Source organism: Suncus etruscus, chromosome 15 (assembly GCF_024139225.1).
Source record: "Suncus etruscus isolate mSunEtr1 chromosome 15, mSunEtr1.pri.cur, whole genome shotgun sequence".
In the NCBI taxonomy this organism is placed as follows: domain Eukaryota; kingdom Metazoa; phylum Chordata; class Mammalia; order Eulipotyphla; family Soricidae; genus Suncus; species Suncus etruscus.
This window is the reverse complement of record NC_064862.1, coordinates 46,866,579-46,936,672: the sequence shown is the minus strand read 5'-3', so window position 1 is coordinate 46,936,672 and position 70,094 is coordinate 46,866,579. Positions and strand designations below refer to the sequence as shown.

Below are 70,094 nucleotides of genomic sequence, written 5' to 3'. Positions count from 1 at the left end.
TCCTGGCTATGCACTCAGAAATTACTCCTGGCTTGGGGGACCATATGAAACGCTGGGGGATCAAACCCCATCCTTCCTAGGTTAGCATGTGCAAGGCAAAGCCTTACAACTTGCTCCACTGCTCTGGCCCCTCCCCTATGTTATTTATTTATTTTATTTTTTACTTTAGTCACCCTGGCTTACCATTTATGATACTATCAATAATAGGGTTCCATGCAGACACATTCTGATACCCCACTCTCAACCAAACTGCCCTTTTACCTTCAACATTGTCTTTGGGTTCCCTCCCGTCCCCCCTTTACCTGTCCCCATCTCACTTACATGATAAGCTCAGTTCTGTCTTTTGTTTTGATTTTCTTTGTGTTTTTTTTTTTGGGGGGTGTCACATCCGGTGGTGCTCAGGAGTTATTCCTGGCTTTACACTCAGAAGTTGCTCCTGGCAGGTTGGGGGACCATATGGGATGCCGGGATTCGAACCTCTGTCCTTGGGTCAGCTGTGAGTAAGGTAAACGCCCTACCACTGTGCTATCTCTTGAGCCCCTGTCTTTAATTTTTAACCTATGAAGTTGTCTCATTCCTTCAAACCGAGTAAAAGTTTGGCTGAGTAAGTGTTCTTAGGGAGGCATTCATTCCATTGACTTGGTCTGGTTTTAAACTCTATCCCATAATTGTTTTGCGCCCCATAGGGTGTCATGGGATAAAGTTGCTATAAATCTTAAGAACTCCCCATGAATAGAATTGCTAAAATGGATTTTTCTGTTTTCAGTATTTTACATCTAACTTTGGCTTTCATCACTCTGATGAGAAAGTACCTTGGAGCATTATTTATTTATTTGGGTTTTCTTTAGTTGGTATCGTGGAGTCTCTTGGATCGAGGCACATGCACTCCTGCTCTGGAATCATTTCTTTCACTATTGTTTCTCTGAGACTCTGGAATCTTGGAGATCCTCATGTTGTTCCTCTTAAATTCATCCCAAAGTTTCCTTGCCAGCTGTTCAGTTATTATTGGAGGTTTTCCCCCATGTTCTGCTGTTCTCTGGAGGCTTTTGTTTGTTTGTTTTTGTTTTTTGGGTCTCACCTGGCAACGCTCAGGGGCTACTCCTGACTTTATGCTCAGAAATTGCCCCCAGCAGGCTTGGGCTGGGGGCATATGGCATGCAGGGATTTGAACCACCATCCTTCTGCATGCAATGCAAATGCCCTACTGCAGTACTATATCTCCAGTCCCTCTCCAGAGGCTTTTAGCACCTCATCTCAGAGCTCACTGATTCTGTCCTCAGCTGTTGAGTGAGAACTTACAGTGAGTGAACTCTTCGAATCACCCACCAAATCTTTTCATTCAGTCCTTTCTGCTTATATTTTTCTCATTTCTGCTCCCAAGTCCTCTGGTATTTTATTGGCTGTCTGCTCCATTGTTCCCTTCAGCTCATTAAACAACTTCAATGTTTCCTCTCTAAAGTCCTTATCAGAGGGGTTATAGGACTTGCTTATAGAGATTGTAGGATTTAGTTATAGGAACTGGTTATAGAGATTGTAGGATTTGGATATAGAAATTGTTTATAGAGGTTAAAGGATTTGATTATAGGAGTTGGTTATAGATGTTGTAATATTTGCAGCCCAGGGGCAAATCATACAACTTCCCACAAACTCCTCACTTGGAGGTTTGCGTCTCTGTGATTAAGGGTGTGGTGTGCTGGGGTGTTTGGGGGCATTCAGGCTTGTGCATGTGTGGGTGGTGGGGTGGTAGCAGTGTGACAAGCATATGTCATGTGCAGGATCCCTTGAGAGTGGGGTCCTTATCAAGCTGTGCTGCATCTAGGTAAGTGATTGGTAAGTGATTCCTGCTACTTTGAGGAACTCTAGAAAGGCTACCACTTCGGCTGCTACAGCCTTATCAGAATGGGAATAGGAATCTGCAGGGATCAAATATCAAATATGCGGAGTTGAGGCTGAAGCAATGTCATAGCAGGGAGGATGTTTGCCTTGAATACTGCAGACACCCCAGGCTTGGAAGGGGCAGTGTGACAGCCTTGGGGACAGTATCATCTACGGAGCTGCTCATGTCCCTCTGGTGCCTGGAGAGCAGTACTGCAGTCTGGGTGGGGTGGGAAGCTTTGGCCCAGTTGCTCAGGTCCAGCCCTAAGGAACCCCACACTAGGCAGTCTCTATTCTGACACTCACACTACTTGCCACTCCTCTTCCCTGCTCTCTGCAGAGGTCATCTTCTAGCCACCGAAACATCAGTGTGTGTGAGCTCCAGATATCCAGGTCTTCCACCTGATGCTGAAGGGGAATGAATTTCCACAGACGTACCTGGGAGGCAGTAACTGGGCCCGGGGACAGAGAGGAGCTGGAGCTAAAAGATTGTTCTTGAACAGACAGCAGGTGAGATACTGGTGGTGCTGAGTTCCATCTGGGGTACCCCACAGGGTCTCCTGCCAGGAGTAAGCCCAAAGTATTGCCAAAAACCAAAACTGAGGCCTGCAAAACACATGGGTAGGGTATTTGCCTTGCACTCTGCTGACCTGGGCTTCATCTCCAGCATTCCATAGGGTCCCCCAAGCCTGCTTGGAGTGATTCCTGAGCACAGAGCCAGGAGTGATCCCTGAGCACTGCCACATACGCCCCCCCCCAAACAACAAACTAACAAAACAATAATCAAGGAATGTCCTTTTCTATATAGCCAAACATTGATAAAGCTAACCAAAAAGAGAGATGGGACAGTGACCAGCCACTTGCTTTGCACCTGACAAATTTGGATTCACCCCCTAACTCTGCACATGGTCCCCTGTGCCCTTGCCAAGAGTGATCAGCACAGAGATGTGGCCCCCCCCAAAGAAAATCAACAATAAGAAATAAAAATGAAGCAACAGAGGCTACTTCACAGGGTCCAATTTGGTGATTGTGTGTAAAAGGCAAAATCATGTGACATAAATGATACCTGTGGGGACATTTGTGGTGAGCTGAAGAAACCTGGGTGAGAAGAGGGGAATATATTCGGGAGCAGAGGGAGGGAACACCCTACTTCCTCACACCAGTGACTGTGGCTGGGACAACTCAGGCTAGAATGCCCAGTCTGCCTGACCTGCTCCTGGAGAGCTGCCAATAAATATTTCACCCACTTTGGGCACTGGGTCTGTCTGTATTTTCTGGTGCTCTGAGCCCAGTACTTCTGGGCGTCTGCTTCTATCTAGAAGCTTCCTCCAGTCCCACCTTCTGCTCCCTTGTTGCCAAGATGGGGTCTCCACATATACTAGGGATACTTACTAATCAGTGCTCACCCCTGTGCTGGCAGTGCTCCAGGGGATCCCACACATCTCCCACCTAGGCAGTGCCAGGGCTGTAAGACTATCTGACCCACCCAACCCTCCCTGTAGCTCTGGATAAAGAGTGTGTTGGGCTGAGAATGGATCGCTTAGAGTTCTGACATGACCTGATGCTGAGCTTGGAGCTCTTGAGGCTGAACCATGCCAGAGGACATGCCAGCATCCCTGGAATCTGTGTGCCAGGTTGGTGAGGGCATCCCCTGGTCTGTGGGTCTGCAGGTATGATTTCCCACCAATCCTCCTTCCCTCTTGGATGTGAGGTGGCATTTCTGGAATGAGGCACATGTGTCATGGCTGTATCTGAGTAGCCCCCACCTTCAGGCTGTGGCTGTTGCCCCCACCTCTGACCTGGGGGAGCTGCTTGTGGGAGAGGGAGAGGCTCAGGCACAGATGTTCAGAGCTCAGGGAGGCTGGGGTGGGAAAGATCCCTCCTGCTGTGGTGGCCACTCTGATGTCTGAGTCCCCCTGCAGGAACAGCTGTGGTTCTTCCTCCCCTCCTCTTTCCTCTCTCCCCTGATCCCCTCACCCCTCTCCCCTGCTGTCCTGCCCTCCCCTCTCTCCCCTCTGTGTCCCTATTCCCTTCCTCCCTCTTCTCTGCTATCCTGCTTCCCTTCCCCCTCTCCCCTTTTCCCCTACCACCCTGCTCTCCTTCCTTTTACCTTTCTCCTGCCCACTGATCCCCTCTCTTTCCCATGCAACTCTTCCCACCCTGTCCTGGCCAGAACCTAGAGAGTTCCCATCTGCCCTAGCAAGCCTCTGTCACACAGAAAGAGCAGATGCGAGGTTTTAGGGTCCTTGGGCCCCAAACCTGGGTCCCAACTTTGATCTTTGGCTTCCTTTGCGCATACCCTTTGCTGGCCCACATCACCCAAGGGTGTGCTGGGTAGGGCCTTGGGGGTCTAAAGGATCATCCAGTCCATCCCCTTATGAAAACTGCTGTTCCAAGAGGTGGAAGAACATGAAGTCATCTGACCATGGAGATGCTGCCTGGTCCTCTGGAATCCGAGACTTCAGTTGGCACAACCATCTTGGCATCCGTATCTCATTCATGCCTGCTCACATCACCCTTAAGGACAGTCCTGTCCAAACATACATATTCAAAATTGCCACCTCCTCCTCAGAGCTTTTTTCGATGTTGCTCACACACCATACACCAGGGGTCTCAAACTCCATTTACCTGGGGGCCGAAGGAGGCAAAGTTGGGGTGAGGCAGGGCCGCATAAGGGATTTCGCTTATCGAATATTCGCAATAAAAAATCACATTAGTAAGAAAAAAATTGCAAAAAAAAAAAAATAGCATTAAACATTTGCATACCCCGAACGGAACTGCTTGGGATATGCGAATGTTTAATGCGATTTTTTTCTTACTAATGCGATTTTTATTGCGATTATTAGGTAAGCGAATAATCGCGAACACTGCGATATTTGAAGGCCGGCCGCGGGCCACAAAATGTTACACGGAGGGCCGCAAACGGCCCACGGGCAGCGAGTTTGAGACCCCTGCCATACACATAATTCACATACTCACGCCCCCATACACATATTGACCAGCAGAGGGCAGCATTTAGCTGCCCAGTACCTATTTTGATTGGAGAGAAGTTGTGGCGGTGTTTTTTGATTTTTTTTCACCCAATCGGTGCTCAGGGCTTCCTTCTGACTCTGCACTCAGGAATTACTCCTGGAAGAGCTCGAGGGACATTGGGATGCCAGCGATGGAACCAGAGTCTGTTTTGTTTAAGGCAAGAGTCCTCCCTACCTGCTGTACCATTGTTCCATCCCTTGTAGGGCTTGGTGTGTGTTTGTTGTTGTTGTTTTTCCATGTTATTTAGTCACATGGATTCCAAAGTTATTATGGAGGCCGGAGAGATAGCATGGAGGAAAGACGTTTGCCTTGCATATAGGTCGCTGGCTTGAATCCCGGCATCCCATATGGTCCCCCAAGCATGCCAGGAGCTATTTCTGAGTATAGAGCCAGGAGTAACTCCTGAGCACTTCCGGGTAAGACCCCCTTCCAAAAAACAAAACAAAACAAAACAAAACAAAAAAAACCCCAAAGTTATTATGATTGGGTTTCAGGCACACAATGTTCCAACATCCATCCTTTCCTAGTGTTCCCCTACCAATACCCCAATTTCCCTCCCATCCAGCAGCCAGCCTTTATGACAGGTACCAAAAGTAGTTGGGTTGTTTTTTTCCTTTTTTCAGTCCTACTATGTAAGCTGATAGCCATCTATTAACCCAAAATAAAGGCATTGTCCCAATTTCCTCTTTCCTTTTCACCTAGCCATTTGATAGGTAAAAGTCCACCTGGATCTTACTCCACCCTCCCCTACCCAGTTGAATTTGTACTGATGATAATAATAATAATAATTAATAATAATAATAATAATAATAAAGTCAGTCTGGCTTTGGCTCACAGAGAGATACCAAGGGAGAAGTCTCTAGCTCCATGACTTTCTCCTGACTAGCTTGGTTTATTAATTCTTTGTAGCTACCCTGCTTCTTTAGACCCATCTGCTTGCGGTTAGAAATATAGTACATGGAAGGAAGGAAGGAAGGAAGGAAGGAAGGAAGGAAGGAAGGAAGGAAGGAAGGAAGGAAGGAAGGAAGGAAGGAAGGAAGGAAGGAAGGAAGGAAGGAAGGAAGGAAGGAAGGAAGGAAGGAAGGAAGGAAGGAAGGAAGGAAGGAAGGAAGGAAGGAAGGAAGGAAGGAAGGAAAAGAAAAGGAAATACAGTGCGGTGATTTCAGAACTTGGGGACTTATTTTACACTACTATAAGTGTCCTAAAGGTCCATTGCCCTTGAACCACTCACCCTCCTCCTTAGCTGTAAGAATGTTCTAGCACTTTCAAAGCTGCCATTTGTTGAAGACATTGAGCAGAGAGTTGAGGTGTGTGCAACAAAATATAAAGACTTTTTCTCATCAAACTTAAAAAAATGCTGGTTCCCTGGTCTGTGGTACACTGGACAGGAAAACAGCTTATCTAGGACTCCCATTCTCACTTGGGGAAACTGAGGCCCAGAGAGGCAAAGTTATGTGCTTACAGTCACATAACATTGAGTCTTTTTTTTTTTTTTTTTTTTTTTGGTTTTTGAGCCACACCCGGTGACGCTCAGGGGTTACTCCTGGCTATGCACTCAGAAATCGCTCCTAGCTTGGGGAACCATATGGGACATGGAACCGCAGTCCGTCCTGGGTCTGCTGCTTGCAAGGCAACCACTTTACTGCTGTGCCACTGTTTGGCCCCAAATCGAGTCATTTTATGGCTGACATATTGCATCATGTTAGTTGTTTTGTTTTTATTTTTGGGCAACACCAAGAAGGGATTAGGCTTATTCCTGGCTGCTCTGCACTCATGGATCACTCCTGGTGATACTTAGGAGACTGCATGGGGTGCCAGGGATTGAACCCAAGTTGGCCATATTAGAGTCAAGCATGTTGCCCACCGTATTATTACTCGAGCACCAACATAATGTTATTTTTACTGTTATCAAGGGGGAAAAAATCCACCCTGAATGCATTTTCACCTGGCTATGCAGATATATTTGAAAGTTGAAAAAATTGTTTACATTTTGAGAAAAAAAAAACAGAGATCATGTTGAGGTTAGAGTAGAAAAAACACCTTTTGCTGTGTTTCTTTGGACCACACTGAGGTGTAATGCTCAGAGACTGCTCCTAGCTCTGTGCTTGGTGTTGCTCTGGATCCTGCATGCAAAGCATATGGTCTAACCCTCTTAGCTAAGAGGGACTATATGAAGACCTGCAAGGTCAAGGAAGCTTCTCTGAAAAGGAAAGAGCTAGTAGCCTTGAACAGGCAACCAATAAAGGGAGCAGATGGTGGACAGTCTAAATCAGGAAGCAAATGTGTGGTCCTGGTCTGTACTTTCAGTCCTTGCACTCCCTTGAGTGCCCTGGCCATTACAGACATATTTAATTAATCATGAACATCTTGGCCACACAGTTAATCTATCATGGACTGACCTTGCTCTCTGAGCTTAATTCCCAGCATGCATTTAAGCAAGTGCTCCAGGAAGTAGTGCACTAGGTAATTCCTATTTGCTCTTCTCTACCTGGCTTCCAAAAAAGCATTTATTTGTTGCATCTTTACCATATGCCAGGAATACTCAATGCCTAACACACTCTGCCATAGAATCCTCTTGACAGCAAATCTTACAAATAAATAAAACCAAGGGGCAGGTGTATTAAAAATCTCAGAGGTGCAAAGTCAGGTCCCCAAACCTGTTTATTTCTGATGCTGAGGTTCTTTCTATCTGTGTTATTATTGGTCCAGGATGTTAGGGCTGGGAATGTTTGTATGATTCTTGCATGATATGTCATAGCACCCAGCACTGGTTTTGACTATACTGCATGGCCTGTAAATTTATCCCTGATTTTTTTTTTATCCCTGATTTTCAGGAAGCTGCAGTTTTCAGGTTGAGGTGAGAATTTGCTCTTTACTGGGAAAAGAAAAGTCTGCTTTAACCCCACTCAGAGTTCAGGCCCTTGTCTTTTATGGCAAGAAAGAATTTCCAGAGAAGACAAACAGTAAAACTTGAGTTTTGCCAAGAGATGGTCTGTGTTCTTTTTGGTTAGTTTGTTTTTTTGTTTGTTTGTTTGTTTGTTTTGGGGTCACATCCAGCAGTGCTCAGGATTTACTACTGACTCTATACTCAGGTCAGGAATTATGGCTGTCAGGGTTCATATGGGTCAATCCAGGGTCAGCTGTGTGCAGGGATAATGCCTTAACTCCTCTTCTATCTCTCTGGCTCAGACTATCAGATAAGATACTAGCTTTGTGCAGTCCAGAACTGCCCAGGGCAGTTCGCCCAGAACTAAAGACCTGGGACTCGGAGCACTTTGCTTGCCTATCAGGCTCTTTCCATGGTCCAGAATAGAGACCTCTGAAGTACCTCTGAAGGTACAAGCCCAGCTAAGTGGATTGCAGTCATGAGACCACAGCTAGTCTACTTGCTTGCTTCTCTGCAACCAGTCACACCACAGCATGGGTCAAGGGAAGCAGTATCGGGGCACACAAATTTGCTTTTTTTTTTTTCTTAGAGGGGATTGGGCCCCACTCTGTAGTGCTCAGGGCTATTCCTTGCTCTGATCAGGAATCACTCCTGGCAGTGCTCAAGATACCATATTGGATACGAGGAATTAGACCCAGGTCAGCTACATGCAAGGCAAATGCCCAATAGCTGTGCTATTGCTACAACTCCCAAAATTCATTTTATTTTGACTTTTTTTTTTTTTTTTTGGTTTTTGGGTCACACCCGGCAGCATTCAGGGGTTACTTCTGGCTCTTTACTCAGAAATCGCCCCTGGCAGGCTCGGGGGACCATATGGAATACTCGGATTCAAACCACTGTCCATCGTGAATTGGCTGCATGCAAAGCAAATGCCTACCACTGTGCTAGCTCTCTCGCCCTTATTTTAAATTTTTAAGAAAAAAATTTTTTTCGGGCCCGGAGAGATAGCACAGTGGCGTTTGCCTTGCAAGCAGCCGATCCAGGACCAAAGGTGGTTGGTTTGAATCCCGGTGTCCCATATGGTCCCCCGTGCCTGCCAGGAGCTATTTCTGAGCAGACAGCCAGGAGTGACTCCTGAGCACCGCCGGGTGTGGCCCAAAAAACAAAAAAAAAAAAAAAAAGAAAAAAGAAAAAAAATTTTTTCGCTTTTGAGAACATATCCAGAAGTGGTCAGGGCTCTGTTCTCAGGGATCAATTTTGGTGGAGCCCTGAGGAGACTATTTGAAGTGCCGGGGATTGAATCCAGGTGGTTCAAGCACCCAAGACAAGCAGCCAACACACTATTATCTCCAGCCAACAAAAATTGCTTCAAAATAAATGTAAGGCTGAGGGGCCGGGCGGTGGCGCTAGAGGTAAGGTGCCTGCCTTGCCAGCGCTAGCCTAGGACGGACCCCTGAGCGTCACCGGGTGTGGCCCAAAAACCAAAAATAAATAAATAAATAAATAAATAAATAAATAAATAAATAAATAAATAAATAAATAAATGTAAGGCTGAGCTGGGGTGATATAGAGTGGGCAGGACTCTTGTCTTACATATGGCTAACCTGGGTTTGATTCCTAGCACCCCATATGGTCCTCCATTCTAATCCCTGCCAGAGATCCCTGAGCACAGAACGAGGAGTGAACTCTGAGCACCACTGGATGAGGTCCAAACATCCCTCCTAATAAAAAGAGGTTAAGAGGGGCCGGAGAGATAGCATGGAGGTAAGGCATTTGCCTTTCATGCAGAAGGTCAGTGGTTCGAATCCCAACATCCCATATGGCCTCCGAGCCTGCCAGGAGCAATTTCTGAGTGGAGAGCCAGGAGTAACCCCTGAGCACTGCAGGGTACAATCCAAAAACCAAAAACCAAAAAAAAAAAAAAAGGTTAAGAATTAATAATAGTATGTTTTTGATTTGTGTATGTTGTTTATTTTATTTTATTCTATTTTTGTTTTGAGACCACACCCGGCAGCTTTCAGGGAAAGTTTCTCAGAGAAACATATGGGATGCCAGAAATCAAACCTGGGTCCTTCCCAGGTCAGCCACACGAAAGGCAAATGCCCTACTGCTGTGCTATCTCTCCAGCCCCTGTGTATGTATTTTATATACCAGGGGTCATGTACAAATTTCTGGGGTGTTAAGGGTCCAAACCAAATTGGGAAAAAAAAAAGACATTTGCAACACTTTTCCTTGCAGTATGACCCATGCTAGCCAAACTCTGGAAACAACCCAGGTATCCAAGAATGAATGATAGGATAAAGGAACTATGACCATCACCACAGTGAAATCCTGCTTGGTCATAAGGAAAGATACGGTCTTAAAATTTGCTGTTACAGGGGCCAGAGAGATAGCATGGAGGTAGGGTGTTTGCCTTGCATGCAGAAGGGCAGTGCTTCGAAACCCAGCATCTCATATGGTCCCCAAGCCTGCCAGGAGCAATTTCTGAGCATAGAGCCAGGAGCAACCCCTGAGCGCTGCCGGGTGTGACTCAAAAACCCAAAAAAAAAAAAAAAAAAAAAAAAAATTGCTGTTACAGGGAGGACTTGGAGAGACTCGTGCCTAGTGAAGTTAGTCAGAGGGAGAGAGACAAAATGATATTCTCTCATATAAGGGATATGAAGAGACATAATGGTGAAACAAGAATGCCCAAAGACAAGGGAAACAAAATGAGAACCAACTTTTAGTAGAAAACATACTAGTGAAGGGATTGGGGAGGAGGACAGAACAGAGACAGCATCTATGCCGGAGGGAGGCTCAGCTGGGAGGCAGTGTCCAGAGGTGCCAAGAGGTGGTAACCTGTCCTGTAGGGAACCCCAGCAATGACAATGCTGGAAACCACAGAGCAAAGATAGATTTTGCTAGAAAGAACCTCTTGTAGAAGCCGATGGTGGTGATGGTGGGAAATGGGGTGAGGAGAAGTGAACCCTGGCACAGGGATCATGTTGGGAATTGTATGTTTGAAACCCAGTTGCAAGGACACCATCATTTCATGGTGATTACATTCAAAATAAATAATTTTTTAATTTTCTGGGATGCGAAGGGGTGGCAAATGGACAACGTGAGAAGCCCTGCTCTCATGAGATCTGTCTCCAAGCTCCTCACATTTTCGAGCTTCATTCGAGGTTTGTGTTGTCCAAGTAGCAGCAAAGCAGAGAAACGATGAAGCTTCTTTCATGAACTTTATATATTTGGGTGTTTGAGGACATATATGGTGATGCTCAGGGCTCACTCTGGAGGTAGTGTTAGGGAGGTCACTCCAGGTGGTGCTCAGACAAGGGTGCTAGGGCCCTAGGACACTCATATACAAAGCAGTGCTTTGGGCCTCTGACTCATCTCTTTTTTTTTTTTTTGGTTTTTGGGTCACACCTGGTGGTGCTCAGGGATTACTCCTGGCTGTCTGCTCAGAAATAGCTCCTGGCAGGCACGGGGGACCATATGGGACACCGGGATTCGAACCAACCACCTTTGGTCCTGGATCGGCTGCTTGCAAGGCAAACGCCACTATGCTATCTTTCCGGGCCCTCTGACTCACCTCTTAGTCATTTTGGTTTTGGGGGGGTGTTATTTTTTTGTTTTGGGGTCATGCCTGGCAGTACTCAGGGGTTACTCCTGGCTCTGCTTTCAGAAATCACTCCTGGCAGGTTTGGGGGCCACATGGGGTGCCAGGGATTGAAGCCGGATTGGCCATATACAAGGCAAATGCCCTTCCCACTGTGCTATCACTCCAGCCCCTCTTAGTAATTATGAAGATTTTATGGAGCAGATAAATAAGGCAGAGAGAATCCATCGTGTTCACATGTTAGAACTGAGGTGATTTTAGATGTTTGAATACCATCTTACATCTCTGTTCCTCACCTCCAAACTGCTCCCCCCTGAGCTGAAGACAGGGGGAATAGGTGGTTGGGAGCCCATGGAAAGGGTGAGCACAGTAGCCAGTATTCACCCTCCACCCCCTCCACCCCCATCAGACCAGTGAACAATTTCTTAATGTGGTATTTAAACACATAACGGTGAGCAAGGATAAAAGTGAGTCATTCACAGCAGCTGGCGGTATTTAGTGGTGGGTTTTGCCCATTTATTTTTTTGCCTGAATGATATGTCACAAAATCACTGAAAGGTGGATTCAGAACTGGCCCTGAGTGAGTCTAAAATATTTGCCTAAAAACCCTGACCTTTTAATTTTTTTAAAAAACCTCTTTGAAGTTTGAAATTTTTGTGCTGCTTTGAGCTGTTAGACCAACTCGTCAGGCCACAATGTTTGAAAAGTGCATCCAGTAGAGTCATAGCAAAGCTGAGCTTGATCCTGGCTCTGGGGTCACACCTCCTTTTACTCTTTTTTGGGCCACACATACAGTGTGACAGGGATGTGAAACAGCCCCTAAATATGTGGAGAAAATGGAGAGTGAATCTCAGTCCTAAAATACTGTCCAAATATCCACGTATTACTTATATGACCTTTCTTAGGACATAAATTTTTGGGGTGGAAAACTAGAGTCCGATTCCAGGCATTGCCAGGAGTGAACCCTGGGCAGAGCCAGCCACGCTAGGTGTGGCCCCCAAACCAGGACTTGTTTGTCTAATTTTTTTCTTTTCTATTTGCTGAGGATGGTGGGGCACACCCAGTGGTGCACAGGAATCACTTCTGGCAGGCTCAGGGGACCATAGGGGATGCCAGGGATTGAATCTGGGTTGGCTGCATGCAAGACACATGCCCTCCCCCTTGTGCTATGGCTCCAGCCCCCTTGGTTTTGGTTTGTGTGGGGGCCTGGGTGTGATTGAGAAGTAGAGTTACTTGCATGTATGAGGCCCTGGGTTCAATCCCTGGCATTGCAGAACAAAACAAAAGAAAAAAAGCCACAAACTTAAACTTTTATTTTGTTTAAGGAACATTTTAGACTTCTAGGAGAACTGTGATGTTAACACAGGGCTCACATAAATCATGGTACAGTGCCTTTGCTATGAGGAATAATAAGCTGATACCTGTTCATTGTTCAGATGTCCCCGGTTTGTTTGTTTATTTTTGGGTCACGCCCGGTGGCGCTCAGGGGTCAGTCCTGACTGCGCTCAGAAATTGCTCCTGGCAGGCTCGGGGGACCAGGTGGGATGCCAGAGATGGAACCCGGGTCTGTCCTGGGTTGGCCACGTGCAAGGCAAACGTGCTATCGCTGTGCTATCGCTGTGGCCCCGAATGTCTCCGTTTATAACTAGCATCCCCTTCCAAGAGCTCATATCACAGTGAACTTCCTTTTTCTTTCTTTTTTTTTTTTTTTTTTGGTTTTTGGGCCACACCCGGTAACGCTCAGGGGTTACTCCTGGCTATGTGCTCAGAAGTTGCTCCTGGCTTGGAGGACCATATGGGACACCGGGGGATCGAACCGCGGTCCGTCCAAGGCTAGCGCAGGCAAGGCAGGCACCTTACCTTTAGCGCCACCGCCCGGCCCCATGAACTTCCATATTTTCTCAGCGTGCCTCGGCTGTGTGTCACAGACTTTCTTTGTTTCTGGTGACCTTGTCAATTTGGGGGATTTCTTCTTTTTCGGGGTGTTTTTTAAAATAGCTCTGGGCCGGAGAGATATCGTGGAGGTAGTGCGTTTGCCTTCCATGCTGAAGGATGGTGGTTCAAATCCCTGCATCCCATATGGTCCCCTGAGCCTGCCGGGAGCGATTTCTGAGCGTAGAGCCAGGAGGAACCCCTGAGCGCTGCCGGGTTTGACTCAAAAACCAACAATAACAACAACAAAAAATAAAAATAAAATAAAATAGCTCTTGCTTGGCATTTGGCTCCTGCTGGCCAGGAGCCAGTGTAGAGTCACCTGGTCCTCAGGCTTAAAAGCCATAAAGCTGCGCGCCCCACTCAGGCCTCAATAGCACACACTTAGGCCTAGGAAGGTAGAAATTTAAGTTTCTTTTTTTTGGGGGGGGGGGGTCACACCCGGCTGTGTTCAGGAGTTGCTCCTGGCTCCATGCTCAGAAATCGCTCCTGGCTAGCACGGGGGACCATATGGATGCTGGGATTTGAACCCAAGACCTTCTGCATGGAAGGCAAAGGCATTACCTCCAAGCTATCTCTCCAGCCCCAGTTCCCTTTGCTTTAAAGACAAAGATGCAGGAAGCTTGGGGACCTGTCCTTGCTGGTGTCTTGCAAGGCAGGACCCACCTGAAGAAAAGTGTAGGCAGGTCAGTTGAGGGGGATAGAGTCCCCCCTCACACTAGGCAACTCCTGGGGCTCTGGTCCATCCCCCAAGAGGAAGGTGTAGGTGTCACTTCCCAGCGCTGGGAACAGCAGCAACCCAGGGTCGCACTTTGCCCTGCCCCGCCCCCTGGTGGGCTCCGCCCCTCCTCATTGGTTGGATTCGCCGATTCCCGTCTTGCCCCGACCCTAGTTGGTTCCGCCCACCTAGCTCCTGGGATTGGCTCTAAGTATTATAGGCCCGCCCTCCGGGTAGGTAGTCCCGCCCCTACCCTCCCTCCGGGAGTTGGTCCCGCCCCGCCCCATTCCTCTATTGGCCCCGCCCCTCCCCGCCCTCTGGCTCACCACGCCCATTTTTTCATTGGCTCCGCGCCCCACTCCATCCCGCGGATTGGTTCTCAAGCTGGGTTGGCCCCGCCCTTCCAAGTTGGCTCCAGCCACACAAGGTGGGATCCGCCCATTCCCGCTTAGTCCCGCCCCCTGACTTGGCCCCTCCCGCCCCGCCCCTCGAATTGATTGTGACCCTCCCCCGGGACCCGCCCCCCGAGATACGTGGCTCCGCCTACCAGAGTTGCCCCGCCCAAGGATTTGGCCTCGCTTGGCTGCACGCAGGGCGGAGGCCGCGGAAGTTCCACTCCGGCCCGAGGCTCCTCCTCAGCCCCGCCCGTGAAGCTGCGGCGCCCGCGGCACTGAGCCCTGTGAGTGCGGGAGACCCGAAGGCCGCCGAGATCCGCGCCCTGAGATCATCCGCACACTCAGCCGCTGCTGCGCTGTCGTTTGCGGTTGAGGTGAGTGGAAGCCCGCGCGCGCCCTTGGGGGCTCCCCTCTGGGCTTCCTGGGAGCGGGGCTGTTCGGACTGGACGCCCGCCCGCCTACCCGCCCACCCGGCTGCACCAGTCGGGGACCCGGGCCCGCACGGCCGCCGCGATCGTCGTCGGGAGCACGTGCCCTTGGGGTCAGCGGGTGCAGCCCTGGGCGCCCAGTTCAGGGACCTTGGGCTGATTTCGCCAGGCGCGGAATTGGGGGGCCGGCGGGGCTGTGATCACCTGTGCGCCTCTTGTCACGCCTGGCCTCTTCCCCCGGCCTCCCTTCTCAGTCCGGAGTTCTCCAGCCCAGCCCCCCAAAAGTGGGGGAACCGTCAATGCGGGTTCTCAGGCTAGCAGAACTAAATCGCTAAGTCCGGACACTTGGAGAGAGGGGATACTTCAAGAAAGGGGGAGCCCCGTCTAGTCCCAGGCTCCGGCTGGACACCCCTGGACCCCGACAAACCCGCAAAGTCTAACAGTCTAAGGCAGAGGTTTAGGGTAAATGGCAGCTGGTGCCCCAAGTTCCTGCCCCGCCCCTCTGCTGCCCAGAACTCGCTCCCTGCCCCCCCCCCCCCTTGCCTCCTGCTCCAAACACACCACAGAAGGAAGGGCCTGGCCGCCCGGGAGTAGCCTGGATCTGGGGTGTTACTTTGCTGCCCCAAACTGGCTCTCGTTTTGTTTCTTCATTCCTTCCTGCTCCAGGCAGTCCTTGCTGATTTCAGAGGGATTAGAAAGGCACCTTGTATGCACAAGGCTTCCCTGCCAGGCCCCATGTGTGCCCAAGGGTTCCCAGGACTGCCAGGGTTGAAGTGGTGGGCAGTCCCCGTCCCCTACACCTCTGACCAGGCTCTGTCCCTGAGTGCTTTACCACGAAAGTGGACAAGAGCATCACCCAAGGATAACTGAAAGGAGGAAATGATTCTAGAGTGAACAGCTTGGGGCCAGAGAGATGGCATGGCGGTAAAGCGTTTGCCTTGCATTCAGAAGGTCAGTGGTTCGAATCCCGGCATCCCATATGGTCCCCTGAGCCTGCCAGGAGCCATTTCTGAGCATAGAGCCAGGAGTAAACCCTGAGCGCTGCCGGGTGTGACCCCCACCACCACCACCAAAAAAAAATAGAGTGAACAGCTTGGCATTGACCACACAGCTCTGGATCTGTGCAGTGCCTTGCCTGGAACCCAGATGGGCTCCCCAAGCCTCTGGTGGAGTTTTGGGGCAACACAGCAATTAACTGTTCTGGTTCTCCAGGAAGCTGGAGAATTTCTTCCTCCAGGAAGTTCTCCAGGAGGCAGAATGCCCTGCAGGGCTTAGCCATTCCTCTGCTTGTCTCACCCTGGACAGCTTATTTTCCCCTCCCTCCCTCCCTCCCTCCCTCCCTCCCTCTCTCCCCGGGAAGGAGAGTGAATGGGCAACAGTAGTGAGCCCTTGCCCAGTTGCACAGTCCTCAACCCAATCCTCACTCCCGCATTGGTCTCCTGCCTGAGCAAGCCCAGTACAGTCTGTAGTTAGTGGTTGATCCTATCTCCGCCCTGTCCTTTGTACCTGAAGGGTGAGGCCCCTTGTACCCTGCTCTTCTGTGTCTCCAGGCCACTGAGGGCCTGAGGCACTCAGCAGGTGTCTGCTGAATAAAAAAGACCAGCTGGCAGTCAGGGTTCCTGATATTAAAATAAAGCCCTGGGGCCAGAGCCATGGGAGGGCACTTGCCTTGCTTGCAAACAACCTGAATTGAACCATAAACAGTCCTCCAGTCCTGTAAATCCCTGGCATCCCAGGGGGTCTCCTGAGCCCAGTTAAAGTGATCTTTTTTGAGCACTGTTAGGTGTGGCCCCCAAACAAAAGCAAAATTGTGTTTCTTAAAGGCTTCCTTGATAGACAGAAATAAGCAGGAGGGGTGGGTGGATGAGCTCTGCCTGGTCCACACCAAGACTGTGGGACTGTGGGGTGAGGCAGGGACAACAACAGGCATCTGTCCCAAAGGTGAGCTGCTGTCAGTGCGGCTTGGGCCATGAGATCACAGTGGAGGAAGTCTGTGGTGTGGGCTTTGGTGACTATAGAAAGGACATATATTGGGGCCTGAGTGATAGGCAAGTCGTAGGACCTCCCCTGAGCCTGTCAGGAGCAATTTCTGAGTGCAGAGCCTGGAGTAACTTCTCAGTGAGACTGGGTGTGGCCCAAAAACAAAAACAAAAAAAGGACATGTGTCTTGCTGCAGGCTGGAGGGGGCCATTCAAGGTGACTCCTCTCACTCCTGGATTCACCAGCGACCTGAAGCATAAATTTCCTTGGGGCCTATCCCTCCTTGTTATGTGTCTCTATCATAGTCTATCAGACTAATTTGGATGTTTCTCTGCTATACTCTTTGATCCAAGCCCCCAGGAACATCAAAGATTCAGGTGATATGAGGTAGGACAGAGCATACATAGTATTTCTTTCTTTTCTTTTTTTTTTTTTTTTTGGTTTTTGGGTCACACCTGGCAGTGCTCAGGGGTTATTCCTGGCTCCAGGCTCAGAAATTGCTCCTGGCAGGCACAGGGGACCATATGGGGCGCCGGGATTCGAACCGATGACCTCCTGCATGAAAGGCAAACGCCTTACCTCCATGCTATCTCTCCGCCCCCCCCCCCTTTTTTTTTTTTCATACATAGTATTTCTATGGAGGGTGTTTACCTTGTATGTGGCCTGCCCAGGTTTGATCCCAGCATCCCAATAGGTCCCCTGAGCCTACCCAGAGTAATTCCTAGTGTAAAGCCAGGAATAACCACTGAGTACTGCTAACAAAACAAACAAACAAACAAGAGCTCTGAAGGAAAAAATGCTTCCTCAATGTGGACTTGCATTTTACATTTTTCAAAAATTATTTGATTTGGTTTTGGGGTCACATTCAGTGTGTTCAGCCCTTATTCCTGGCTCTGCATTCTGCACCATTGGAAGTATGGCCTGAGACATTTGGGTGCTGTCACTTGATCACTTGATAGGGTGTGTTAAGGGGCTCCAGAGTTCTTGATGAGGCTGGGTGGGGCCAGGTTAGGGGGGAGGCATGTGGAAGAGCAGATGTAAGATCTGCTGCTGAGTCCCTCAAAGGTCATGGCTATTCTTAGTGGGTGACAAGGCTTGTTTCTGTCCCATGTAGTCAGGTGCCCATATCCCACATGCTGGCCTGGGATCCCAAGAGCAGGGGTTCAGTCTGGGCACAGATTTGAGGGGACTTTGGGATCCAAGGTAGAATGTGGATATGGGGCTTGGAGGCATTTGGGCCTTCTGAGGAGGAAGATTGTGCCCTGGGGAAGGGGAAACAGTATTGAGCTTTCAGCACTGCTATAGTCCGAAGGAAGAGTGGTTGGGCAAAAGGCTCGGGATCTGGCACATCCCCTCAGTTGTCCCCCCAGTTAGCAGGGTGACCGCTGTCTCATGTGGCCCACCAACACCTCCCCTGCTGCTGGGCAACAGAGCACCTCCAAATATTTGGCCTCAGTAAATGGTTTCCAAACATGGACCAACCAAAAGTTACTTTGGAACCATGAATGTCAGATGGTCCTGGTGGCCCATCCATAGCTGCATTTCTCAGGCTGAAAGGGTCACAGTGTATGACAAGTGTAAGACCCACAGTGCAGCCCACTCTAGGGGCCCAATTGGAATGCCACGTATGCATTTATTTCTTAGAAAGACTTGGCACTTTTTTTTTTTTTTTTTTGGTTTTTGGGCCACACCCGGCGTTGCTCAGGGGTGACTCCTGGCTGTCTGCTCAGAAATAGCTCCTGGCAGGCACGGGGGGACCATATGGGACACCGGGATTCGAACCAACCACCTTTGGTCCTGGATTGGCTGCTTGCAAGGCAAACGCCACAGTGCTATCTCTCCGGGCCCAAGACTTGGAACTTTTTTTTTTTTTTTTTTTTTTTGGTTTTTGGGCCACACCCGGTGACGCTCAGGGGTTACTCCTGGCTATGCGCTCAGAAGTCGCTCCTGGCTTGGGGGACCATATGGGACGCCGGGGGATCGAACCGCGGTCCGTCTCCTAGGCTAGCGCAGGTAAGGCAGGCACCTTACCTCGAGCGCCACCGCCCGGCCCAAGACTTGGAACTTTTATCATTGTTTTCCAATTCAGAGAGGAAAACCTTGTTTCTTTACTAGATCTATGAATGAGAATATGGAATTGATACACGTTGAATGATTTTGTATTTTATTTTGTTTTTTGTTTAATATTTGTTCATTTTCATCTTTTATCTTATTTTAGAGAGGGGCCGCTCCCAGTGCTGCTCAGGGATTACTCATGGCTTTGGATCACTCAGGAATCACTCCTGGTGGGGCTCAGAGAACCATACGCCAGGGTGCCAGGGATCAAACCCAGGTTGCTGGTATGCAGATCAAGCACCCCCTCAGGTTGAAGAATCTTTAATTTTATGTATGTCATTCAGCTAAAAGATTTTTGTCTACCTAAACTTTGCCCTCTCTCTCTCTTTTTTTTTTTTTTTTTTTTTTTGGTTTTTGGATCACTCCTGGCAGTGCTCAGGGGTCACTTCTGGCTCCACGCTCAGAATTCGCTCCTGGCAGGCTCGGGACCATATGGGATGCAGGGATTCAAACCACCAACCTTCTGCACACAAGGCAAATGCCTTATCTCCATCTCTGACCCCGCCCTCTCTGTTTTTTTATATGGGGGCTATATTTGGCAGTGCTCAGGGCTTCCTACTGGCTCTGCTAAGGGATCACTCCTAGCATGGATCGAGGGAATTCAGGCTGGTCATGTGTACAGCAAGTGCCTTTCCTACTGTACCTACTTGGCCCTATTCCCTCATGTGACTTATTGATCTTTCAGTTTCTGAGAGATTTGCAGGAAAATCTCACCCGATAATACTAATAAATTATTATTAATTAATCACTCTCTTTGGGATGCTAAGATAAATAATCAACAAATCAGTTATTCACAATACCTAATGATTATTAATAATCAATAAATTAGGGCCAGAGAGATAGTATGGAGGTAAGGCATTTGCCTTTCATACAGAAGGTCACTGGTTCAAATCCTGGCACCCCATATAGTCCCCCGAGCCTGCCAGGAGCCAGGAGTAACCCCTGAGTGCTGCCAGGTGTGACCCAAAAACAAACAAACAAAAAAAAATCAATAAATTATTATTACAATGCCAGGAATTGAACCCAAGGCCACACACACACATCAAGGCAAGCATCATACCACTGAGCTAGATCCCTGGTCCTGACCTATCATTTTTTAGAAGTCAGGTTCTACTTAGATTTGTAGTCAATATAGATTTGGGCTTTCATATTTTGTGTCAACTGTTTCCTCCAGCTTATCTTTGCAAGCTGAACTTTAGACCTTCTTGTCCTTTATTGCCTTTGGCCTTATACCACATGTTCCCTGCACATCCAGAAAAAATTATATATATATATTCTGGAATAATCCTGTATTTTTCCCTAAAATGAACCAACCAGTAAACTGCATAGACTCTAACTGCCAGGCCTGATTCCTTTGCTGCTTCCTGGAATCAGTCATTCCCTAGGGACAAACAAGGTGCTGAGCAGAGCCGACAGAGATAGGGAGCTAGGCAGATTGTAATCCCAGTAACTGCCTTGCCTGCTGGCTCAGGAGAGAGCTGGGGCATCTCCAGAAAGGAGTTTTCCCATAGGAGACCCAGCGCTCCTTGAACCACCGAGAGGTTTGGGAAAGACTTGGAGGTCAGCAAAGGGAAGGGGAACCATTTTTGCAGGGCCTGTGCTTTTCATCCTAAGTATGAGTCCAAGCTCCTGGTGTAAGGGGAGGGTCAGTTCACAGTGAGTGGGGGTTCTTTGAGCCCCCTTGTGTCTGCTCAGATTTCTGAAGAGGAAGTAGCAATGGAAATGCCCATTTGTAATGCCCCATTACCTGCATTCCCTCCTTGGCTGTCTCAGTGTGTCTCCCCTTGAAAGCAGATGTGGTGGAGAAGGGGCTGGCCAGAGACTCAGTGTCCAGCTTCAGTGTGGGCTAACTGCCCAGACTCTGTCCAACCTGAGTACCAGATTAAGTATCCAGCCCTAGTGCCCAGTGTCCAGCCTCAGTGCCTAGCACCAGGGCCAGGCTCAGCTTTGGGTCAGCTTCCTGCTCAGCCTCACCAGCTCCATAACCAGCTTTTCTCCTCAGTAGAGATTTTGAGAAGTCTATAGAGCCCCGGGGTGGACCGAAGGTCACAGAGTGCTGTTGCTTTTCCTGTAGTTAGGGCTTTAGGGCTTTGTTCTCCAGCTTTCCATTGTTTTGTTTGAGGGCCACACCCAGCAGTGCTTAGGGGTTACTTCTGGCTCTGTGCTCAGGAATCACTCCTGGTCAGGGACCAAATGGGATACAGGGGATCAAGCCTGGATCAACCATGTGCTAGATAAACGCCCTCCTTGCTGCTTCCTGTTGAAGCAGCTGGGGGTAGAAATGCCCACTTGGGGGGTGGAGAGGTGGCAGCAGTAATAGGGCCTTTGCAATTTCTGAGTGTATAGCCAGGAGCAACCCCTGAGGGTCACTGGGTGTGGCCAAAAAAAGCCCAAACAAACAAAGAAATATCTACTAGGCATCAATGCTCTGTTGTCATTGAGCCCTCAGTGCCCCTAGGAACAGTACCACCAACCGGCAGGGTGTGTGCTCCAGCTCCCGTAAGTTTTGGTTTTGGTTTTGTATTGGTTTGTGGTCATCCATACCTCGTGGTGCTTAGGGGCTGTGCTGGGAATGATCCCTGGTGGTGCTTGGCAGAGTGTCTGTGGTGCCAGAGATGCTAACGCGAGTTGTGACCACAGTAGCTATACTGTGTGCGAGGCAAGTAAGCCTTCCCTCCCGTGCTCTTGCTCTCTCTCTCTCTCTCTCTCTCTCTCTCTCTCTCTCTCTCTCTCTCTCTCTCTCTCTGTTTTGCCCTCTCTCCTTTCTCTTCCTCTCTTCTGCTCTCTCTTTCTCTTTCCTGTGCTTAATGTTTTAAGTTACATAACTTATTGCGTGGGACTGGGATTTCACAGCACAAAGCTAAAGAAATCCCAGTGAGTAATTTTCCAAGTTCCGTGTTTCCAGATAAAAACAAATAGTTGGAAAATGTCTAGGCAAACCCTTATTTTCTGGGCAGGGACATTAAACCAACCTCACCATTTAATGTACCAACACTTATGACCCCTGTTTTCTTGGCACTTAGCTAGTATGTCTCTGCCTAATGTTTAATTGTCTTTTTTCTGGTGGGGGAAAGGTTCTTGTTGAATTTGAGCCACACCCAGAAATGCTCAGGGCTTATTCCTGGTTCTGCACTCCACTTACTCTTGGTGGTGCTCAGGGGACCACATGGGATTGAATTTGGGTTCACTGTGCTGTGGCTCCAACCCTGGGAATTTAGGGGCTGTGTTGGTACAGAGTCAGGGTGCGCCCCCCCCCCCCCAAGCCTGGGGCTTCCTGAACCCTGTGAGCCCACATCAGAGGCCACTCTGCAATGTCCTGTTGCTCTGGCCCCTGTGACTTTGCTTTTCCTTCCTCTGCTTTTGAGGAAGCTGATCCAGCCCCATGTGTCTCCGGAGCGGAGGTGGGAGCATCAGAACTAAGGGACCCTCCGTGCTAAGCACCTTCACCCCAAGTCCTTCCCCCCATGAGGACTTCGAAGGCTTGGCATGGAGGGAGGCAGAAGGCATAGCTTTCAGAGACATTCTGCTGCACATATTTTCTGAGAAAGAAATGCTATTGACTTTCTCCAGCGGACCCCTACAATGGCAGTGCCCAGGCCCCCTGAAACCTCCTGCAGGACTGTCAGCTCTTGCCTTGGGGGCAGGAGCCCCTAGTCAGCCAGAGCTGAGTCACTTCCTCTGTTCAGTATTGGTGTAGAGGGTGAGGCTGAGGAACCCCAGTTTTATTTGCATGGCCCTGCCCACTGAGCTCAATGACTGCTTTGCCAACCTCTGTCCTGCTCAGCCAGGTGTGTTGCCTGGTGACCCGGAAATCTCAGACCATCCCAGAGGGTGACTCAGAGCAGGCAGCCTCATCTGAGCTTGGTGTCCCCGCTGCAAAATGTTCTGTACCCCGAAATATTGGTGGTGGTGATCTTGGTAGATTGAGTTTTTTGCCTGGGAGTGTTGGCTGGTTGACTGGTATTTGGGGGATAGACTGTGCAAAGCTCACTCTCAGCAGAGCTCCTCAGAACCAGCATCCGAAGGACTCAGGGAAGGAGGAAGCAAGGGCCAGGATAGCACCCAGTTCACTTCCTCCTGCACCTGAACTTCACCACAAGAGTGATTAGAAGCCGATCATGCCTATACTAGAGCAAGTGTCACCACTGCAGCCAGTTTGTAGGTTTGGGGGCCACACCCCACTTGCTCAGGGCTTACTCCTGGCTCTGCACTCAGAAATCACTCCTGGTGGTGCTTGAGGACCATATGGGATGTCGGGGATCGAATCTGGTTCTCAGCTGCATACGAGAGACCAGCTCCCTCTTTGCGTATGATTGCTTCAGCCCATTTTTAGTGCGTAGATCAGAGGGTCAGTCACACTTTATGGGACACCTTTCTTTGACCTCTCAGAAGAGGGATAGGAACCCCACATGGAAATACTCGGTATTTCCCCACCTCTACTCTGCAGCCTCTGGGCCCAACCCTCTTTCTGTCTTTCTGAGTGTGACCCCCCCCCCTCTCTGCTTTCTGTCCCTGTGAATTGACAGAACTTGAAGTGTGGCCACCTCTCAGCAGTACCAGGTTTGGTTTCCAGGTTAGTATAGTGCTCTGAGTATCACATAACCTAATGACAGCAATGTTTGCACCAGCTTGGAGCCTATTTCATGTACAAGTTCCCATTTCAGTCCACATTCTTACTCCCTTCCATCTCAAGACCCCTGCCCAAGTCATGCTTGGCAGAGCTCCTCTGTCATATATGGGAGCTACCTTGCCCATCGGACTCCTGAGATTCCATTTCCCAGGTTGACTCCAAGGCTCACCAGACACCATCCACACTTGGGTGTCCTGTATGAAGTTTTGATCATCCCTCTAGGGTGCTGCATTCCTGTTAACCTCTCATCTCCCCCTCCCCAGGGGACTCACTAAAGACCAGTACTCAGTTTTCGCTGCCTCTGGGCATTTGTTACTCTCAGACTGATTCTTTCCATCCTCCTAGGAGGGAGATCTCTGTGTCTGTCCCTCATGCTACAAGGGTACTCCCCAGATCCATCCAGGTCATGGCAAATTGCCGGATGTCCTCCTCTTTCCTTATGGCCCAGTACTTTCTGCTGTGGATGTGATCCATTCTTTCCCTGTCCATATAGCCAGCATATGCTCATTGGGAGGACTGTCAGGAGCCCAGCCTCTGGGTACGGCCTGACTGATTCCCCCACAGCAGCACCACAAGGTGGTCAAAGAGCCCCTACGTGCCTCATGACTGTCACAGGATGTGTGTGGCTCTGATGGTAGGCACAGAGGGGGTTAGATACTTCCTGATTTTGGTTTCAGGAACCTCCCCCTCAATTATTGCTGTCTTTGGCAGCAGCTCCCCAAGAAGTGCTAAAAGCTTGATCTGTATCTCCTGGCCATACCTTGGGATACCTTGGGATGCAGACTGGGAGAACTTTTTCTCTATATCTGATTATGAGTGGTGCCTCAGCCCCCCACTGAAGGCCCAGGTGTGTATGGGCCAGAAGCAGATGTTTGAGGGGGCCCCCTTGCTCTGGAGCCTGCCCCATAGTAAGGAATCTGAGTTGGTCTTTGCATCTGACAGGTTATTGACCAGTGGGCCCCTTGCAGGTTCCTCACAGGAACCTTCTCAGAGGCACATGATTGTGTGTGTGTACCCCAAATGTGGAAGTGGGTCCCTTTTTTTTTTTTTTTTTTTTTTTTTTGTTTTTGGGCCACACCTGGCATTGCTCAGGGATGTCTGCTCCTGGCTGTCTGCTCAGAAATAGCTCTTGGCAGGCACGGGGGACCATATGGGACACCGGGATTCGAACCAACCACCTTTCGTCCTGGATCGGCTGCTTGCAAGGCAAACACCGCTGTGCTATCTCTCCAGGCCCGGAAGTGGGTCCCTTTAAGGGCTGCTTGATTGGTCCCTTTGAGGGCTTCTTTAAGCATTTCCACTGGCCCCAGATCCCTGCTAGCAGGAACCCAGATTTCAGCTATGAGCTTTGGCTACCACCCTGCTTCTCCTGAAGCCCTGTGGAGCTCCATAGGCCCACACACTTGGTTTGTTTCTGTCTGTTTTGTTGCTTTCTTTGAACCTGGGACATGGTGGAGCAGCTACATGCAAGACAAATGCCTCCTTCCTGAACTGTCTTTCTGGCCAGGAGTAGATCTTAAAGCAGGTCCTCATGGGGGACCCCAAACCAGCCAGATCTACTTGGATGAAGTGGCCACACATGTTGGGGTGGCCCTGTTTGAGGATGGGGATAGCAGTCTTTGCTTCCCACAGGCCAAGTCCTGCCACCCACCCCATACCAGTGAGTCTTGAGTCTTCTGCAACCTCGTTTCTGGAGCGTGCTTGTCTCTTCAACTGTCCAATGCTTACCTTTGAGCCTGTGAAACTGGGGCTGGACTGGACTGTTCTAGAAGGGGTGAAAGCTTTGCGAGCCGGGCTGGCTCAGCACTGGGGTCCTTCCTTGGAGGTGGACCCTCTGATGTACTGGTTCTTGCCTTGAGCCCACAGAAGTTGCTCAAGTGTGTGGCCTCTCTCTCTCTCTAGCACAGAGACCTGGGCAGGAGTGTCCAGGGCTCCCAGGGTAATGAATAGCAGCCAGAGCTGCTGGGGCCAGCTGGGACTGGCTGTGGACTGGCTCACTAGCCCTTGCTCTCTTCGACCTGAGCAAGAATGTGGGTGAGCTAGTCCGAGCCTGCCTGCCTGCTGAGAATGATAGTATGAGGGTCAGAACTATTGCTCCTGCTTTGAAACAAATGGTTTTTTGTTTGTTTGTTTGTTTTTAAACAAATGTTTTGCATCCTTCAGTTCTGGTTTTGGGACACATCCAAGGGTCATTCATGGGGGGCTCGCAGGACCATTTGGGGAACTAGGGATCCAGATTGGTTGTGTGCAAGGCAGGCTCCTTTCCACTTTTCTCTGTCCCTGGTATTCCCCAGCCTTCCTAACATGAACATACAGAAACCATACACATTTATGACTGAAACTCAACTACAGTCATGCTTGTAATCATGGTGCTTAAATATTTTTTAATATATAAACCATGCACATGCATTCAGATATGTATGTGCAATTTTTTCTTTTCTTTGATTTAAAATTATGGTTCCATGGTGAATTTTGGGTGGGGGGAGAGGGAGTGGTAACTTTTGCTTCTTATTTGACTCCCTTTCCATTTTTAAAAATTTATTTAAGAAAAATGCATCACATAGTTGACATAACTGATTATAATAAGTATTTCTATTTTTCTTGTTTTGTTTTTTGTTTTTGGGCCACACCCGGCAATGCTCAGGGGTTACTCCTGGCTATCTGCTCAGAAATAGCTCCTGGCAGGCACGGGGGACCATAAGGGACGCCGGGATTCGAACCAACCACCTTAGGTCCTGGATCAGCTGCTTGCGAGGCAAACGCTGCTGTGCTATTTCTCCGGGCCCCAGTATTTCTATTTTTAATGGAGGTATGCACACTCCAAGCTCCACAGGGCTTACGTTGCACCCAGAGGCCACTCCTGGAAATGCTTGAGAGGCCACATGTAGGGCTGGAATTTGAATCAGGAAGTCCACCTGCAGGGTCTTAACCTCTGTGCTCTCTCTCTGGCCCCTTATTTTAATTTATTTATTTTTGGTTTTTTTGGGGAGGGCACACCCGGAGACGCACAGGGGTTACTCCTGGCTCTGCGTTCAGAAATCACTCCTGGCTTGGGAGACCATATGGGAACCACAGACTGTCCTAGGCTAGTGCCAACAAGGCAGACATCTTACTGCTCTGTGCCACTGCTTTGGCCCCAGATTTTTAATTTTTTAATGTCATTAATTCCTAGAGCAATTCAGGGTTATAGTAAAAGTGAATGGACAATGCAGATAGTCCAGATCCCCCCACCGAGCCCCCTGGTCCCACTGTCAGTTCTTGTACCAATGATCACATGGATACTAAAGCTAGTTGACCCGGAAATAGTTCTCTCTGGGGCCCTTTGAGCAGTAGGCATAATTCTTTGGGGTGACATGAGACTCATTTTTTTCCCCTCTCGCACAGTAACATTCCATGCGTGATGCGGAGGCACCTCGTTTATTTATCCATTCACTCCAGAAACATGTCTCAGATATTTCCAAGTCTGGGCAGCTGTGAATACTATTGTATGACCTCCCCCACAATCGTCCAGTATACCTTTGAGTGGTTAGGATCTTTTGTCTCCTTTGCCTACACACCAAGAAGTATGGTGGCCGTGTCATGTGAACAAGTATATTTAGTTTTTATAAAGAATTGCCACACTGGTGCTGGAGAGGCAGCATAGTGGGAGGGCACTGGCCCTGTAGGCAACTGGCCCAGATTCTATCCTCAGCATTCCAAATAGTCCCTCAAGCCCCACTAGAAGTGATCCCTGAGTGTAGAGCTAGGAGTCAACCGAGCAAAACCAGGTGTGGGAAGGAAGGAAGGAAAGAAGAAAGGGGATGGAGGGAAGAAGAAGGAGAAAAGGATAGAAGGAGGAAGGAGGGTGACAGGAGGGAAGGGGTTAGTTACCAGGCTATCTCTCACAGGGCATGTACCATTTTGTATTTCCACTCACATGGCTGACTCTCTGCCTTGGCAGCTGTATCTGTTCTGGACTTTGGCCTTAATAAATATTGTGAATTACTTTAATTTATGATTCCCTGGTGGTGTTTGGTGGTGAGAAGGTTTTTATGTGCTGGCCTGTTATCTGCATATCTGTTTATTTGGGGGTATACCTGCTGGTGCTGGGGGGGGGGATGCCCCTGCCCATGGTGCCCAGGCTCTCTCCATGCTGCTGCCCTCAGGGCCACCCCAGCTTCTGTGGATCTTCTTGGTTGGAACCTGTTTAAGTCCTTTGAAACTGATGTGCTTGTTTTCTTGGGGTTTTAGGGGTTCTTTCTATGCTTTAGATAACAGTCCCTTATCTGTTATTTTTTATCTTTGCATTTAAAGATTTATAAAAGATATATAAAAATATATTTAGAAGATTAAAAATATTTTTTTTGGGCCACACCCGGCCTTGCTCAGGGGTTACTCCTGGCTGGCTGCTCAGAAATAGCTCCTGGCAGGCACAGGGGACCATATGGGACACCAGGATTCGAACCAACCACCTTTGGTCCTGGATTGGCTGCTTGCAAGGCAAACACCACTGTGCTATCTCTCTGGGCCCAGATTAAAACTTTTTACAAAAAATATCTTGTAAACATTTCCCCCACTGTTCTGATGCTGAGTGTCTAAAGCACTGATTTGTACCCTTAGAGGGGTGAATTGGCACTATTTAACTCTACATCATAGCCGAAGACTAGCTCCAGTAACTGTTTGAAATGTGTATTACATGCCTTTTCTTCCCTGTACATTTACTTATTTTCTTTTTTTTTTAGTTTTTGGGCCACACATGGCATTTACATAGAAAACACTTAAGATCTTAAACACACACACACACACACACACTCACTTTACTGGAAACACAATAACCCTATAAAGTAGCAGGTTACAAAATCAATGCAAAGAGGGAAATATTCAAAGAATTGTTGTTTATTTAAATGTAAACATTGATATGGAAGAGAAAATTGTTTAATTCCATTTATAATCATGTCAAAAATACTCCAGTACCTAGAAATCAATTTAACAAAAGAAGTGAAAGATTTATAGTAAAACTATAAATCACAACTAAAACAATTTAAAAAAAGAAATACATATAGAAATATAAGTACTTTCTCTGTTCTTGGAGTGGAAGAATGAATATAATTAAAATGACTGTACTACCTATATGTTCATTTTGGTCCTTATCAGAATTCCTATGACTTTCTTCAAGGACATAGAGCAAATATATACTTCTCAAGTTTGGAGCCATAAAATTCCTAAAATAGCCAAAAAGGAAGCTAGGAGACAGTGAAAGCTATAATCACAGCTAAGTGGTGCTGTAATAGAGACACTTTCCAACTAGTGAAATAGAACTGGAAACTGGAAGTAAGTCCTCAGATGTAAAGCTAGTTCATTTACAGCCAAGGAGCTGAGTTCCTGAAGTGAAAGAAGGAAAGACTCCAATAAATGGTCTTGAGAAAACTGTATAGCAACAGGCAAGAATTTTCTAAAAGAAGCTACATTACAGTCCCACAAAGTTCACTAAGAATGGATCAAAGGGAACTGGAGCAATAATAGAGTAGGTCGGATGTTTGCCTGGTACATGGCAGACCCAGGTTTAATACCCAGTCCTGGGGCCGGAGAGATAGCATGGAGATAAGGCGTTTGCCTTGCATGCAGAAGGATGGTGGTTCAAATCCTGGCGTCCCTTATGGTCCCCTGAGCCTGCCAGGAGCAATTTCTGAGTATAGAGCCAGGAGGAACCCCTGAGCACTGCCGGGTGTGACCCAAACACACACACACACACACAAAAAAACAAAAACAAACAAACTAACAAACAAAAAATACCCAGCCTGTATATGATTCCTCTGGTAGATCTGGAGTAATTCCTGAGCCCTGCTAGTTGTGACCCATCAAGCAAACACGAAAACAAAGAATCAAAGAATTTGAGATGACACATTGAGTGTATAAGATACAATGTATGGTATGCAATGTGTAACTGTAAGACAGATATAATGTGTAATATACACATCATTTCAGATATATTTCCTAATGTAGGATGTGTACAATGTAACGTATCAGATACATTTCCTAATTATATGGTAGACAATGTATAAGGTACAAACAGTGATGGCTAACCTTTTTGAGCCCAAGTGCCCAAACTGCTGCACAAAACAAAGAATTTCCTTAAAGTGTTGGCACATCAATTAAACCTTAATAACAAGATTTTAGTATCTAAAAACTCTTTAAAATTTTTATAAATTTATTAATTGCAGACCTTCCCGCACGCCAGCTGCAAGGCCTTCATGTGCCACAGCTGGCACGCGTGCCATAGGTTCGCCATTGCTGGTATGTAAGATACATGGTATGGGGGCCGGAGAGATAGCATGGAAGTAAGGCATTTATTTGCCTTTCATGCAGAAGGACGGTGGTTTGAATCCCGGCATCCCATATGGTCCCCTGTGTCTGTCAGGAGAGATTTCTGAGCATAGAGCCAGGAGTAACCCCTGAGCACTGCGGGTGTGACCCAAAACCTAAAAAAAAAAAAAAATAATAATAATATTTTGGGGCCAGTGAGGTGGCACTAGAGGTAAGGTGTCTGCTTTGCAAGCACTAGCCAAGGAAGGACCGCGGTTCGATCCCCTCTGCGTCCCATATGGTCCCCCCAAGCCAGGGGCAATTTCTGAGCACTTAGCCAGGAGTAACACCTGAGCATCAAATGGGTGTGGCCCCCCCAAAAAAGATACGTGGTATGTATCTTATACATGATACAAAGTATGATGTATATAGTGTATAAGATCCATTGAAGAAAACTGGTGGAACTCCAAAATTCTGACTTTAGAGGAATCTTCATTGAGACAATCCCACTGACAGGGGAAAAAGCAGAAATAAACCCATGGGACCACACCAGAATAAAGAGCTCTAGAACAGAAGGGAAATTAGCCTTTGGGAGGGGAGAGGAGCCTGGGAGCTGTCTCAGGATGAAGGCTGCTGTTCTGCAGGCATTCGGGTGATCCATGGAGTCAGAGTGGAGCTCGTGGCCAGGGACAGATTTTTGTACTCAGTCTGCCAACGGGTGCCCCCTGGCTCCCTGGCTGAGGTGGGGCTGCCTGGAGGCAGACTGGCGCCCTCGGGTATTTATGGAGCAAGGCAGCCACCATCCTGCTGAATGGGCCCAGTGTGAGCTAGTGAGTCCTGGAGAATGTGGCAGTTTCCTGGGCTGGGCCTCCCGTCAGTTCGGAAACCCCTTGGCCACAACTGGCAGGGTCTGGATGTGAATGAGGCACATCCCACAGGGAGGAGCTGAAACACTGTTTATGTCCAGTGCCCTGTCATCTAGGGATGTCTCCAAATATGCCTGTCTCTGCTCTCCCCTTCTCTCTCCATCTCATTGGGTCAGGGAGCCACTCTAGAGTCAATAGGGACTGTGACTCTGGGGATAGACCCACTCACTGTGCACAGTTGGCACAGCCCAGCTTGGCTGCTCCCTGCCAGGCTCAGGACTTTTCTTTCTTTTTTTTGGGGGGGGGGCACACCCATTTGATGCTCAGGGGTTACTCCTGGCTAAGTGTTCAGAAATTGCCCCAGCTTGGGGGGCCCATATGGGACACCGGGGGATCAAACCACAGTCCTTCCTTGGCTAGCGCTTGCAAGGCAGACACCTTACCTCTAGCGCCCCTCGCCGGTCTCTCAGGACTTTCCTTTATGTGGGGTCAGAGACTCTCACAGAAAATTCTGTTCTGGCTGGAGGTGACTTTGGGGGAGGGCGCATGTGACCTTCAGCTTTCTATTTGCCCTGTGGAGGCCCCTTGGCCAAGGACCTTCCTGGTAGCCACTTACCTTGGTGAGCAGATACGGTGGAGGGGGCTGTCTCAAAGAATGGCATCAGGTACAGGTTTCCCATCCCTGCAGGGGCTCCTTCCCTCACCCTGGTCCTGGATCATACCTGCCCTAGGGCCCCCACAGTGTCTAGCAGTTGGGAGCAGACAGTCTGAGTGTGATGGGGTGCAGCCAGCTTGGATAAGGCAGTGGGGCTCTGTGGGCAGAGGGATTTTGTGGTATCACATCTTCCAGAAATCTTCTGGCTCTTCCTCCTTCCAGGGATACCCCTCCTGCCCCTGAGGCAGCCCTGGGTCAGGTGAGACTTTCCCTTCTGTACCCTAATTCCCCCCCTCCCCAGGGCCCCACACATGCTCTGGCCTCAGAGGAGGAGTCAGTTTGGAGAGTGAAATCATAGCCTGGGGATACATGCTCTGGAGCTTGCCTGGCTAGTACCCCAGTTACTGGGTGGACAGTGACTGGGAGCCTGATGGCGAAGGACCCCAGAAGCAGGTCTGTCCACTTGCATCAGTGTCACCTACACAGTACCTTTGATCTCTGCAGTGCTGGAGAATATTGGGGAACTGTGGGGTGGGATCATGAGTTCACCCCGGGGTTTCTCTGGGGGCTTTTCTGGGGAGCAGGTCAGAGGATAGGTGAAGTAGCCATGGTTGCTGGTCTCCCGAGCACTGCCCAAAGTCAGAGACTCCCAAGTTTAAGTGGGATTTTTCTTTCTTTCTAGACTCAGCCATGAGCTACCCCGGCTACCCACCACCTCCAGGGGGCTACCCCCCAGCTGCACCAGGTAAGGAATGGTGTCCAGGAGAACAGGAGAGGGGAAGTGGGCATGGAGGCTGTAGCAGGGAATGCCCAGACACTGCCCCCCAGCAGGAAGCACACTGGTATTCTTTGCACCCAGACACTGGGAGTTGCTGACAGCTTCAGGGTCTGTGGGGAGCAGAATCCCCACAGGGGACATAGGGCTGCTATGGGCTCAGACCTGGGCAGAGGACATGGGCCTGCTCAGGCCTGGCTCCTTTATTCTCCAGAGCTGAGGTCTGGTCCCTAGAGGGATGGAAGATTCCTGAAGTCCCCTTAGTTGCACAGAACCCCCAACCTGGAGCCAGGGCCAGTGCCTTTCTCAGGGCCAAGCCCCGATGGCAAAAAGGCCATTGCGTCCCCCAGCTCCACTCAGCAAGGCAAGAGATAGTGGTGCTATTCGTATTACAGGCTGGGCACTGCCCACTCTCTGCTCACATCTGGTCTGTGCCAAGCTGGTTCTGCAATGGGAGTGTCCTTGAGGGTAGGCTCTGCCTATGGGGTCCCAACAGCCTGGCAGCAGTACCCAACCACTCCCTGCCATGTGCCGGTGCCTAGTTGATGGGGAAACTGAGCCTGGAATGTGGTCACAGTCACTGTACTCCAGTCCCCTTCCTTATGGCCGGACAGAGCCAGCATCCCCTATATGTTCCCAAACTCTACCCGTCAGCCTCTGTGCCCCAACACTACCTGCTAATCTCTGTACCCTAACACTGCACACCCATCTTTGTACCCTTGCACTGACCATATGTCTCTGCAACACAAAACTGCCTCCCTGTCTCTGCCATTCCACACCGGACATTGAACAGGTCTGCATGTGTCCCAGGTTCTTTCAGGCTCTCTTGTGGGGTCCCCTGCTGTCCTTTGCCCACAGGAAGTACCTCACACCTGGTGTTGTTGCAGGAGGCACCTGGGGAGCAGCTGCCTATCCGCCGTCTGCCACACCCCCCATTGGCTTGGAAAATATGGCCAGCTACTCAAATCAGTTCAGTCAGGACAGCTTCTCTGGGATGGTGAGTATTGTGGGGAGGGACAGCATCTCCGCAGGGGCCTCACAGGGACCCTCCATACAGTTCTCATTAGCTCTGCAATGAGAGGGAGTGGGGACCTCAGACCCTTAGTCCCCTCAGTCCCTCCAGTCTGTCAGTCCCTCAGTCTTCTCAGATACCTGTTACCCCTGTGTCAGACTCTCTGCTCAGCATGGGGTAAGGAAAGGAGTATATACCCCACTGTGCTTCTACTGCACCCCATACTCCTCTACCCTACTACATCCCATACTTATATCCCTGTACCCTCATGCTCTACTATATCTCGTACCCTATACTTGTACTCTGCTATATTCCCATACCCCACTGTCCCCCATACTCATATCCCTATCCCTCCCATCCCCCCAACCCCATCCTCCTGCTCTGTTCCCCTTGAGCCCCAATGTCTTCACACTCTGCTCTGACTTTGCAGGCCAACAACATAGCAGGGACCTTTGGAGGCGCCAACGTCCCTAACATGTACCCGATAGGTCCCGGGGCTGGGTATCCTCCCATGCCCCCTGGGGGGTTTGGGCCACCACCCCCTGCCCAGCAGCCTGTACCCCAATTCGGCATGTACCCACCTCCTGGGGGGAACCCACCCTCTGCCATGCCTGCCTATCCGTCATACCCGGGGGCCCCAATGCCCAGCCAACAACCTCCTGGAGCCTACCCTGGACAAGTGCCAGCAGCCTACCCTGGGCAGGCCCCTGTGCCACCTCCAAGCCAGCCGCAGCCTGTGCCAAGCTACCCCGGGTACCAGGCATCTGGGCCCGTCACCCCTGCTGTGCCCCCTGCTCAGGTAAGTGCCACCGGTTCCCCCTTGGGCCCAGGCTTGCACCTGAGGCTGGTACCAGCAGAGCCTGAGGTTCAGGAAAGTCGCAATAACCAGGTCTAGCCTCTTGCTTAGATGGAATGACCCCCATAGTACTCCATTTCATAGTGTTCCCCATCATAGTGCTCCCCCCCAGAGAGAGTGCCCCGGGGTAGCTCTCCCACAGTGCTCCGTGTTATAGTTCTCTCCATTGTGATGCTCCCTATCACAATGTTCCACACCATGGTGTAAGAGGGTTCCCAGTGCCTGGGGTGGGGCATTCCTTCTTCTTGGCTTCTTGGCTCCCCACTGGGAACTCCAGGGGCTTCCCAATTCTCTCCCAGCATCAGATCCTCCTCAGGAGGACAGCCCCTGGGGACCCTATAGGGCCAACATCTCACAATTGGGGCCTATAAGTTCATGGGGCCCAGAGTTCATGGCCACATGGTATTTGCAGCAGCTCTTGGACAAAGGCTTTCCCCCCCCCCCCATTTTCCTTCCTCCTTTGCTGCCCCCTGCAGTCACTGACTCACCCCTTAGCTCTGCAAGGGTTGCATCTTGGAGGCAGATCAGGAAATTCAAGTGTGCTGAGGGGGCAGTGGTGGGCAGGGCCTGTAGCCAGTGTAACTGGAACCTAGAGTTAGGGTGTCCAAGCACTGAGGGTGGGGTGCAGCACTGGGTCTTACCTGGAATCCAGCCCACCTATGATGGGGACACAGACACAGTGCCCCTGCAGTTCTCAGAGCCCCCACCCACCCTTGGGCCATGCCTGTGGCCCTTGTCCCTCTCTGACATGCAGAGGTAGTGCAGACAATGCTCACAGCTGTGGCAGGGGCACCTGGGGTGTCGGCTCAGTGGTAAAGAGGGCACTGAGTATGAGGGTTCATCAGGGCAAGTCAGCCTCTTGGAGAGTCCTTGGTGGGCACATGTTTACCCCAAAGCCCTGGAAGGCAGCACCTGACCACCTGTCTGTCCAAACAGTTTGGAAACCGAGGCACCATCATGGATGCTTCCGGCTTTGACCCCTTACGAGATGCTGAGGTCCTTCGCAAAGCCATGAAAGGGTTTGGTGAGTGACCCTGACAGGTGGGACCCTTTTTCTTTGGTGGAAGAGCAGATGGGCTAAGGGTGGGGAGGGGAGAGGGAGAGACCAAAGAGCACTGGAAGACCCAGGCCAAGAATCTCCAGAGCCCTGAGAGATGGGAAGTGGGCAAAGCTCACCAGGGTTGATCCCATTATCACCCTCAGTCCCACCAGGAGAGAGCCCTGAGCACAGAGCCAGGAGTCAGCCTTGAATGCAGAGTCAGGAGTAAGCCCTGAGTAGAATTAGAAGTGAGCCCTGTGCTCGCTTCGGCAGCACATATACTAAAATTGGAACGATACAGAGAAGATTAGCATGGCCCCTGCGCAAGGATGACACGCAAATTCGTGAAGCGTTCCATATTTTTAAAAAAAAAAAAAAAAAAAAAGAAGTGAGCCCTTAGCACAGTTAGGAGATCCCAGAAGTGAGCCTCAAGCACCATGAGGAGAGCCCTGTGCACTGTCCCACAGGCACGGACGAGCAGGCCATCATCGACTGTCTGGGCAGTCGCTCCAACAAGCAGCGGCAGCAGATCCTCCTGTCCTTCAAGACGGCCTATGGGAAGGTGAGCAGGCAGTCGGGAGGGTGGGCACACACTACTCAGAAACACACATACTGGGCCCGGAGAGATAGCACAGCGGCATTTGCCTTGCAAGCAGCCGATCCAGGACCAAAGGTGGTTGGTTTGAATCCCGGTGTCCCATATGGTCCCCCGTGCCTGCCAGGAGCTATTTCTGAGCAGACAGCCAGGAGTAACCCCTGAGCACCGCCGGGTGTGGCCCAAAAACAAACAAACAAAAAAAAAACAAAAACGAAACACACATACTCACACTCACACAAACATATACACAATGCTATTCCCAAGGCCTCTGTTCTGCTCTGGGCCCCTGTACTGGGTCGGGTGCAGTCTATCTGCTGCCCAGGAACTGTTTCTTTGATGGGGGCCTCATCCTCCTGGTTACACGTATAGAATCCCTCAATCTGTGTGTGTGTGTGTGTGTGTGTGTGTGTGTGTGTGTGTGTGTGTGTGTGTACCCCTCAGGATCTCATCAAAGACCTGAAGTCAGAGCTGTCAGGGAACTTCGAGAAGACGATTCTTGCCCTGATGAAGACACCCGTGCTCTTTGACGCCTATGAGATCAAGGAAGCCATCAAGGTGGGTGCTGGGGGGTGTGATGTGTCTGTGTATCTATGTGTCTCTGTCTATCTGTGTGTGTACACATGTGTGAATGTGTATATATTTGTATATCTTTTTTAATTTTTTGTGTATATTCGCATATATGTTATGTGGTCTGTATGTATATGTGTGAATTTGTATGTGTCTCTGTGTGGGTATGTGTGCATGCTCCCCTGACCCCTTAGTGGTCCTGCGGACCCCCGCAGGGATGTGCTATTGCCCACCACTGGGAGCTGTTCTTGTCTCCATCCTATACAGCCCCAGAGGGCTGGCTAGCTGTCAGAGGATGCAGGATTTGCAACACAAAGCCCTGTGTTTGGTCTCCTGACTGTCCCCTGCTGTATGGGGCCCTGAGTGGTCCCTGGGCCTCAACAAAAGGTCTGCAAGGTTCAGTCACCACAGCAACAAAGGAGTTGAGTGGGGGTGGGACAAGAAAGTCAAAGAAGGCAGGGTCTTGGGCATCCCCCAAATTGGTGAGAGCTGGTAAGGAAGCCTGTTACACAGAGTGACAGCTCAGTGTGGGCCCAGCTACTGGTGGTAGAAGCCACCACACAGGGGGCTGTAGCCTGTACCCCCAACCTCTCACACAGAAAAGGTATGATCGGTGGCAGTCCACATGTGGCTGGTGCAGCCTCAGGCCTAGTCTCAGGCCACACATGAACCCCAAAGTACAGGTGCAGCACTGGGCTGTGGGCACCACTGCATGGCAGGAAAGAATGATCAGAGGCACTGCCTCAGTCACTGGGCACTGGGATCTGTCCTTGGTCTGCTGTCTTTATTTTTGGTTTTGTATTTGGGCCACACCCAGTGGTGCTCAGGTTACTCCTGGTGATGCTCAGGGGATTTTATGGATGCCAGGGAGTGAACCCTGGTTGGCTGCATGCAAGCCCAGTGCCCACCCTGCTGTCCCGTCACTCCAGTGGGCACTGCTTTTTGCAGTTTTTGAGCATCTGGGCCTAGCCACGAGCCTCTGTCCAAGGGAAACAGTCGACTTGGACATGGTGGGTGAGGCAGGGAAGGGCAGAGCTGGACAGCTGCAGTGTGGACACATGTGTAACCTGATTTTTGGGGTGCAGATTAGGGTGGGTCTTGGAGCTGGGCATGACCCATGCATGTGCCCATGGTGGCTCTTGAGGAAAGAGCTTTCAGGGTGTTGGCCACTGCTAACCATGGGGCCAAGGACCTCATGCCCCACACTCCCTATGGGGACCCTGTAGCTTCATTCACATTCAGGACACACTTCCTTCCCTGATTTAGCTGGGAGGCAAGTACTGAGTCGCTCAGGGAGCCTGGGGCTCAGCTGGCTTGCCTCAGTTTCTCTGGGGGTTCCTATCTGATCTAGGACTCAGCTCCTCACATATCCACACTTTGTCTTTATGCTATTTTCTCAGTTTTTCTTGTTGCTTCCTATATGGCCTCAGTGGCTCAATCTCACCCCTCATGCATCTCTGCTTCCTGGCAAGTGGAACTTGGTGACTGTGTGTTCCTTTTCATCTCTCCATTATCACACTGGCTTCTTCTCATTTGGGATCAGGCTGCATTGAGTCAGGGAAGTTGTGACTTCAGTGGTTGTGCTTGGATGATCGTGGCTTGACTCCTGGGTTGGGTGGCAGTCTGGATTCCACTCTCTCTCCTGCACTGTGGGCATCATCCCAAGCCCTGGCTCTGCCCTGCAGGGTGCCGGCACAGATGAAGCCTGCCTGATTGAGATCCTGGCCTCCCGCAGCAACAAGCATATCCAGGAGCTGAATGCGGCATACAGAGCAGGTGAGCCCAGGGCCTGCCCCCCCCCCCAGCCCACGCATGTATCCCCAGCCCCAGTCCCCCTTCCTGCCCCACCAGACTGATCCCACCTACCTTCCTGCTGTTTACCCTAGATAAGGGAAACAGGGAAGCCATGACAATGGCCATGGGTTGATTTGTGTCTAGTGATTTGGAGGCCAGGTCAGCCTTGGCCTCAGACAAGGATCTGAATCCTAGCCCAGCCCTGTCTCAGTGGTGTCCCTTGTGCCCCTCAGAGTTCAAGAAGACACTGGAGGAGGCCATCCGCAGTGATACTTCCGGCCACTTCCAGCGCCTGCTCATCTCCCTGGCACAAGTGGGTCTCAGGTGATCCGGGCTGGGGCCAAGGGGGTCCAGCTTGGGCCAGCTGAGCTAAGTCCCACCAGCTGACCATCTGCTTTCAGGGAAATCGGGATGAAAGCACCAGCGTGGACATGTCCCTAGTCCAGAGAGATGTCCAGGTGAGTATCCATACTCCGGAGGAGTGGGGATGGGTGGGCTGGACCCTACAGATGTAGTTCCAGACTCCAGGGTCCAGGCAGACCCCATGTCTCCTGCTGTGGCCTGGACAGGCTCAGCTCCGACCTATGGGAAGGGCCCTGAGATAGGATGGCAGGGAGTAGGGGCCCCCATGTGGAGCCGAAGATGCCTGATCCTGTAGGAGGCAAATCCTGCTCAGCAGTGTCTCAGCCATTGTCTCAGCTACAGCTATCCAGTCACCTGCTGGTCACTACAGCTCTGGGGGCTAGGCCCTGCCATGTTCTCCTGCACCTCAGCCTCTCTCCCAGGACGAATCCAGCCACAGGATGCAGGGGAGCTGCTCAGGCCCTCTCCCTGTCCCTGTCCCTGTCCCTGTCCCTGTCCCTGTCCCTGTCCCTCTCCCTCTCCCTCTCCTCTCCACTCCCCTCCCCCCCTTTCCTCTGTTTTCTCTCTTCCCCTATCTTTTTCTCTCCTCTCCCCCTCCCCTCCCTGGCCCCTCCTCCTTACCTTCTCCCTGCTCTGTGTTCATCCTGTTTGTGCCTACTCTCAGGTCAAGCAGGGGAACACCTTTGAGGCCTAGAAAGTCCCCACTAAAGCTAAATCTGTGGCCTTAGAGGAAACATTGGGTCGGGTCTGAGCCCCCTGCTGCCAGACACAACCCCTTTCATGCCATACTTCCCACCCCTGCCCAGGAACTGTACGCAGCCGGGGAGAACCGCCTGGGCACTGATGAGTCCAAGTTTAATGCTGTCTTGTGCTCACGGAGCCGAGCCCACCTGGTGGCAGGTAGGAGGGTGGGCAGAGTGTGGCTTCTGGAGAAGCCCCCCTGCCTGGTACTGGTGGAATAGAAACTCTGGGTGTGGGGACAGCTGCAAACCTCATGTACTGGGGGACAGTGAAGGTGTGGTGGGGTAGGCGCTTCTGTAATCTTGCAGCTGGAATGTGGCATCCCAGAGTGAAGGAGCTATCAAGAGGTCTGCAAGGGGGACCCCAAAGTAAGGCATGAGGGCAAATGAGCCATGCCTGCCTAGCATATGTCAGACCCTGGGTTCAATCCCTAGCAATGCAAGACACTCCCAGCAAGAAACAAGTGAGCACAACTGAGTCCTGAGACTAAACGATGTCTGCATATGTGGGCATTAGACTCCTGCAGGTTGGGAAAGTAGAGGTGCAGATGGGAGGCAGCAGGAACCCAGAGGGTTTATTCCTAGGCAGGGCTCACATTAAAGCACAAGTTAGATAAGGCACTGGAGAGCCAGCACAGGTCTGGGGACCACCTGCCTCTTGCTGGCCTCAGTGCTTCCTTCTAAACACAGAGCCAGGGGTGCCCCCAAGCCTTGTCACATGTAGCCCCCAAACAGCAAAATGATCTTCCAGAAAAGATAGAAGCAGGACCCAGGCAGGCAAGAGGCAGCCAGGACAGGGTAAGGCGGTAGCCAATGTGGCTTCTGGGGCTTCCTGGCTCTGAAGTCCGTACAATTCTAAGGTGGCGCAGATCGGGGCTTTTGTGGTTAGACTTTCGGGGCTGGGTGACCCTCGGAATGTGATGGGCTTTTATCCCTTGTAGTCTTCAATGAGTACCAGCGGATGACGGGCCGGGACATCGAGAAGAGCATCTGTCGAGAGATGTCAGGGGACCTGGAGCAGGGCATGCTGGCCGTGGGTAGGTGGACTTGGCCAAGAGTGGGTTGTTGGGCATCAGGAGCCTCAGGTCAGAGAACCTCAGGACCTGATCCCAAAATCTGGGTCAGGAGAACCTGACAGTGACCCACACACAATGCTGGTCAGATGTGTCCTGTTTGTGTTTGCCGTTTGACTGAGGGAGGGTGCTGCCCTCGTGCAGTGCTTGTGGGGGACCCACTGTACTCCCCAGGATCTGCCTCCCTTCCTCTAAAAATTTCAGCAGCAGCGAAGTCAGTGTGTGTGTGGTAAGGCGTAGAAAGATTTTCTTGCACCAGCTGCAGCTCTGCTGCAGAGGACAAGGCTCAGCTCAGGACGAGGGGGCCCCAGATTTACCATGGCAGGGCTGAGGCAAGGGCTAGATGTGATCCCAGCCTCTCACAGACTCCATGAGAGAAGTCACCTTCTGTCCACCAAGGCTGTGTTTTGGCATTTTCTCAATGACACCAATGCGAGGTCACACTTGCAGAGTTGCCCATCCTCCATGACAGTCCCTGAACCCTCCCCTAAAACCTATTCCTTGCATTGTTGCTCCTGCGTCAGTGAAGAGCCTAACTGAGCCCAAGGAAGGGTAGGGGTGTGTGCTGAGATAGCTTGTAGGGCTTCCTAGCTCATCACCTGTGTTCCCCACAGTGAAGTGTCTCAAGAACACCCCGGCCTTCTTCGCTGAGAGACTCAACAAGGCCATGAGGGTATGGAGCCCCCAGTTCTTGCCTGCCTGTGGCTGTGGCCTGCCTGGGACAGGGGGATGGAGAGGGTGCCCTCTTGGGGAAGCCAAGGGGCCTCAGCTCATGTTCCTGTGGGGGGACCCTGCAGGGCGCAGGGACCAAGGACCGGACCCTGATCCGCATCCTGGTGTCGCGCAGCGAGGTTGACCTTTTAGATATCCGAGCTGAGTATAAACGTCTCTACGGCAAGTCACTGTACCACGACATCACGGTATGAGGACCCCTGCTCTAGCCCCGCCTCTCACCTCCTAGGACTAGACTCAGCCTCACAGCCCTGAGCCTGTCCCTGCCACTGTGGCATCTGTTTCCATGTCTGATTGTGGTTTCCCATGTGGGGGGAGGAAAAAGGGGGAAGGGAGATTGGGTGTATGTGAGCCTGGCGGAGAAACACTGGCCTCCACCCTCACACACTAACTTGGCTGCATTGAGACCTTTGGGGTTCAATGTGCCTGAAGCTATGTCCCACAATCCTGGGACAGGACAATTGCACCAGCTGAGTGCCTTCATGGGACTTCTGTGTTTGTGTCCAGGGAGACACTTCAGGGGACTACCGGAAGATCCTGCTCAAGATCTGCGGGGGCAACGACTGAGTGGGGCCTCAAGGTCACATCACCCATGGGGCAACAGAGAGCGGCCACCTATCAGCCCAGCACCTTCACCCCTGGCCTCTGCCCCCCTGGGCCTGGTGCCTGCACCCTCAGGGTTCCCCTCTGCCCATCCCACAGGCTCTTGTCACCCAGGTAGACTAGAGAAGGTCTCACGGCCCCTCTGCTTTGTGGCTGAGACCCTGCGCTTCATGCCCCTGTGCCATTGCCTGTCCCCTTAGTCACTCCTGTAATCACCGCCAGACTGAGGGAAATGGTCTCTCCTGTGTCCCTAATTTGGGCATCCTGGTACTGTGCCCTCACAGGCATGCCCAGGACGGCAGCATGGCCTGTGCTGTGCAAGAGTTGGCCCTACCAAGTTGCCACTTTCCAGAAGCATTGCTCCTCAACAGCTTCCAGTCTCCAATTCCCCTCCCTGCACAATTCGAACACAGCCAGCTCCAGCCCACGGGGGGCCTTTGCCATTTGGGAAGTGCCTTATGTCCTTTGTAAATTAAAGCCACCCAGAGCCCTCAGTTCTGGAAAAGCTTCTCTGGTGCCTCTTTCCTTCTGCACGATCTTGCCTGGGTTCAGGGGTCCAGGGGTCCTGAGCCAGAATCCTAGGGAAATTGGGTCCTTTTTTTTTTTTTTTTTTTTTGGTTTTTGGGCCACACCTGGCAGCGCTCAGGGGTTACTCCTGGGTGTCTGCTCAGAAATAGCTCCTGGCAGGCACGGGGGACCATATGGGACACCGGGATTCGAACCAACCACCTTTGGTCCTGGATTGGCTGCTTTCGAGGCAAACGCCGCTGTGCTATCTCTCTGGGCCCGGAAATTGGGTCCTTTATGTAGACATTTGTGCTCAGAAAACAGCCCCAGCCAGCTGCAGGGCTGAAGCCAGCAGGGCTTTGAAAGTTGCTGGGGCTGATGAGAGGCATGGGTGGGCATCAGAGGGCAGGGAAGATGGGGTCATCTTGGGTCTTGGGCAGAACAGCTGAAGTCAGCAAGGGAGACACACAGAAATGTACCTAGATGTTTTGCTGCTTCTTACATAGGGTCAGGATCCTTCAGTGAAGAATGAAAATTCTCTTCCAGAGTGCTAGTAGAACAAGGATGGAGGTGTGGGGTGGGTTGGCCTTGCATGCAGCCAGTCCAGGTTTGATCCACAGCATCCCATAGGGTTACCTGGATACCACAAGGAGTGAGCCCTTAGTGCAGAACGAAGTGTGACCTCTGAGCATCATTGGGTATGGTCCTATTCCTCCCCTTCCAAGAAAAAGAGTCTAGGGGGCTGAATTGACAAGAAGCAGGCAATTTACTTATCATGCAGCTGACCTGGGTTTAATCCCCCAGCACTATCTATGGTGTCCCATACCCCACCAGGGATGATTTCTGAATGTAGAGCCAAGAGTAAGCCCTGAAAAAAAAAAAATTAAAAAAAAAGAATAAGCCCTGAGCACCGTTGGGTATGCCCCCCCCAAGAAATAGTAAAAGGACAGAGAGATAGCACAGTGGGTATGGCTCTTGCCTTATGCTAGATGATCCTAGTTCAATCCCTAGTACTCTATATGGTGCCCTGAGCCTCACCAGGAGGGACCCCTGAACAAAGTGAGGGGTAAGTTTGAGCACTACTGGAGTGTGGCCTGAACATAAAAAGAGGAAGGAGGAAAATGTCTCTAGCAAAGGATTTGAAGTCCTACCCCAAACTACCAAATTAAACACCAAGGAGATCAGCAGACTCAAGGGAAGAGGTTGGTTGGGAAACTCTTAGAAGGGAAAGGCCCATAGTCGCAAACACCTATGACTTGGGGTTGGACCATGAAGAGTGACCCCACTATCAGCAACAGCGAAAAAGTTGAACTTGGAGTTAAAAAGTTTCTGTGCTTGAAAGGATACTGTCACAGTTGAAGTAGTAAGAGACAAAATATCTGCAAATCATAAATAACTTTTAACAGTAACAAAGGAACAACTTGCTATTTAAACTCCTCTAGAGGTTTCTTTTAAAAAAGATGTACCCCCCCCCCCAAAAAAAAAGTGCCAGGGAAAGTGCCTTGTCACTTGTGTCACAGGTGAATAAATGCAGTCGATACTCCACTTGTAGGCGCCTTCTTGCCTGGGAAGTCAGAGAGCGGGAGGAAAAGACTGCTCCTCTCTGGGCTCAGGGTCTGAATCAGATGAAACAGGAGAGTTGACACTTCTCTGGAGCCACTCCGAAGCCTGTTCCCCCAGTGGTTTTTGTCCTGGATGTTGACCCAGGGGACAGACTCTAGATTCTTTGGAAAATCTAGTTGGGGGAAGGCGCATGCTACCAACCCCAGTTCACTCTGGGCACTTTACAACATCTCTGCATCCCACCAGGAGTGACTCCTAAGCATTGCCAAATGTGGTCCAGCTGCTATCCCCCCAAAACACCATAAATCAAGGAAATGTTCAAAGGTACATGTTTACATGTGAGGACACTGGGACCACTTCATATGGCCCCCAACATTTGCCAGGAGCAACCTCCGAATACCCCCCTTTCCCCCCCCAAAAAAAAGATGGCCAGAGTGATAGAGTGGTTAGTGGTTTAGTAGAATCTTTGATTCTCACACGCCATATGGTCTCCTGGGTCCAACACAAATGGTCCCTTGAGTGCAGAGTCAGGAGTCAGCCCTGAGCAGTTGTGGATTCCAAAAAATCAAAACTTGAACTACATTCACAACTGCATTGTTCATAAATGGCAGGAGGTATGAACCAAGCACATGCCAGTAAATGTGGGAGTGAGCCAGCGTGTTTGTTGTACCAGGTCACAGAGTGGGGTGGGGACACCATAGGGAGACCCGGAGCCTATGATTTTCAGACAAAAGACCAAAGACTTTGAGTCATGGATTCTGTTTATGAGCTGCAGAACCAGAACCAGTAGTGCTTTAGAAATGGGGGGGGGGGTGTTCCTGGAGCCCCATGCCCAGAAACAGCTTTGTTTGGGGACAGTGACACCCTGAACACACTGAAGCAGGTGAAGGCAGTGCCAGGGCTGAGTGTCAATGGTGAGCTTTTATGTGGGTGGTACCCATCGTCTCGCTCACTGACGGTAAGTCAGATCTAGAGATCCGGGTGGGGCTGAGGACCTGGCGGTGCTTCTCGCTTTGTCACAAGGAGCCAATGTTCCGGGGCCCTGCATGTTTCAGACTTGAGCCCAGATCCTCAGAGCACTCCAGCCTGTCCCCACAAAAGCCAGGAACATGGCCTTCATGGAGAACTCTGGCCCACATCTGCAGGCAGGGCAGGTGCTGGCCAGTATGGGATAAGGTGGCGTCCACGCTGCACACCAGGCTCAGGGTAGAACTGACTGGGGAGTTACTTCCCAGTGCTCAGCCCCTCTTCCTTGCCTGCGCTGAAGAAAGGCCTGAAAGAAAGGGGATGATCTGAGTGAACCCTGAGCCCTCCCTGCTGTGGGGAAAACAGGGTTTGGGGCCTGGGGTCCCCTCAATGCTCAGAGAAGGTGCCAGTGACCATCCAGACCTGGGTGGGAGCTCTGTGGGTCTGTGGTGGGATCTGGGGGCCCCATGACCACACTAGGCTCTCACAGGCCCTGTAGCCCCATCCACTGCCCAGCTGCTACCTGAGCTGCCCGTTGCCTCCCAGGAGGTCTGGGGTGGAGGCCAGGGCAGGTGGCAGGGTCCAAGCCAATCCCTCCAGCAGGCCCAGAATATCCTTCATTTCTGTCTCCAGGTGCTCCACCGTCTTCTCCACTGTCTAGAGCACGGACAAGAAGACAGGGAGGGAGGACTGAGAGCACTGTAGGGAGAGTCCACCTCATCAGACACAGCCTAGAGCACCCCCTGGTTAGACATAGGTCGGAAGGGGGGTTCTGGATGCCCCTGAGACAGTATCCCAGCGTCCACGCCTGGCTCTGACCACAGGGGTGCCCCAGGGTGCCCTCTGTCTCTGGGGTCCTGCCCGCAGAGGAACTCACTTTGCCTCTGCTTGCCCTGCCCTCTAGCGGCTTCTCTGAGGAATGACATCTTTCCAGCTTGTGACATTTTCAGATCCTTGGTGGATCCTGAAATGTCAGGCCCGAGAAAGCGTCAGGTTCCATAGAAATATGATACCATCAGAATGACAGAACTTGGAGGAGTTCCAAGGATGTCAGTAGTATTGCAATATTCAACTATGGGTTGGAGAGGGAGCACAGCGGGGAGGGCCTTTGTCCAGCATGCAGCTGACCCAGGTTCAATCCCCAGCATCCCATAGGGTCCCCTGAGCACTACCAGGAGTGATTCCTGAGCACAGAGCCAGGAGTATGGCCTGAGTACAGCTGGAGTGACCCAGAACAAAATAAATTTTGAAGAAAAAATGCTAGGTTTTGGGGCCGGAGAGATAGCATGGAGGTAAGGCATTTGCCTTTCATGCAGAAGGTCATTGGTTCAAATCCCGGCATCCCATATGGTCCCTGGAGCCTGCCAGAAGCAATTTCTGAGTGTGGAGCCAGAAATCACACCTGAGCGCTGCCAGGTGTGACCGAAAAACAAAAACAAAACAAAAAAGTTAGGTTTTCTTTCTGAGTGATCCGAGTATAGAGCCAGACAGGAGTAACCCCTGAACATTAGGGAAAGGAAAGTTCTGTTGGGGGTTGATCCATTCAAAAGCCCACTTGGGGCGGGAAGGGGTTAATATGAATCCAGGGAGCGATATTGGCTGCAGTTTCCCCATTTTTTTTCCAGGCAAGGTGAGTCTGGGCATATCAAAGCCACCAGTCCGGTAGGGCCCCAGAGCTCCAGCCCCACCCCCCCAACCCACCCCCAGATGCAGCCTCACCTCCTCCAGGATCTCTAAGCGGTCTTGGACAGCCTGATCCTGGGCACACCCTGTGCTGTGAGCAGTGTCTCCGTGGAATGGGGTGCTAGGTTCTGCAGCTGTGGGCAAAGCAGTGTGATAAGTTCCGATCCAGCCAGGGGGGGGGGGGCTCATGAAAAGTCACAGGAGGAGCTAAAGAAGGGATCATGGAGCCCAGTGCTGGGATTGGGGGAAGGTGCTCCTTTGTTGATCTATAGGCTCACCCCAAAACCCAGAGTAGTCTTGAGCAGAGGAAGGAAGGGAGGGAGGGAGGAAGGGAAGGAAGGAAGGAAAGAAGGAAGTTACCAAGGATTCTGGTACAGAGAAAGCCAGGTGTAAACAGGCTTGGGAAGTGCAGGCTCCCTGTCAGATTTTTATGTCTAAATCCAAGGCGGGGGGGGGGGGGGGGGAAGCAGAGACCAGCCCAGCCAGTGCTGTCCCCGTCCTCTTTGACCCCAGTACTATCCCCACTTCCCTCGGGGCCCCAGCCCAACCAGCTTTCCTGGCCTCCTGCCTGTTTTCCCCTCTGGCCTCCAGCCTCCTTCTGCCTCCCTTTCAGGCCAGAGCACTGGGACTGTAGCCAGGGGTGGAACCTTGGCAGCTGGGGGAGCGGCTAGTGGGCCCCCCACAACCTCTCCAGTTAAAGTGACACACACTCCCTGCTGGAGGACAGGGGTCCCCTGTTCTGATGCAGAGGGACCCAATACAAATCAAGTACTACCCTATTGGGGACAGGCAGACGTGTCATGCTAGATACAGCCACAGTTAGAATGACAGGAATGAGATTGAGATTTGGTTGGTTTGGTTTGGGGCCTCACCCATATACTCAGAGCTCACTCCCAGCTCTGTTCTCAGGGCTCACTCCTGGCTCTGTGCTCAGGGAACCTTATTTAAAACTGGAGATTGAGCCAGGGTTGACTCCCTGGCAAGGCAAAAATCCAGCCCCTCCCCCCCCTTGTCTCTAGTCTCACATTGTGTTGTGCAGTTTGGGGCTGGGGCCAGGGGCTACCTCAGTGATGAGAGGTTAGGCGGTGACTGCAGCATCCTCTGCCTGGCAGCTCTGCTGTGATGCAAATGCAGCCAGAGATTTCCAGCCCCACCAATGTGATGCTTGATCCCTGGCATCACATCCTGCTAAGTGCCGCCCACACACTGCAGCGCAGATCTGGGGGTCACAGCCCCACACGGCAGGAACTGACATTCCGGAAAGGAACACGCGGACACACTCCCAGGGAGAACACACAGAAGGGGCTGCATGCTGGCCTGGGGCTCTGATCCAGCTGCTCTTCCTAGGGGCACAGAGGGGGCTTTGTTCCTGATGCAGGGAGGGGGAAGGAGGGGCTGCAAAATGTCATCAGGTGGGTCCTGACTGGCTAGGCTCTACTGGGCTGGTTCTGGAGGCCTTGCTGTTTCCTCCCAAGCCAGAGACTGACACAGACAAGGTGAGGCCGTGGTAGGGAAAGAGACAGAGCCCAGCTTGGGTGGCTCTTGTCTCATCTCTCCCTCCTCTTCTTCTCCGCTCCCACTCCATCCCATCACAAAAGAGAGGAAACAGTCTCAGAGAAGCAGAGTGACACCCCAGGTCACCTGCCTTTGAGCCTGACCCTGGGACCTTGTGTCTCAGTCTCAGTGAGATGCCGGGCTCTTGTAAGGAAGGTGGGACATTGGGGTGTGCGCTCTGCCTCTGCTGCAGGTGAACCTCGACCTGGGGGGGAATCCCTGCACTGCCCAGCCCCAGAGAGCAGGAATGTAGTTTATACACAGGAAAGTACTGTGCAGTGCTGGCAATGTAGACAGACAGCAGGGTGGATGAACAGGAAGTGGATCTGCAATTGGTCAACCCTGAGGCTAGGTAGGGAGTTCCAGAAAAAGAGCAGAGGGGTCTTCCACAGGTTCCTGTAAGCACCCTGTCCCCCCCAAGCTCAACTTTTTAGTCAGCACTCACAAAGCTGAGGACGCCCCCTGCTGCCAAGATGACCTCGCCCTGGCCAGCCATGCCACCCCCTTCTCCCACTTCTGCTGTCTTTCTTCTGTGCCCTGTGTGTTCCTCAGACATGCACACACACATGTACATGCAACGCGCACGTGCACACATTTGCAAATCACACAAACATGTACACACATCCAAAGACACACACTACAGGCACGCACAATTATACACACGCTCACAAAAACACATAAGCAGACACTCACATCCATGCCTCTGTGCGCACTCACCACATCCATGCACACGCTCGCATAGACACACACCACACTTAGACAAGCGCTCACTGACACACGTGCTCACTGACACATACCACACACATCCTCGAACACACACACACACACACACACAAACACACACACGCAAGCACACACCGGCCCGTCCGCCCTCCCGCCCGCACTCACCCGCCCCGCAGAGCAGCGCCAGGAGCGCGACGGTGGCGCCCAGCGGGACCCTCATGGTGCCGCCGACAGCACCGCGTCCGGTCCCAGCAAACGCGGCCTCCGCGATTGCAGGGTGGCTCCGCTCCTGCCACGAACCCGCCCCTCCGAGGCCCCCGGGGAGCCCAGAGACCCCGTGGGCGGAGCAGCCGCCGCCCCGCCCGAGCGCCTCGGGGGCAGACCGGGACCCCAAGAGCACAGGCTACCCCTTAGAGATGCACCGTCTTCGGGCCCTGGAGCCAGGCAAGGGTTTTCCAGCCTGGGGCAGGGTGGGACAAGGCGAGGCGCCGGTGGCCGCCACCACCACCAGGCAGAGCCCGGCAGAGACCCGCAGGCAGGGCGCTCGGTGCCTGTCCGTGCGTGCCAGGACCGAAATCGAGTGTCCAGAGGGTCTCCCCACGGAAACACCATCAACCACCTCCTCCTGGCGCCTCAGCAAGGCTTCCCAGGCGGGGAGAGGCAGCCGAGGGTCTTCCCCGCTGGGAAGGCGCGCTCCGACTGTCCACCGGGCAGAACTGGGGCGCACCCCCTTAAGGCCACCTGGGGGCCCAGACTCCACCTCCAGCGCCTGGGCAGGTCCTCGCGTCCTGCTCACCGGCCCAGCGCCTGCTCACGCTGTCGGAGAGATTAGCTTCATTCTTCCACCGCCACTAGCTTCTCTCTACAGTGGCTCTTGTGATCTTTTCCCTCTTTTCATGTCCCTCTTCCCTCTCCTTTCCCTCCGTTGATGAGGTCTCAGAGACCGAGGGTCCGTCCCAGGTTGGCTGTTGGCAAAGCAAACGCCCTACTGTGCTATCACTCCGGTTCTTTAGGTTGTATTTCTGGCCAGAAGTCAAACCTTTTTGGTGGTATAGCTGGCAAAAAAAAATTTTTTTTTCCGCTTGTTTGTTTTGGGGCTACATTAAGGTGCTCAGGGATTACTCCTCTCTCTGCGCTCAAAAATCACTCCTGGAGGGCTCTGGGATCCAAGTCGATAACGGGGGTTGAACCAAGTGGGTCACATGCAAGACAAGCACCCTCCCAAGGCAAGTGTTATGGCTCCAGGTGTAGTTAGAAATTGCCTGCAGTTCTTGAGATCTTTTGGGCAGCAGAACTCCAGCATTGGATGAAGGGACACTCTTAGGTATTTTCTTTCTTTCTCTTTCTTTCTCTTTCTTTCTTTCTTTCTTTCTCTTTCTTTCTCTTTCTTTCTTTCTTTCTTTCTTTCTTTCTTTCTTTCTTTCTTTCTTTCTTTCTTTCTTCTCTCTTTCTCTCTTTCTCTCTCTCTCCCTCCCTCCCTCTCTCCCTCCCTCCCTCCCTTTCTTCCTTCCTTCCTTCCTTCCTTCCTTCCTTCCTTCCTTCCTTCCTTCCTTCCTTCCTTCCTTCCTTCCTTCCTTCCTTTTTCTTTTTTTCTTCTTTTTGGGCCACACCCGGTGATGCTCAGGGATTACTCCTGGCTATGCACTCAGAAATCGCTCCTGGCTTGGGGAACCATATGGGACTCTAGGTTAACTCGTGCAAGGCAAACACCTACCACTTGCACCACTTCTCCGGCCCCACTTTTAGGTATTTTCTAAACAGATGCTTGAATTTTTTTTTTATGGTTTCTGGGGTTTTTTTTTTTTTTTTTTATTTAAACACCTTGATTACATACATGGTTGTGTTTGGGTTTCAGTCTGGGTTTTACAACTTTTCTTAAGATTTTTTCTTTTTTTTTTTTTTTTTTTTTTGGTTTTTGGGCCACACCCGGTAACGCTCAGGGGTTACTCCTGGCTATGCGCTCAGAAGTCGCTCCTGGCTTGGGGGACCATATGGGACACCGGGGGATCGAACCGCGGTCCGTCCAAGGCTAGCGCAGGCAAGGCAGGCACCTTACCTCTTGCGCCACTGCCCGGCCCCCAAGATTTTTTCTTAAGATTCCTCACTTCAATATTTTTTTTTTAGAGGGCAAGCAGGAGGAAGCCAGCTGTCAATATTATAAAACTATTTATGGGCCCGGAGAGATAGCACAGCAGCGTTTGCCTTGCAAGCAGCCGATCCAGGACCAAAGGTGGTTGGTTCGAATCCCGATGTCCCATATGGTCCCCCGTGCCTACCAGGAGCTATTTCTGAGCAGACAGCCAGGAGTAACCCCTGACCATCGCTGGGTGTGGCCCAAAAACCAATAAATAAATAAATAAATAAAACTATTTTTATTTATTTTTCTTCGTTTTCAGGGCTTGGAGAAAGGTACAATGAATCTAGAAACTTGAGGTGTTTAAAGTGTGCTGCCAGGAGAGATTCCATCTTACATGGAACCAGTCACATGTCTAAATATCTGAACGTCTTTTATCCACTGTGGGCCACAAATTGTCGGTTAGTGTTTCAAAACTAAGTGGCCTGCCAGAAAAATTAGCCGTTACATCTGTTATAAGGTGAAAGAAATAAAAATAAAGCAGCCCCAGAGCTGTAAATGCTACATCTGTTAGCGGCTTCCCTGCCCCGCTCCTGCCACACCAGGGGGCACCAAGTGGCCCTGTGGTTTCCCTGAAAACCCAGGGTGGGCAGACTCTGGCCTGCATAGACTCACAGAGAAGACAGAGGGGGCGATGCTCCAACTCAATTGAACTAGACTCAGATACTTCCTGGCACATGCCAGGGCACAGGGGCATAAGATCAGCAGAAAGTGGCCTCAGCTTTCTCTCCCTTGTGTTCCAAGTTGACCCAGGAACTCAATGAGAGTCACCAGAAGGATGCTTAAGCAGAAGCTTCAATGAGGGAAGAGTCTGAAATGGGAACCACTAATGGGAGCCAGAAAGGAGTCAAAGAAGGCCGGGTCAACTGGCCATACCCAGAAAAGAGACAGAATAAGCTGATTGGCCATAGAGGACCAGAGGTCACACGCCCCAAAACCCAGAGGCCCCAAGACCTGGAGTCCACGCTGGCAGGCGCGATTGTGTTTCCGGGTCCCTCGTTGGGCTCTCTTCCACAGTGCTTTTTCCCAATAAGGCTCCTTTTGGTCAATCATTGGTGCCAATTTTGTAAATAAGTGTTCTTCTGGCACACACAGAGCCCCAAACGGATTATGGACAACCTCAGATGGACTAGCAACAACCGGAGCAAATGCCAGGGTCCAGCATGTAAACACCACCAAGTTTATGCAATCTCTAGTTATTGCAGATACAGCAAAGGACAGGGAGGGAAGAAAACCAATAAATAAAATAAAACAGCACAGTGTTGAGGAATTTGCAAACGTTTTCTGAGTCAGTCTTGGGAAAAAAAATACTGCTCAATCTGTTTCTCATTGGGAAAAGATTAATATTTTTATTTTTCAGTTCTAAAAATGTTCCACCACCCTTGGGAGAATTTCTTTTTGCTTTTGTTGGAGGCTACAGCCAGCAGGGCTTGGGGGTCACTCTTGGAATTCTGGAGACCTGGGATCACGTGTGGAGATTAAACCCAGGCCTCACACATGATAACACATGCCCGACCTTCAACTTCTCATCCAGCTCAAAACATAAAACAAAACTTGATTTTTGGTTCACTCTCAGTGGTGCTCAGAGGTAATTCCTGTCTCTCAGCTCTGGGATCACTCCTGATAGGGCTCAAGGGTCCATATGTGATGATGGGCATCAATGTCAAGCTTATTTTGGGGGGAAAGTGAGCATCTAGTGGTGCTCAGTGGTTTCTCTAGATTTCATGCTCAGGGATACCAGGTGGGGTTGGGGAGGTTGGGGTATTGTTAGTTATTTGACACCCTGCTATTACCCAAAACAAATTTCCTCTTTCCCTTTCACCTATCTCTTTGAGATGTAAAAGTCCATCTGGAGGGGCCGGGAAGGTGGCGCTAGAGGTAAGGTGTCTGCCTTACAAGCGCTAGCCAAGGAACGGACCGCGGTTCGATCCCCCGGCGTCCCATATGGTCCCCCCAAGCCAGGGGCGATTTCTGAGCACATAGCCAGGAGTAACCCCTGAGCGTCAAACGGGTGTGGCCCCAAAACCAAAATAAATAAATAAATAAATAAATAAATAAATAAAAAAGTCCATCTGGATCTCACTTGACCCTCTCCCTGTCAGTTGAATTTGTACTAGTGACATAAAGAGGATCAGTTTGGCTTGACACACAGAGACACCATGAGGTGAGAAGCTAACCAGACTCCAAGATTCTTTCCTGACTATCTTGGTTTATTAATTCTTTATGGCTACCCTTCTTCAGACCTGTCCTCCTGGGGTTGGAAATATGGTGTGTGGGATGATTTCACAATGTGGGATGATTTTACAGGGAGCTGGGAATCAAACCCAGGTTGGCTATGTGTAAGGCAAGTGCCCTCCATGCTGTGCTATTTCTCTAGCCTCTCAATCTCAAAGTTTTTTTTCCTCACATTCTCACCAAAAGTTTTGTAAGCACACATTTTTCTTTAGTGTATATGGAATATTCTGGGGGATTGACCGCTTGCTGGGGCACAAAACAAATATTCATCATCAGGGGCCGGGAAGGTGGCGCTAGAGGTAAGGTGCCTGCCTTGCAAGCGCTAGCGTAGGATGGACCGCGGTTCGATCCCCCGGTGTCCCATATGGTCCCCCCAAGCCAGGGGCGATTTCTGAGTGCATAGCCAGGAGTAACCCCTGAGTATCAAACGGGTGTAGCCCAAAAACCAAAAACAAACAAAAAAAAAAACAAATATTGATCATTATAAAGTTTTTTAAATTTTTTTTAATATGGAACGCTTCACGAATTTGCATGTCATTCTTGCGCAGGGGTCATGCTAATCTTCTTTGTATCATTCCAATTTTAGTATATGTGCTGCAGAAGCAGCACTTTTTTTTTTGTTTGTTTGTTTTGTTTTTGGGCCACACCCAGTAACGCTCAGGGATTACTCCTGGCTATGTGCTCAGAAGTTGCTCCTGGCTTGGGGAACCATATGGGACACCGGGGGATCGAACCGCACTGTCCAAGGCTAGCGCAGGCAAGGCAGGCACCTTACCTTTAGCGCCACCGCCCGGCCCCATGAGCACTTCTTTAAACTTTTTTTAATTGATTGATTCATTATTTGATTGGTTGTTGGGCCACACCCAGCAATGCTGAGGGGTTACTCCTGGCTCAGAAATAACATCCAGGGCTGGAGAGATAACATGGAGGTAGGGTATTTGCCTTGCATGCAGAAGGACAGTGGTTCGAATCCCGGCATCCCATATAGTCTCCTGAACCTGCCAGGAGCGATTTCTGAGTGTGGAGAGATAGCACAGCGGCGTTTGCCTTGCAAGCAGCCGATCCAGGACCAAAGGTGGTTGGTTCGAATCCCAGTGTCCCATATGGTCCCTCGTGCCTCCCAGGAACTATTTCTGAGCAGACAGCCAGGAGTAGCCCCTGAGTGCCGCCGGGTGTGGCCCAAAAACAAAACAAAAAAAAAAAAAGAAATAGCCTCCAGCAGGCTGGGAGACCATAGGGGTGCCAGAAATCCAACCAGGTCCCTCCCAGGGTCATCCACATGCAAGACCCTACCACTATGCTACCTCTCCAGCCCCCATTATAAAGTTTTTATCATAGAGCATCTTTTTTTTTTTTTTTTTTTGGTTTTTGGGCCACACCCGGCGGTGCTCAGGGGTGACTCCTGGCTGTCTGCTCAGAAATAGCTCCTAGCAGGCACGGGGGACCATATGGGACACCGGGATTCGAACCAACCACCTTTGGTCCTGGATTGGCTGCTTGCAAGGCAAACGCCACAGTGCTATCTCTCCAGGCCCTTTTTTTTTTTTTTTTTTTTTTTTTTGGCATAGAGCATTATTTAAGATCACAACAGAATGATACAAGAAATCAACCATGGGGCTGGGAAGGTGGCGCTAGAGATAAGGTGTCTGCCTTGTAAGCGCTACCAAGGAACGGACCGCGGTTCGATCCCCAGGCATCCCATATGGTCCCCCCAAGCCAGGGGCGATTTCTGAGCACATAGCCAGGAGTAACCCCTGAGCGTCAAACGGGTGTGGCCCCCCCCCAAAAAAAAAAAAAAAAAGAAATCAACCATGAAGAGAAAGCTGGGCAGACCCCAATACTTGGACTGAATAACATGCTGATGTGTTAGGTCAAAGAGAAAAAATTTGGGGCTGGAGCAGTAGTGCAATGGTAGGGCATTTGCCTTGCATGCAACTGACCTAGGATGGACAGTGGTTAGATCCCCTGGCATCCCATATGGTCCCCCGAGCCAAGAGTGATTTCTGAGCTCATAGCCAAGAGTAACCCCTGAGTGTCACCAGGTGTGGCCCAAAAACAAAAAAGAAAAAAAGAGAGAGAAAAAAATTTAATGGAAATACAACACTTTGAAGGACATAAAATAAATTCTGGAAGCAAACAAGAGTGAAGACAAGTGTTCTAACATATGAGACACAGAAAAAGCAAAAAAAGCAGTGCTTAAAGGGAGGTTTTTACCAAGAAAAACTGTACAACAAGAAACATGGGAAAGGAACCATGTAGCCTGATGGGCTAAGTACAAGAAATTTCATTTCCCATGTGAAAGGCCAGGATTCAATCCCTGGCATAATAGGATTCACCACTCACCACTGAGAGAGAGAGAGAGAGAGAGAGAGAGAGAGAGAGAGAGAGAGAGAGAGAGAGAGAGAGAGAGAGAGAGAGAGAGAGAGAGAGAGAGAGAGAGAGAGAAGAAGGGCTGGAGCAACACTACAGCAAGTATGTGCTTGTCTTGCAAGTGGCTGACCTGGGTTCGATTTCCAGCATTCCATAGGGTTTCCCAAGCACCAATGGGAGTAATTAATTTCTCAGTGCAGAGCCAGGAGTAACCCCTGATTACCACTGGGTGTGGCTCAAAAAACAAAAACAAAAGAAAAATCTATAAACAATGTATTTGGGGGGATTTGGGACCACACCGGTGACTCTCAGGAGTTACTCTTGGATATGGGCTCAGAGATCGCTTCTGGCTTGGGGAATCATATGGAACCCTGGAAGATCAAACTGCTGTCCGTAGTGGGTCAGCTGCATTCAAGGCAAATGCGCCATTGCTCTGGCCCTTAACACCATATTTTTATGCATCAAGGAACTAGAAAAAGAACAGTATGTGAAACTTATTGGCATTAGAAGGAAAAACTAAGAAGAATTGAAGCAGAGATAAATGGAACAGAAATTAAGATGACCCTATAAATGATAAGTGAAGTCACTGGTTCTTTGGAAGGACAAACAAGATGGGTCATACTCTTGGGGAAAATAAAAGGAAGACTGAGATAATGGCACAGTTTAAAGGGCACACGCCTTATAACACAAGGACCTAATTTGATCCCCAGGACTGCAAGGTGCCCATGTAATGTTGTACTAAGAGAGATTCCTGAGGAGAAAGAGGAGAGTCAAATATTCTGTTCCCACAGGACACACAGCAAAGAAGCAACATCAATAACAACCCACAGATACTGGCCAGAGTGGTTACTGCTAAAGAGGGGAAATAAACTGGTGGGGGTGTTAGGGCATTGCGGTGGGAGGGGGGCACAGACACTGGCTGTGAGCTCAGTATGCCGGCATGTGGACATTTGCACTCCTGCAAGCCAAGGCTTTACACTGAAACTGCAGTAAAAACTGAATTCACACATTCAGTGGGAGGGTGTGATCAAGGCTCAAAGCATGGAACAAAGACTCTGTTAGTGTTTGCTCTGAGAAGCTGTTCTGGAGTGTCACTGTAGATTCAAAGAGTACAAGGAGTCTCAATAAGGATTTTCCATCTCTGATTACCTGCCGCCTTGGCCATAAGAAACTTTGATTCCTGGGGCCGGCGCGGTGGCACTAGAGGTAAGGTGCCTGCCTTGCCAGCGCTAGCCTAGGATGGAGTAACCCCTAAGCGTCACCAGGTGTGACCCAAAAACCAAAAAAAAAAAGAAAAGAAACTGATTCCCCAAGACCGCATTTAAGGATGCATTTATGTACTTTCTTTCTTAGAACTCTTTTGTGAACTAGGATGCAGTCACTAGTACATCTGCATACTCCTTCCTTTGTACATGTGCACCATGTTATTACTCAACTTTAACCACTGGCAAGCCAACTCCTCGGGCTGCCCGCCAAGCGTGTGTACAATATTTGCACATCGCTATGGATACGGTATCAAAAGCAGGCGCTGGTGACATGAACAGGATGTGCTGCTCGGGGCAGCTAATGGTGATGGAAACTATTATCACTCCTAATACATTATTCTTGGATAATGCTTGTAACATGCTTTGGAGATGAGGCATAAGCTGAGAACACTGCTTGGGAGTTTCGACACAGCCAACAGGCAGCTTGGTAAAATAGTGCGGGGTCGACCGTCAATGTGGGACATAGTTTTCTCCTTTTCTCCCAGGCCACAGCTGAGTGGACTTTACAAACATATCCTGTCATTCGAATGGCGAATGGATGGACCACAGATGCCAGGCCGCCTCATTTCTGAGTGCTTCAATGCAAGTCTAGCAAGGGAGCAAAATTAAGATTTTTTTCAGGGGCAGGGTAGAGTGATAGCTCAGTAGGGATGGCATTTTCCTTTCATACAGCCCACCCAAATTCAATCTTTGTCATCCCATATGGCTCCTCAAGCACCACCAGAAGTGATCCCTAAGCGCAGAGTAAGGAATCAGACCCCCAAAACAAAACAAAACAAAGCAAAGATAGATTTTTTTTCTTTTGTCCTCAAGAACTTGAGTATGGCCCTACACCTCACACTGCCAGGCCAGAAATGCTCCCTGAGCTCAGCAGCAGTGCTCCTGCCACCGAGCCCTCTCCCAAATGACTGGATGTAGGCTGTATTTTTTTCAGAGAAGTAAGATTTTGGGAACTGTCCACAATAAGCTCTGTTTGTTGGCCTGCACTTCCCCGTGCTGCATTTCCCTCCTTTGTTCTCAAGTCCCAGAGGTCCTATTTGGCTCACACTTTTCTGCTGATGTACTCCTCCCTCTGAGGGAGCAGCGGGTGGGTGGGTAAGGCTGGGCGTGTGGGCAAACTGCCAAGAAGCAAATGAAAATCAAATTGTTACTGTCCTCCCTCTTCTTCTCTGGCCAAAGTTTAGCCGAGAGAAACATGTTGCAACACGCATGGATTGTATGGATTATATTTATGCATGTGTAACTCCAGTTAAACACCAGTTCTCGGAAATAGTAATGGGCATTTGTAAGCAATGGGCACAGAAACATGCTCTAACTCTCCTGGGAACAGATGTTGAAGGGAAATGGTGGCAAAAGGAAACAAAATAAAAGGGGAAGAGATTTCACAGAGAAGCCAGAGCTAATACAATTTTTCACTTGATTTTGGGGGGTCACACCCGGTGATGCATAAAGCTTATTCCTGGCTCAGTGCTCAGGAATCATCCCGGAGGGTGCATGGGGGACCCTATGGGATGCTGAGAATCGAACGTAGGTTGGCTGTGTGCAAGGCAAGCGCCCTCCCGACTATACTATGGCTCCAATTCTGAGCTCATCAAATCTATTCATGTATTAGACACTAAGTTTCTTGTTTTGGGGGTTTGGGTGGTGCTTAAGGGTCAGTCCCAGTGAGATACTTGGCATCATCTGGTAATGCTGGGGGAACAGTGTAGGATCAGGGATGAAATCTGGGCCACCAGCCAACAAAGCTTCAGTACCTCCAAACCCAGTCCCTGCCCTGAGCTAGTTTGAACACACCTGTCATTCACTGCCAGAAACAACTCTCTTCCTTTCCACTGTCTGGTCTTTTCCTCTTCATCAGAAATAATAACCCAGGGGCCAGAGAGATAGCATGGAGGTAGGGCTTTTGCCTTTTATGCAGAAGGACGGTGGTTCGAATCCCGGCATCCCATATGGTCCCCTGAGACTGCCAGGAGCGGTTTCTGAGCCAGGTTTTGGAGCCAGGAGTAACCCCTGAGCGCTGCCGGGTGTGACCCAAAAACCAAAAAGCAAGACGAAACAGAAAATAATAAACCAGGGCCCGGAGAGATAGCACAGCGGCGTTTGCCTTGCAAGCAGCTGATCCAGGACCAAAGGTGGTTGGTTCGAATCCCAGTGTCCCATATAGTCCCCCGTGCCTGCCAGGAGCTATTTCTGAGCAGACAGCCAGGAGTCACCCCTGAGCACCGCCGGGTGTAGCCAAAAACAGAAAACAAAAACAAAAACAAAGAAAATAATAAACCAAATATACATTTGTTTTTTTGTTTGCAAAATTGCACACAGGAAGAGAAATCCAGAAAATCACAAAAATAAATTGTTAAACCAGAAATAATAATTGTTCTATAAGGGCAAATCTGTTGAAAAGAAGATTGAATTCTTCATTGTCAATGGAGAAGGAGATGGAGCACAGTAAATTGAGTGTTTGCCTTGCATACGATCATCCCAAGTTCAATTTCCAGCATCCCTTAGGGTCCCCCTGAGCACCCCCAGGAATGATCCCTGAGCGCAGAGCCAGGAGGAACTCCTAAGCATCATCAGGAGCGGCCCAAAAAACAAACAACAAATTTAATGAGCTCTTGAGTCTCCGTGAGACCAGCAGTCACTGGACTAGAATCAGCACGATCATGGGGAAAGAATCAGCTCACCAGAGCTAGCACAATCACAGGCCCAGAACCAGCAGTCACGAGACCAGAACCAGCAACCACAGAACCAGAACCAGCTCAGCTGCTGTTGCTGTTCTCACTTGCTTTGCTGTCTCATCACTCAGTGAGTTTCGCATTTGAGTCAACCAGATCGTCTTTGCTTCCACCCACTGCTCCTCCCATTACTCTTCAGACTTCGTGCTCCTAGTGCTCCAGCCCTGGGCTCCCTGGACGCTTTAGCTGTGCTGTTTTTATAAGTGCCCAGCAGGGGTCGCCCGTTAGCTTCGCGTTCGCGTTTCCTTTTTGTGCGTCTTCCTTGGTCACTGCGAGCTTACTGCCTTGCTGATCAAATCACTGTAGAGCTCAGCAGGGCTCACACGTTCGGCCATGTGCAGCTAGAAGTGGCTTGTGTCTCTGAGCCGCCAGGCCCTCGCTCGGCATAGGGCTGCCATGGGACTCGAACTCGCAGTCTTGAGTATTCTAAGCGGCTGGGCTGTTCTCTGGGGCCACTGGTCTTGGTTGGTTTGGTTCTGGAGACTTACTGGCTGCACCCGGCTCTCTACTCCGAGCTGGGGGAAAGTGTAGTACAAAGGATGGGGTGCAGGCCGTCTGTACCTACACAGGGGTGCTCAGCCTAGAGTGCTCCCTCTAGTCTGCTTTTTTTCCTGTATGTCTTTGATTTTAAACATAAATAGCAGAAGACAGTCGTCGTCTCCCCCCCCACCCCCCCAGGCACTTGAAGATGGACCTTTAGCTTGATTTTGTTTGTTCTGTTTTAGAGACACATCCAGTCTAGGCTTACTCCTGCCTCTGTACTCAGAAATCATTCCTGGTGGTGCTCAGGGGATCCTATGGGATGCAGGAATTGAACTAGGTCTGCCACTTGCAAGGCAAATGCTATCCCCACTGTGCGATTGCTCCAGCTCTGATGGGCCTTTATATTAAGTCCAGTATCAAGCCAATGTGAATAATGCTGCTATCAAGGAAAGAGCGACGTGGAATAAACAATTTGGGTAAAGCTGCTCAGTCTTGAGGATCAAACTTGGGGCTCAGGAAGTTTGCCTGGTGATGTAGACTGGGGCCAGACACCATTCTCAGGCCATGCTTGACTGATGTAAATCAGGTAATTTTTTTTTTTTGGACTTGTTTTGTTTTTTGGGTCACACCCGGCAGCGCTCAGGGGTTACTCCTGGCTCTATGCTCAGAAATCACCCCTGGCAGGCACAGGGGACCATATGGGATGCCGGGATTCGAACCACCGTCCTTCTGCGTTAAAGGCAAACGCCTTACCTCCATGCTATCTCTCCAGCCCCAAATCAGGCAATTTGAAGAATAAAAGACTGCCATTGTAGTCTAGAGGGGAGGGCACTTTCCTTACTGGCTTGATCCCCAGCATCCCACATGGTCCCCTGAGCACCACCAGGAGTGATTGCTGTGTTCAGAGCCTGGAGTAACCCCTGCGCACTTGGGTTAGTGGCACCTCAAAAATAATTTGGAGGATTAATTCTTATATAGCAGGAGTCAAGACCATATGTGTTAGTTTGAGTTAATTGGGCAGTAAATGGTAGGGTCCTCTGGATTTAGGTCTCTGTATGTGAATACATGTGTTCATGTATCAATATGCACATTTATTTACTTATACAACTAATTAAGTGAACAGTATACTTTATGAATATATTCCTAAGTATAGGCCCTTCTAGATCTATAAATATATTTATATATTTTATATAAATATATATATCATTAAGCCATACATTAATTATATACTGAACTATGAATGTAATGCATGTAAATTCATTTATGTATACTTACATTGGAGCTACATGCCTCCAGTTTCTTCCATCTTCTACAACAGTTTTAACCAAATGTGTCTGAGCTAATTCTGGATTCTTGTTCCCCTAATAGCAAGCACAGACTGTGGAGCCCAAAGCTGGAATCCCTCCCAAACACCAAAGATTAAAGTGAAATTATTTTGGGAAATGGTTCTAGTTCACTTAATGTACTAACACTTTTTATTCTCTTGGCATTTAAAAACAATGAGAAGCTCTTTTTCAGCATGAGGATTTAATTGACTGTTCTCTCTATTCATACTGGTTACAGGCATGTCCTAATCCCCAACTCCCCCCATATTAGGGTGGGGAGATGCCTCAAAGGGCTGGAACATATGTTTGTGTGCTGGAGGCTGGCGTCATCCCAGCACTGTGTGATCCCCTGAGAACTGCAGGGAGCAAATTCCCAGAATTGGGAGTAGCCCTGAAGATTTTTTGGAATGTTCCAAACCCAAAAACAAAAACAAACAAAAAACCTCAAGGGATTGGAGGGATAGTACAGGGTATAAGGCACTTGTCTTGCATGTATCTGAATCTGGCTTAACCTTTGGCATCTCATATGGTCTCCTGAGCACTGCCAGGAGTGATCCCTGAGCATGGAACAAAAAGCAAGTCCTGAGCAGCAGAACTGGGCATCTCTCCAAAAAAAAAAAAAAAAAAAGCATGGGATAAAAATGGACACAAAGATCAGATCCCATAAGTAAAAACACACCCATACAGACAACTAAGTTGCACAAAGGAGTCAAGCATACAATAGTCAAAAGAGAATATCTTCAATAAATGCTCTGGAAAAACTGGATAACTACAAGCAAAAGGGTGAACTAGAGGGGCTGGAGTGATAGCACAGCAGAGAGGGTGTTTGCCTTGCACGCAGCTGACTCAGGTTTGGTCCCCAGTATCTCATATGGTCCCCCAAGCCTTCCAGGAGTATTTTCTGGGCACAGAGCCAGAAGTTACCCCTGAGTGCCACCAGGTGTGGCCCAAAACCTAAAAAAAAAAATGAATGAATGAATGAATGAATGAATAAAAGAGAGCACTGTCTTAACCATGTATTAAGGGTAAGAGTTTGGGTTTTGGGCCCGGAGAGATAGCACAGCGGCATTTGCCTTGCAAGCAGCCGATCCAAAACCAAAGGTGGTTGGTTCGAATCCCGGTGTCCCATATGGTCCCCCGTGCCTGCTGCCAGGAGCTATTTCTGAGCAGACAGCCAGGAGTAACCCCTGAGCAACGCTGGGTGTGGCCCAAAAACCAAAAAAAAAAAAAAAAAAAAAAAGAGTTTGGGTTTTTTTTTCTTTTTCTTTTTTTCTTTCTTTTTTTTTTTGGGGGGGGGTCACACTCAGCAGCACTCAGGGGTTACTCCTGGCTCTAAGATCAGAAATCACTCCCAACAGGCTCGGGGGACCATATGAGATGCTGGGATTCGAACCACTGTCCTTCTGCATGCAAGACAAATGCCCTACCTCCATGCTATCTCTCCAGCCCTTCTTTTTTATTTTTATAGCCACGCCCAGCAGTGATCATAGCTAACACCTGGCTCTTGGCTCAGGGATCACTCCTGGAGAACCATATGGGGGACGAGGGGACGCTCATATGCTGGCCCCACTGGGGATTTTGTAAGGAACTGGGGGAATGTTACTCAACATCTTGGTGGTGATGAGCTATAGGAGACAAAATGCAACTAAGCTGAAGGGAAAAAAGGAAAAGGCTGTTTCTGCAGACAAAGCTAAGGAAAACCTCCTGTGTCACAAAGTGGGGGGTCAAGGGGAAAAATAAGGAAGAGGGACAAGATGAGGAGGAGGAAGATGAGGCATAAGTCAGTCTCAGGGCTTACTCCAGGCTCTATACTCAGGAAGCACTCCTGGTGTGCTTGGGGGATCACATGAGATGCCAGGGGTTAAACCCGGGTCAGTGTGCAGAGCAAAGCCCCTCCCCACTGTGCCATAACTCTGGCCCTCACGAACCATATATGATGAACCAAGTACAACTCGATCATATTTCCAGACCCTTTTGGTAGGACCTAATCAGTGTCTCTGGACTTTTCCTTCCTGTATTTCCCCAAAGGTGGCGCCAACGCTCAACTTTGTGGTCTGGCCTGCAGACTCAGGCCGGCTTCTGTGCTTTAAGCTCAGGTTGAAGCTAGGGTGAGGCACTTAGTTAAGCTGCATGTCCCTCTAATCACATCCCCCAACCGGTTGCTAAAACATGCCTCACATATATGTGACATTGCTTAATTTTTTTTCAGGCATAGCTGGTTCCATAGCTGAGGGGGGCTAGAAATGAGCTCAAGGTAACTGAGTCACAGTTAGGTCACTGAGTTATGACACAGCTGGCCAGTGGTCTGTCACCAAACTCAGCGACAGGCACTCCTCCCAGTCTTGGGCTTCTGATGTGGGGTCCTCTAGGTCTGGCAAAGGCGCCTCCGTCGAGGACAGATGTGAGACTATTGGGGTACAGAAGAGACAAGAGAGTCCTGTTCTCCTGGGACCCTAGCATCTTTCCCCATTGGTAGATACAGCATTTTAGATGCATGGCATTTGCATCATCAAACCTCACCCCTATCTCCTGCCACCAGCTGAATAGCAATCTGCTTAGATCTGCTGCCAAGGGACAGGCAAAATTAGACCAGAAGTTCTGACCATTCTGCTGAACACAGAGTAGGGTCTTATCCATGGATGTGGTTGGGAAAGACATTCCATGGGTTTTGTCATGAACAGCAACAGGAAAAGGGAAGTGGGTAGGGTGGGAAAAGAAAGACAAATATCTGAGTCACCAAAAGTGGCATCTTCTCTTCAACAAGGATTGGATACTGGTAGCTTCCTCCATTTTCACTCTCTCTTAATTCTAACAGGAGAGTTATATTTGGGACAGCAACTCAAGGACTAAAGTTCCTCATCTCTCTAGAAAGGAGTGAGCAAAGTTCAGGCTAGAAACAGCCTGAATTAATTTCCTTGAAAACAGTCTTGCAAAAGCATGAAAAGCACTGCAAGACAGTCTTCTTAGCATTGGCATTGAGACAAGTCTCACTGTGGCTCTCATAACTGCCCTCTCCTAACATCAGAAAGGTTTGTTTATTCTTGATTTGCTAAGGAATTTCGTGCAGAACAAACTAATATTTCTTTCATTTCTATCAAATACATCTGATCAGGTGTATTTTTCTACATCCATAGAGATATTCTAGATACTTAAGTATCTAGAACATAAATTTTAGGGGCTAGAGTGATAGCATAGCGGATAGGGCATTTGCCTTGCATGCAGCCAACCTGTGTTCTATCCTTGTTATCCCACATGATCCCCTGAGCCTACCAGGAGTAATTTCTGAGCACAGAGCCAGGGGTAATTCTTGAGCACCTCTGGGTGTGGTGTGGCAAAAAAAAATTAGTATCTATAATTTAAGTGTATATTTCATAACTTAAAATATAATTTACAACTTAAAATATAATTTTGTTTGTTTGTTTGTTTTTTATTTTGTTTTTGGGCCACACCTGGTGGCGCTCAGGTTACTCCTGGCTCTGTGTTCAGAAATTGCTCCTGGCAGTCACAGGGGACTATATGGGATGCCGGTATTCAAACCACCATCAGTCCTGGGTGGGCCACTTGCAAGGCAAATACCCAACCGCTGTACTATCTCTTGATCCCCTTAAAATATAATCTTAAGAGCCGGAGAGATAGCATGGAGGTAAGGTGTTTGCCTTTCATGCAAAAGGATGGTGGTTTGAATCCCAGCATCCCATATGGTCCCCTGTGCCTGCCAGGGGCGATTTCTGAGCATAGAGCCAGGAGTAACCCCTGATCGCTGCAGGGTGTGACCCAAAAAGCCCCCCAAAATATATAATTTTAAAATATTTACAACATAACTTTTTGGGGGCCGGAGAGATAGCACAGCGGTAAGGCGTTTGCCTTAGACTCAGAAGGACCATGGTTCGAATCCCAGCATCCCATATGGTCCCCCGAGCCTGCCTAGAGCGATTTCTGAGCATAGAGCCAGGAGTGACCCCTGAGCGCTGCCAGGTGCGACCCAAAAACCAAAATATAAAAATAAATAAAATAAAATAACATAACTTTTTGAACACAAAGCCAATATTTCTTTCCTTGTAATACAACACACTTGTATACATCTATCTATCAGCCTATTCAGATGCCCCCATTAAATTCTTTTTAGTTTTATTTCTTTATTTTACTTTATTTAAACACCTTGATTTACAAGGTTGTTTATAATACAGTTGTTTCAGGTATTCCTTGTTCTAACACCAACCCGACACCAGTGTGACCTTTCATCAATCAATGTGTTCAGTTTTCCACACACACCACTAAGCCTGCTCCCTTGGCAACCACAAAATAATTTATTTTATATCATTTGTTACAGCTAAATGACTAATGAAGGGCCCGGAGAGATAGCACAGCGGTGCTAGCCTTGCAAGCAGTCGATCCAGGACCTAAAGTAGTTGGTTCGAATCCCGGTGTCCCATATGGTCCCCGTGCCTGCCAGGAGCTATTTCTGAGCAGACAGCCAGGAGTAACCTCTGAGCACCGCCGGGTGTGGCCCAAAAACCAAAAACCAAAAAAAAAAGACTAATGAAATTATGGAAAAATACTTCAGTAAAAGAAAATTGAGAAAATTGTCATATCTCACTATGGGTTCATTAAGTCTTAGGAATTACTAAACTGTTTACTACTCATTGAGTCTTCTGTGTTGTTTTTGTTTACTGAGTTTGGCTGGATAGTATTCTACTTTTATTCCTGGTTTGCTGAACTCATACTGGGTGCCAGTATTCAGGAATTTGGAGGTGTCCTGTGGCTACATATGTGAAATCTGTAGAATTGGGCTGATGAGCTTAAATGTCAGTGGCTGTAAGCTGTGGGCATGGCTGCTGGGGTTGCATTATTGGGGAGTTGGGGGTAGAATCTCCCCTTTAATTTTTTTGGGGGGTCACACCCGGCAGCACTCAGGGGTTACTCCTGGCTCTACGCTCAGAAATTGCCCCGGGCAGGCACAGGGGACCATATGGGATGCTGGGATTCGAACCACTGTCCTTCTGCATGAAAGGCAAACGCCTTACCTCCATGCTATCTTTCCGGCCCCTCCCCTTTACATTTTATTTATTTATTTATTTATTTATTTGGTTTTTAGGTCACACCCGGCAGCGCTCAGGGGTCACTCCTTGCTCTACGCTCAGAAATCGCTCCTGGCACGCTCGGAGGACTATATGGGATGCCGAGATTCAAACCACCGTCCTTCTGCACACACTACCTTCATGCTATCTCTCCAGCCCCAATTTTTTTTATTTTTTGGTTTTACAGGTCACAACTGGCAGCGCTCAAGGGTTACTCCTGACTCTGCGCTCAGAAACCACTCTTGCAGGCTCAGAGGACCATATAAGATGCCGGGAATTGAACCTGAGTCATTCCCGGTTTAGCCATATACAAGGCAAATGCCCTATCACTGTGCTATCACTCCAGCCCCTACCCTTTAATTTTAATTTTTATTTATTTATTTTTGGTGTGTGGGTCACACCAGGTAGCTCTTAGGGATTACTCCTGGCTCTATGCTCAGAAATTGCTCCTGGCAAGCTCAGGGGACCATATTGGATGCTGGAATTCAAACCACTGTCCATCCTGGATTGGCTGCATACGAGGCAAATGCTCTACCATTGTGCTATTGCTTCGCCCCCCTCTTCAATTTTTATTAACTCTCTTCATGCTTACTAAATTTTACTTTGATAGATTTCTCTGTTTTACATAAATCTTAAATTACATCTGTATAAAATTATACATGCTATTACTTTAACTTATATACCTGTAAGAAACATAATTTTAGAATATTTTTTCTTTGTTTATTTATCATTGATTCACAATTTTGTGCAATTCCAGGAATGTAGTTCTATTCACCTATGTGCCATAACCTCCACAACTGAAAAAAAGAGAGAGATTCTAAATATGAATTAAAAAAGAAACATAGTAAGGGCATAACAAATGGTGAGTCATTAGAAATGAAGATTTTCTCCATAGAATTAAGCTCCCATAGAATGGGGGAGGAAGTAGAGGTCTTTAAAACACCCATGGGAGGATGCTGGCTCTTTGCTAGTGTGTGTGCCATCAGAATGATGTATTCATGAAAAGTACGAGCACCAATAATGTAAATCCAGTACCTAAATAAAACTGGTTCGAAGGGTCCAGGATGATCATCCAGTGGGTTTCCAAGTCCATTTGTTTTATATGCTACCAACCTGGGTTGGATTTCTAGAACCCATATGGTCCTTCAAGGACTGCCAGGTGTAATTCCTTAGTGAAGAGCCAGGAGTAAGCCTTGAGTACCAGTAGGTGTGGAGAGGTGGAGAGAGAGAAAGAGAGAGAGAGAGAGAGAGAGAGAGAGAGAGAGAAATAGACAGACAGATAGACAGAGACAGACAGACAGACAGAGAGAGAAATAGAGAGACAGACAGAGAGATAGAGAGACAGAGAGAGATCCACTCCCCACCCCATAAAGAAATCAGGACTCACAGGAAACCCTCATCCTGACCATTGGCATCTTCTGCTGTCGCAAATCAAGACATTTGACTCCTCAAATGGTTTTTGAAGAATCCTACAAATTCTTACATTTTTGGGCTCGCTAGATGACCACTGACAAGAAAAACATGTCGAGGGCAGCAAGTGCTGAGGAAGCCAGAGAGGAAATTCCTGATGAGGAAAGTAGCCAATCTTGCTTGCTTGGTGCTGTCTGACTTGTGCTTTTCAAAACACAATGTGAGGGGCTGGAGCAATAATAGTACAGAGGTAGGGCATTGTCTTGCATGTGGTCGACCTAGGACAGACCCGGGTTCAATCCCTGGCATCCCATGAGTGCAGAGCCAAGAGTAACCCCTGAACACCACTGGGTGTGCACCAAATACAAATACAAAAACAAAACAAACCCACCCACAACATGACCTGGAAAATGAGAACAGCTTGCAGGTGAGGTGGGGCTCCGAATATCAATACACTTCAGAGGAATTTCACCTTGGAGGCCTGCATGTAGCCATGCACAGCTCTATACTTGGGCCCAATGAAACTGGGGCCAGGAGGGACACCCCCAGGTATGCTCCAGGAGTTGTACAGAACCGAGGTCGAAAGCAGGGCCTCACACATGCCTGGTTTGTGCTTGATCAGTGAAGCTCCTGCTAGGATCCCTGGGGAAATAAATTGGGGGGCAGGGCACACAGTGGTGTTTAGGAGTTAGTTACTCCTGGCTCTGCAATCAGGGATCACTCCTGGTAGGACTTGGGGGCCCTATGGAATACTGGGATTAAACCCAGGTTGGCTACATACAAGATAAGTGCCCTTCTTGCTGTGCTGTCTCTCTGCCTTCCTCAGAAGATTTAAAACCCCTGCTAAATGTCCGACTGGAGATCTGCGTGGAAAAGCCGTTTTCTCATGCTGATGGGACACTGATGCATGCACTGACACATCAAGAGCATCTAGCTCAATGAAGCTTCAGGTTTTCTCAAGAACAGGTTCAGAATTTGCCCCTCAGGGGCTCCAGCAACTTAAGGAACACATCTATTTTTTTTTTTTTTTTTTTTTTTTTTTTTGGTTTTTGGGCCACACCGGCAGTGCTCAGGGGTTACTCCTGGCTGTCTGCTCAGAAATAGCTCCTGGCAGGCACAGGGGACCATATGGGACACCAGGATTCAAACCAACCACCTTAGGTCCTGGATCGGCTGCTTGCAAGGCAAACACCACTGTGCTATCTCTCCGGGCCCGGAACACATCTATTCTAAACAACATGGGCTGAGCTGTTGGGTTAACCAGGTTTCATGCTATTCAGGATATGCTTTTTACTCATTCGTCAGAAGCACCTTTGGATGGAACCATCCTTTGGATTGGTGCCTTAGATTACCTGTTCTCCACCCCAGAGTGTGGTCTGGCACTTCCTAATAAAGACCCCAGGTATCAGGGAAAAACTGCTTGTGGTTTCGGGTTTTCCACCACTGAGCTGTCTGTTTCTTAGGAGATGAAGGCTTTCGTGTGGAAATTACTGAACCTGTTTTATCCCCTTAACTGTGTGTGGATTATTTCCTGCATCGGCATTAGTTTCCAGAGCTGTGTCTCTCCAGTGTCCTGGCATTGCATGAGACTTCCACTACACTGAGCTTCCTGCCATGTGTGATACAATGACTGGCTGGTGTTTGTCTCTGACACTTTTCCTGAGAGGTCAGGGACAGGGCACTGGCCCTCACATAGCCAACTTGAATCCCCTGCACTGCATATGGTCTTCAGAACCCTGCAGAGGTGATCCCTGAGCACAGAGTCAGGAGTCAGCCCTGAGTACCATTGATGTGACCTCCCAAACCACAATGCTTTTCCTGGGGGCAAGGGAGGAAATTTGAATTCCAGCACCACATGGTCCCAAGCTGGGAGGTATTCCCATAGGCCTCTGAGCATCACTGAGCTTCAATCTATAATCTCATGTTGCATATCCCTGCGAGTGACCCTAGAGTCCCTAAAAGATGCTCAGATGACCCTCCTATTAGCTAACAGGTAATTTCCACTGAGTCACCAGAATGACCCTCAAACCTCAGCCAGACATTCTCAGGACTGGCTCTCTTGTGTTCATTCACACTCATCTCTGCATGTACAAGTTTCTATGTACCATTATTTTTTCACATATATGAGGATACCCCATCATTTCATGAAGGTATCCCCACCTTCACATGCATGGACTGCATCCTATCCTAAAAGACAGGCTTTCTGGGCTCGCACATGAAGAACTAAGCATCCTCCAAACCTGCCTGCCACCCCTGGGAACTCACACACGCACACCTGAGCTTCCTACAAGCCTGTCTCACAGTGAAATGCATTCCCTTGGGGCCGGGCGGTGGCGCTGGAGGTAAGGTGCCTGCCTTACCTGCGCTAGCCTAGGAGACGGACCGCGGTTCGATCCCCCGGCGTCCCATATGGTCCCCCAAGCCAGGAGCGACTTCTGAGCGCATAGCCAGGAGTAACCCCTGCGCGTTACCGGGTGTGGCCCAAAAACCAAAAAAAAAAAAAAAAAAAAAAAAAAA

General features: G+C 49.6%; 2 protein-coding genes and 2 non-coding genes across 4 annotated transcripts; 2 read left to right on the top strand and 2 right to left on the bottom strand.

Annotated features, from left to right (window-relative positions):
* Positions 1–14,625: 14,625 nt before the first annotated feature.
* Positions 14,626–41,870, top strand: ANXA11 (annexin A11). The gene is made up of 15 exons (XM_049789653.1): positions 14,626–14,815; positions 32,080–32,142; positions 33,063–33,169; positions 33,615–33,983; positions 34,977–35,064; positions 35,547–35,641; positions 36,119–36,232; positions 37,930–38,020; positions 38,272–38,351; positions 38,440–38,496; positions 39,208–39,301; positions 40,083–40,178; positions 40,829–40,887; positions 41,012–41,134; positions 41,454–41,870. The coding sequence occupies exons 2-15, from the start codon at positions 32,088–32,090 to the stop codon at positions 41,511–41,513; spliced, it is 1,488 nt and encodes a 495-aa protein (XP_049645610.1). The 5' UTR covers positions 14,626–14,815; positions 32,080–32,087; the 3' UTR covers positions 41,514–41,870.
* Positions 35,337–35,443, top strand: LOC126031535 (U6 spliceosomal RNA). Its single transcript, XR_007503370.1, has one exon. It is a non-coding gene; the product is annotated as a U6 spliceosomal RNA (small nuclear RNA).
* A 2,657-nt stretch (positions 41,871–44,527) lies between the features above and the next one.
* PLAC9 (placenta associated 9) lies at positions 44,528–48,785 on the bottom strand. Its single transcript, XM_049788095.1, has 4 exons — positions 48,711–48,785; positions 46,305–46,402; positions 45,109–45,242; positions 44,528–44,630 (listed from the first exon to the last, which is right to left on the bottom strand). Exons 1-4 carry the CDS (start codon positions 48,763–48,765, stop codon positions 44,528–44,530), a joined length of 390 nt encoding a protein of 129 aa, XP_049644052.1. The 5' UTR covers positions 48,766–48,785.
* Positions 48,786–53,417: 4,632 nt separating this feature from the next.
* Positions 53,418–53,523, bottom strand: LOC126031708 (U6 spliceosomal RNA). Its single transcript, XR_007503541.1, has one exon. It is a non-coding gene; the product is annotated as a U6 spliceosomal RNA (small nuclear RNA).
* Positions 53,524–70,094: the final 16,571 nt, after the last annotated feature.

Excerpts from the sequence above, each read along its gene's own strand:
- ANXA11 (XM_049789653.1), top strand. The coding sequence starts at position 32,088 with ATGAGCTACCCCGGCTACCCACCACCTCCAGGGGGCTACCCCCCAGCT. Across the intron at positions 35,065-35,546 it reads CAAAGCCATGAAAGGGTTTG|GCACGGACGAGCAGGCCATC; the intron begins GTGAGTGACCCT and ends ACTGTCCCACAG. Across the intron at positions 35,642-36,118 it reads TCAAGACGGCCTATGGGAAG|GATCTCATCAAAGACCTGAA; the intron begins GTGAGCAGGCAG and ends TGTACCCCTCAG.
- PLAC9 (XM_049788095.1), bottom strand. The coding sequence starts at position 48,765 with ATGAGGGTCCCGCTGGGCGCCACCGTCGCGCTCCTGGCGCTGCTCTGC. Across the intron at positions 46,403-48,710 it reads GGCGCTGCTCTGCGGGGCGG|CTGCAGAACCTAGCACCCCA; the intron begins GTGAGTGCGGGC and ends CTTTGCCCACAG. Across the intron at positions 44,631-45,108 it reads GGAGGCAACGGGCAGCTCAG|CGAGAAGCACCGCCAGGTCC; the intron begins GTAGCAGCTGGG and ends CTTGTGACAAAG.